Raw genomic sequence first — 72,089 nt, 5'->3', positions numbered from 1 at the left:
CCTGATAAACAATCTGCTCAGGTAGTGTACCCACATTCCTATCAAGGCTCACGCGCCTGCCACCGCATGAGGACAACAACCAAAGCGCCTGCAACCGCAAGGGAAGCTGTTTTAGTGTCATTGGAATGGGGACACGAACTATGAAATGGCCTCTTGCCAGGCCTGATCTGAATTCTGCTCGATCCTGGGTGGAGGTGACTAGGGACCGCACCCCACAAAATGCTGCTTGTCGAAATGACCGCTTCAACTGGCTCTGGGCTAATTTGCTGAAAACCAACTGCTGTTGCAATTAGCCAACTTGCTCTGATACCAACTGTCACGGGGGTAATTCTACAGCGGAAGAGACCCGTGCGGCGTCCTGGCCAAGGTAGGCCAGGACAAGCCTTTCTGCACTTAGAGGCTAGGAGTTGCCCGATGGGATGGCTCCACCAACGTCAGTAGCACTGGATCATGACCTCAAGTCCAATGGCCGGGGCACTCTCCTGGCTCAGACCGGTCCATGGGAGGCGCTGCTTACGTGCTAAAGGGGGACAACCATCACGGAAGGCGACCATGCGCCGATGAGGTGACTTGGCACCGTTGTGAAGGGTCTCCTGTATGCCGATGATGACAGGCACCTGTGTGCCATGATGATAGGCAACCGCTTGGGCCGGAACACACCCGTGTGCTAGGGGCAACGAGATAGCTCAATCAGCTTGGGCAAGGGGCTGGCGAGGTAAAGGGACATGCTTGAGCCAGGCCCGCATGCCAAGCCTCCCTTGAGTATCGGTAGCGCAGTGCCGGTCCAACACTGTCCCCATGAGCAAGTGTGCGCCCATGAGGAACCCTGGTAGCCATGCTAGCCGTTAACCAGGGCCGCCCCGCAAGGGGATGAAGGTCTAGGAGTGCCAAGGTTAGGCACCCAAGGAGGTCGACCACCCCTCCTCAAAGAGTACGTTAAGCTTCTGGTGGTCTGCCTGAAGATGACATCAGTTCTCCCAAAAATCTTACAGGCGAAAATAACGGGCATGTCCCTAACGTAAGCCTGCCAAGCGTAGGCAAGGCTAAGCCTGTGGTGAACCGTAACAACCGGGCACAACCTATGAATCTCTTACAGCCATATGACCTTGCAATTTGCAAAGCACGAAAGGACAGTTAAATAGGAAACTTAGACATTTTGTTCTTTGTTCAAAGGAAACACATGAAGGGTAATGAGATCAGATGCAAAAATCTGAGGGAACAACAAATAACAACCTACTAACTATATACTGGTCGTGCAATTTATTCTTTTTTAAAGTTAAGTTTCCCTCGACTTTCTTTTTTTCTTTTTTCTTATTTTGATTTTTCACTGGTGGTGCAACTTGGGCGGACTTGTGGTGGGTATTTCTTAAATTCTAAATGGGCTTGACCGACGGGTTGGGCCCAATTCAGTGGCAATAGACCATATTCCCCATTCCTGACCCCAATTTTGAAATAAATCTCCATCCCTGACCCCGACCACTACTAGGGATGAAAGTTACCCTCCATCCCTGATCCTTGACAAAGACAGGTTTCCTGTGGGGACCCGAATCATCAAAATTTTTTTAATTAGAAGTATTTTTTGGAAAATAAATTTACTTAAAAAAAAATAATTTAAAATATAAATAATATCTTATATATTATGTAAATAATCTATACTATATATATAAAATAAAGCGGTCCATGTCAGCTACCCTCTTCTTTCTTCAAACCCCCTTCCTCCTTAACCCTCTCTCCTTTCCTATTCCCACCACTTCCATTTTGCCAATTCAACACCTTTTCTCTTCATTCAATAATTAAGTAAGATAATGAAATTAATCAATTTACTGTTAATTATGTAATTAAAGTTAATTAAAAATATAACTGATGTAACCGTTTTTGGTCACATACCATTTTTTGTGATGTATAAATTTTTTGGCTAAGTACCTCGTTGTTTGACCCGGTGGTGACGTGCCTTGGTGATGAGTTACTTGGTGGCGAACTGCCTGGTGGTGAGCTCCCTGGTGGAGAGCTACTTGGTGACGAACTGCCTGGTGGCGAACTGCTTGGTGGCGAGCTGCCTGGTGGCGAACTGCCTGGTGGCAAACTGCCTGGTGGCGAACTGCCTGGTGGCGAACTGCCTGGTGGCGAACTCCCTGGTGGCGAACTGCTTGGTGGACTCGTCACTTGACTTGCTCCTAGGCGGCCTGCAACTCAGAGGATGGTGGAGCTCCCTGGTGCAGCGCAACCCGACTACCCTCCGCGTGAGGTGATTTCCTCTCCTTTGTAGGCGGCGGGAGCTGAGGGACCTGCGAGAACTGAATCAGAGGACTCGGGGGTATTTTCCCAGCAGGGACTCTCCGATGCCTAAGTTAGCATTCTGATTACAGAGCTTGGAGAGAAATGAGAGAGCTAGAGAGCAGGGGTTACCATCCTTTTTCCTCTCCCCTGGCTTTGGGGGTCGGAGTCCTTATATAGTGGTATCCTCACGGGTTAGGTGGGTGAAAAGCCTTCAAACGGTAAGACTCGTCATATCCCGTCAGAACCGGGGTACGGTGATGAACTCCTCGAGGTTGTCAGGCTGGCGCTTGTGTTAGGCGGCCAGGTTGGCGCCTGGGCCAGGTTGTCAGGTCGGCGCCTGTGTTAGTTGGCGGATCGGTGTCTAGGCCAGGTTGTCAGGTCGGCGCCTGTGTCAGTCGGCGAGTCGGTGTCCGGGCAAGGTTGCCAGGTCGGCTCCTGTGTCCGGGCCAGGTTGCCAGGTCGACGCCTGTGTCAGTCGTCGGGTCGGTGTCTGGGCCAGGTTGTCAGGTAGGTGTCTGGGCCAGGTTGTCAGGTAGGAGATCTTCCTGCGATACGCCAAACTACTCTTCTATACCGAGCTACCCTACAAGTGGCGAGAAGCCCGGGGGAGCTATGCCGAGCTGCCTGGCTCCTTGGTGGCGAGCTCCTTGGAGAGCTGCCTAGCTCCTTGGCGAGCTCTTTGGTGAGCTACCGAGCTCCTTGGCGAGCTCCTTGGTGAGCTACCGAGCTCATAGGGTATGCCGTTAACGGTTCTCGGTGGGCGTCTTATAGGTTGCCAGGTCGGCCAGGTCGAATCATGTGCCAGGCTGATCCGGCCAGGTCGCGTAGGCCGCGTTAGGTCGCGCGTAGGCCGCGCCAGGTCGCACGCAGACTGCACAGGCCACGCCAGGTCGCACGCAGGCCACGCGCAGGCCGCGCTAGGACGCTCGTAGGCCGCGCTAGGTCGCGCCAGGTCGCGCCAGGCCAGCCGGACCGGTGCTCGGGTGGGATACCAACTTGGTAAGTTGTTTGCCTGGGTGTTTGCCTAGTTGTCACGAGGTGCCACGTGTCACAATTTCACTGGAGGGCCAAATTTGCCCTCATCAATTGCCCCCCACTCTCGAGCTGAGAGTAACTCAACGAAGGGAGTAGATTTCTTTTGGCCTGTAAGTCAACGAGCTAGTAGGTGCTGATCCAATTCCTTAGGCTTCGGGAGCTGCCTGTATGTGGCGAGCTGCAACTAAGGCGAGGGAGTCTCCGCCAGTTTAGTAGTGTAGCCCTTAGGCTCTAGGGCAACTTATAGTTCACTTTTGCTGATTTTGCTCTTGCTGAGGAAGCGACTGGATATTTAGCAATAGTGTGGCCCGTAGGCTTTGGGAGTGACTCATAGTCTACTCTTTTTTGACTTTGCCTGCGCCGGAGAGGCGACCAGGTCTTGAGCAATAATGTGGCCCGTAGGCTTTGGGAGTGACTCGTAGTCTACTCTTTTTTGACTTTGCCCGTGTCGGAGAGGCGACCGGGTCTTGAGCAATAATGTGTCCCGTAGACTTTGGGAGTGACTCGTAGTCTATTCTTTTTTTTTTCACTTTGCCCGTGTCGGAGAGGACGACCGGGTCTTAAGCAGTAATGTGGCCCGTAGACTTTGGGAGTGACTCGTAGTCTACTCTTTTTTTTTACTTTGCCCGTGTCGGAGAGGCGACCCGGTCTTAAGTAGTAATGTGGCCCGTAGGCTTTGGGAGTGACTCGTAGTCTACTCTCCTTTTTGACTTTGCCCATGCCGGAGAGGCGACCGGGTCTTAAGCAGTAATGTGGCCCGTAGGCTTTGGGAGTGACTCGTAGTCTACTCTCCTTTTTGACTTTGCCTGTGCCGGAGAGGCGACCGGGTCTTAAGCAGTAATGTGGCCCATAGGCTTTGCTTGTGAGGTGTCGAGCTATGATTGTGCTGCATCAGCTTCGTAATGCCGGTCACCCACTCCTACAAGAAGCTACTAGGAGCTCGACCTTCGGGGGCAGCACTACTAACTTTAGGTCGCCAGCTTACACGGGAGCCTTGGAAGGCTCGACCGGTAAGGGCGCCTATGTAGTCTGTTGGCCGTCAACTCCCGCGGAAGCCACGAAGAGCTCATCTTTGTAGGGGGGGACCTTGCGAAGAGGACTGATGAGGCATTATCTGAATTGAAAGTAAGGTTGGTAGAGCTACTTAGTCTGTTAGCTCCTTGCATAGTCTTTGAGTTCATAAAAAATGTAAACTATAAAGCGATAGCTTCAATTTCTAAAAAGTGAGGACTTAGCTTTGGTAAGATGAGAACTTAGCTTTTGTAGGATGAAAACTTAGCTTTTTGTAGCGTTTTCCCACAGACGGCGCGAATTGATGTAACCGTTTCTGGTCACGTACCACTTTTTGTGATGTATAAATTTTTTGGCTAAGTACCTCGTTGTTTGACCTGGTGGTGACGTGCCTTGGTGATGAGCTACTTGGTGGCGAACTGCCCGGTGGCGAGCTCCCTGGTGGCGAGCTCCCTGGTGGCGAGCTCCCTGGTGGCGAGCTCCCTGGTGGAGAGCTACTTGGTGACGAACTGCCTGGTGGCGAGCTGCCTGGTGGCGAGCTGCCTGGTGGCGAACTGCCTGGTGGCAAACTCCTTGGTGGCGAACTACCTGGTGGCGAACTGCCTGGTGGCAAACTCCCTGGTGGCGAACTACCTGGTGGCGAACTGCCTGGTGGTGAACTGCCTGGTGGCGAACTGCCTGGTGGCGAACTCCTTGGTGTTGAACTGCCTGGTGGACTCGTCACTTGACTTGCTCCTAGGCGGCCTGCAACTCAGAGGATGGTGGAGCTCCCTGGTGTAGCGCAACTGACTATCCTCCGCGTGAGGTGATTTCCTCTCCTTTGTAGGCGGCGGGAGATGAGGGACCTGCGAGAATTGAATCAGAGGACCCGGGGGTATTTTCTCGGTGGGGACTTTCCGATGCCTAAGTTAGCATTCTGATTACAGAGCTTGGAGAGAAATGAGAGAGCTAGAGAGCAGGGGTTACCATCCTTTTTCCTCTCCCCTGGCTTTGGGGGTCGGAGTCCTTATATAGTGGTGTCCTCGCGGGTTAGATGGGCGAAAAGCCTTCAAACGGTAAGACTCGTCATATCCTGTTAGAACCGGGGTATGCTGATGAACTCCTCGAGGTTGTCAGGCTGGCGCTTGTGTTAGGCGGCCAGGTCGGCGCCTGGGCCAGGTTGTCAGGTCGGTGCCTGTGTCAGTCGACGGATCGGTGTCTGGGCCAGGTTGTCAGGTCGGTGCCTGTGTTAGTCGGCGGGTCGGTGTCCGGGCAAGGTTGCCAGGTCGGTGCCTGTGTCCGGGCCAGGTTGCTAGGTTGGTGCCTGTGTCAGTCGGCGGGTCGGTGTCTGGGCCATATTGTCAGGCAGGAGATCTTCCTGCGATACGCCAAACTACTCTTCTGTACCGAGCTACCCTACAAGTGGCAAGAAGCCCGGGGGAGCTATGTCGAGCTGCCTGGCTCCTTGGTGGCGAGCTCCTTGGAGAGCTGCCTAGCTCCTTGGCGAGCTCTTTGGTGAGCTACCGAGGGTGAGCTACCGAGCTCACGAGGTATGCCGTTAACGGTTCTCGGCGGGCGTCTTATAGGTTGCCAGGTCGGCCAGGTTGGATCATGTGCCAGGCTGATCCAGCTAGGTCGCGCAGGTCGCGCGCAGGCCGCGCGGGCCGCGTGCAAGTCGCGCTAGTTCAGCCGGACCGGTGCCCGGTGGGACACCAACTTGGTAAGTTGTTTGCCTGGGTGTTTGCCTAGTTGTCACGAGGTGCCACATGTCGCAATTTCACTGGAGGGCCAAATCTGCCCTCATCAATAACTAAAAGTATTATTTGAAAAATAGATTCACTTAAAATAGAGGAAATTTTAAAATATAAATAATATTTTTAATATATTTTGATGTATATATAATGTAAATAATATTTAATATATATAATCAGGGTCAGGGTAGGGTAAGGACTTAGGATGGGGAAAATTGCCATCCTTAAATAATTTTGTTAATTAAACAATCTAACTAAGTTTTATAAAGAAAACTAATAAATTAAAGGTTTAAAGTGTTAAAAATTAAGTAATTATTATGGAAACTTATAATTAACTATTTAACTATTAATAGATAATTAAATTAATTAGTGTTAATTATGTGAATCATTGGTGTTTTACAACCCAAGAATGGGCCTACAAGGTTTTGACTCAAGATTTTAATGCAACTCATATTGCTCTTGGCAATGGAAGAAGAATATGGAATTGGAAGACTGTTCAAAATCTTCCCAAAATATTTTATATCCAATTTTGTAAGGAATCATAACTGGTTATGCTCTATGGGATGTATATCTCACTAATGAGATAAACTATCCTAATGTGGAAATGTAATGGGAAAAGGGTGGTGACATGTCATCATGAGAGAGAGAGAGAGAGTTGAGCTAATTAAGGAGAGTAGGAGTTGAGCTAATTAAGGAGAGTAGTTATGTGGGCAAAGAGAGTGAGAAACATGAGTAGTTATGGTGAGAGAGAGGGGGAGATATTATAGGTAATATATTGAGTTAAAATTGAGAGAAAGGGTATTGAATAGGCAAAATGGGAGTGGTGGGAAGGGGAGGGGGAGAGAGTTAAGGAGAATGCAGGGTGGGGGTAATGGAGCAAGGAGAGTATATAATATTCTTATATTTTAACGTTTTAATAACCAATCTGATCGAACTCAACCTGGGTTGGTAGGTTTTCTAGTATTTCCAATATGATTTGGCTTAGAAACTTTCCAATCTGACCAAGTTAGGTTAGTTTTGATTTGCCCATTTGTAAATTGGCCAAAACTGAACCGACCCAACCATAAATATATATTAATATTTTATATTTTAAATTTAATTTTTTAATATGTGAAGTGGTAAAATTCCCATATTTCTTAGTTCAAAATATTTTATATCATGAATTTAAGTTTTTAAATTTATTTTTTAATAATATCACTATAATTTATTAAATTTAAATTTAACTTTCAAGTTTAAATATTTTGAAAAAATAGACCAAACCAAAATAGACCTAAATCGATACAACTTGAGTTGGTGGGTTTTCACTAATGGTCAATTGGATTCGGGTAGGGGTGGATTCGAGCCGAGCCGAGCCAAATAGTACTAGGCTCGAGCTCGACTCGAGACTATCCTACAAGGCTCGAGCTCGGTTCGAGCCAGAACCTTGAGCTCGAGCTCGACTCGAGTCAAAAGTTCATAAGCTCGAGCTCGGCTCGGCTCGACTTGTTTTATATTTTATAAAAATAAAAATTATAAATATAAAAAATTATTTTATATTAAAAAAAATAATAATTATAATAATTAATAATTATAATATTTTTATTATATATATTATTTTCTATAATTTTATTATATATATTATATTAAATATCAAATATATATATATATATATATATATATATATATATATATTCGAGCCGGCTCGCAAACCTCATGAGCCGAGCTCTAGTAGGCTCGAGCTTGGCTCGTTTAATAATCGAGTGACAAACTCCTAACTTGACAAGGTCGATTTAGTTGCCGAAACAGCCTGCAACTGAATTGAACCAATCCTTGAACACTCTTAATTTCAACTAAATTAATAGTCTAATCTCTAATAAATAACAATAGTTTAGTCTATAATAATTATTAAAAATTTATAGCAAAAGTACACAATCATTGAAAATAAATTTATAACAAAAATATAATAGATATCTAATAAAAATTCAATAATTACAAAAACATAATAAATACTAAAAATATATTAAGTCAATAAATAGTGTAGTCTCAAATAATAGATTAATCTCTAATAAATATTAATATATGAATTACAAAACATATAATTACTAAAAATAAATTTATCACAAAAATACAATAAATACGATAAATTAAATTTAAAAAGTTAAATAATAGTTGTTTAATCTCCAATAATAATTGACAATTTTCTGTTAAATAACAAAACAAAAGTAGATTTATAAATAATTATTGAAAATATATTTATCAAAAATATAATAAATAATTACTGAATGTAAAAAATATTAATTTTAGTATATATAAATATGTAATGAATATACACTATTATTGTAAAATTATTACTAATAAATATTAATTGTTTAGAAAGTTATTTTCTATAATTATTAATCGATATAAGTGAAATTAGTTATTTACAAAATTATTTAGTCATTTAAATAATATTTTTATTTAATTTTAAAAATATTAATTATTTAATAATCTGTAAATTATAATTAGTACTACTATTACATAATTCGTTATTAATTTTTAAAATATTAAATTATTAATATGAATATTATGAAATCTATTATAATTATTTTTATACTTTTAAGAAATTTCTTGAATTTATTACTTAATTTTTTATTTTAACTATTTAAAATTTAGTCGTGTTAAATATTTTACTATTTAAATATTTAAATAATATGTAAACTATTTAAAATTTTTCATTATTTGAATTTTATTTATTTTAATGTTATTACATAATACTAAATATTTTATATAATTATTTAGCTATCTTTAATGTTTTGTTATTTAAGATATTTAGTTATTGGAATGTTTAAATAATGTTTTATTTTTAATGTTAAATTTTTATTATTTGAATATCATTTAAATTGAATAATTCATAAAATTATAATTTATATATCTACTACATAAATTAATATTGAATTTTGTAAAAATATAGAACTATCAATAATATGGATGTTATTAAATCTATTATAATTAGTTTTGTGTTTTCAATAAATATTTTAAATTTAGTATATAATTTTTTTATAATATTTAAAGAATTCTGAAAATTTTAATTGAAACTTTCTTTAGATAGATATAGATAAAAAGTGGGGGAGAGGATAAATCGAAATTAGAGATAGTTTTGGAGAGAATCTCTCCACTAAATTTGAGATAATTTAAGAGATAAATAGGAGTTAGAGATAGTGTATCAGATAAATGGGAATTAGAGACAATTTAGGAAAAAGTGGTGCCACTTGGCTAAACATTAGAAAAGCAAATCCCTCTTTCTTTGTGGTTGTTAGAAATAGTTAAGTCTATGTGATTTCCTTATTGGCTTAATGGGTTATTATGTGAAGTTAAAAAATAAAAAATTCAAAAAAAAAGGGAAATTAGGAAGGAGGTTTGGAGCAAGGAGAGGCATGCTGAAATGGACTGTATTGCTATATAGATAGATAGATAGAGATAGGTTTGTGTTCAACTAATTTATTAATTGTTAGGTTTGATTTTCCCACTATTTTCCATTTTGCAACCAAACAATGGAACATGAAAAATTTCCACCCATTTTCCCTTTCCCATCCCACCAAAATCTTCCACAAACCAAACACAGCCTTAGGAGCCTTGATGATAGAAGAAAACTATATAAAGCGAACATTTTATCTGTTCTATTCACTGTTAAGCATACGCAATTAGGATTGCAATTTGGGTCGGATTGGATTGAGAATATACCAATGGGTCCAAATTTGAATGGGCCTGGCCTATAATACATTCTTCAAGTTGGTGTCTAACTTACTTGCACCTTTAGATGTAGTTGAGATCAATATATCAATATTCGGATACTTTGGGGACACATAGATAGAATCAAACACAAAGTTATGGCCTCATAAATTTAAATTTAATTTTTTAAAAAACAAATGGAAAAGCCCAAACCTGCTGTGGTCTGGTTCATTGTTTAATTGGCCCAACCAGCCCATCTGGTCCATTTTTCTAAACATTTTGGTTGAAATTTGGTAACCTGGGGTAACCTGACTTGTAGCCCAGCTGGTCCAGATTTGCTGAGCTTGATTGTTGTGTTGGGGGTTGTGTAACCAATACATCCAATGTCAAGACAAGCATGTGAAGTGAAAAATTGAGTGCAAAACTTTGCATTTTGTATGTATTTATATATAAATATTTGTATTTATACTCTTTACATAGCCTCTAAAACAGCCATGAAGTGCAACTAATTCAATGGATCATGAAAGTATGAAACCCAAAAAGTTATGATTCATGAAGGCCCATTTGATAAAAATTCGAAAAGTTGAAAATAGGCTTTTATGGGCCCAAAAAATGAAGCTATGATAGGTACCTTCTCAGAAGCTGCTCAATCAATACAAGTCAATCACCACCCCGACCTACTTTCTGATGAAGCTACCTTCAATCTTTGCAACTCAATCACCACCCCACGCAGGATCTATACATGGTGCATGTATATTTGTAAGATGGGTAATAAGAGGGTGTTAGCGATAGATGTTTGTTTGATCACAGAATTTCTTCTTGTGAATCAATATTAAAAAACAGACAATGAAAAACACACCTGAGAAGACTTTCTGTTTGAAAGACAAGATTATATGTACAAATTAAAAGAGACCTATTGGATGTACAACCATTAATACTAAACATGCCCCTATCTCCCACAGTGATTAGATTCAGTTTGTAGATTGAGATTTCTTTTAGATAAGCTTTTGAGGGCCAGAAGTGTTTTGGATTTAAATTACGATGTTTTAAATCTAAAAGTAATTATTACCAAATGTCCAAAAACAATTTTTGGATCAATTTTGTTTTAAAATGTATTGAGGAAGGCCTACATTGGCCCGCTCTACTGTATGGCCTAACCCGATGGTTTCAACATAAAATGTGGATAAACCTTATTGTATCTCATTGTTGTAACTCTCCTCTTTTGTTATAGCACTGGACTATGATATTGGAAAAACTTTTAATAAATCAATATTGGTAACTAATCAAGTGGTATTTGTCAAAATTTATAAAGACAAGATGTTTCATCCAAACATTCTTTGGTTGTGTTGGGGGTCTAACCCTAGCAACTAAGATAAACTATTCTATTAATTTGACCAATACACCAATATCAGTTTTATCAGGATAAATTCCCCAAGTCTATCCATTGATTAAGAACATTCTAAACGAATACAAATCTCATAAGTTTTTAGTTTAAAGAGTAATTCACAGAAACACACCAATGTGAACATAGAATAATAATATATTTATATTATTCACGTATAAAAGTCTATGTACATCAATCTAATTGGAACTAAAGGCATACAATGTATAACAATTATGACAATGGTAGTACCTAAACTATAAATAACCCTTTTAAAGAAGGATTTATAGGCAAATTTCAAATTCAATTCAGATTGAGGTTACTTGTTCAGGACCCAGAATTTTCTCCTCATAGAGTGCTCCTTCCTCACACCAACCTCACAACACATCCCACCATGTATTTCATAGTTTTTAAAAATGAACCAGTGATCGAACCGATCAGGGGCCCGTTACCGGTTCAAATGGTCCAACCATTCAACCCAAATGGCTGGCCCATTCTAATAAAAAAAATAAAAAATTAGAAAATGGTCAAAACCGTTCGAACAGTTAACCGGTCGATTCAACGATTTATTGACCAAAATCAACAGTTTACGGTTTCGGGGAAAAAACGGTTTGGAAGAAAATAGAACTGGTGACCAGTTCCCAGTTTTTCCGGTCCAGTTTTGAAAACAGTGATGTATTTAAAAAAAATACATGAATAACAACACACAAGTACTGATGTGCAGATGGGACACAATGTGAGGAGCTCTCACTGAGGACCAGATCTGGACTCCTTGTTTAGGAATATAGATAGGTTTGTTCACTAAAAAAATGGTATAGAGGGATTTTGCTTTTTTATGATCATTGTTTTCTTTTCAGAATAAAACAATAGAAAAGGATGGGGGCCGGAGGATTTACAAAAAAGACAAAAGAGTTACAGGACCGAACACGATTAGTCATTACGTACGTTAGCAGGTTTCAGTTCGGTTCTATTTAAAATACTATAAAAAAGAGAGAAAGTAAGAAAGTAATATGATCAAACAACGCTTGTTCATGCCATGTGATACTTATTGAAGTTCTTTTCATGTTAAACAAAACTTCTTTAGCCTCCGAGAGTAGAATTGCCTTTGGAAGCTCGAGGGTAGGAGTTTTTTCAAGAATCGGGATTTGCTCTTTATATAGCGCATAGTGAGGAGTTCAGATCTGCGTCCACGATGGGGCGCCCCACAATGTCCCACAGCACATCTCTGCCTTGTATTGGGACTATCTTTCGATGATAACATCAGGTCTGATATTATCATCGGGAGATATTTCTAATACATGGCAGAGATGCGCTCTGTGATATTGTGGGGTGCCCCGTTGTGGGACACAGATGTGAATTCCATTGTGAGATTGGTGTAAGAGCAGATCCGGGCTCCTTTTTCACGTCTTTGAAAATTGAAAATGTTTCAGCTTTTACTTGGATCGGAACATGAATCCAACTATGTAAAGGAACAGCAAATGTAAGCAGCTTTTTTTTTTTTTTTTTTTTTTTATCCTTTAGTTGTGGTTGTGTTTTGAGTTGATCAATACAATTTAATGCCCCATTTAATTGTAAATTATTTATCTAGAGAAAAACATTACCCCCACAATTATATTTAGGGCAAGTTTTTTAAACTACCCTAAGGTTTTAGAAATTGATTAACTATACCCGTCTCAGTATTGTCTTAAAATACCCTATTGTTTCTAATAATTATCACCTTGGTTAAATCCTGATGGAGGCACACAAAAAATCATTTTTACCCTTACATTATTAAAAGGGCTTTAAATAGTAAATTACTATTTTAACCCTATATTTAATACAACAGGTGTTGAATGGAGAAAGAACATCATCGCCTGCAACGACAACCGTTGCAACTTCCATCCGGTGGTGACTTATCTCCGTTGGGATTAGGATTGTTAAAAGAAAAGGCATCTGATGAGAGACACGATCTATCGGGATTAGGATCATTGTCCTCTTCTTTGGCGTTTTGAGAAATGAGAGAGGGGAAGAAAGTGAGGCGTTTAAATAAGCAAGGGAAGGAAAAGAGAGAGACGAAGGGGGAGAGGACGAAACAGGCATTTAATTCTGTTGCGAAATCTCGAACGGAAGAAGAAGAGACGGCGGCGCTACAAACATTCTTTCCTCCTCTACCATCGCTGTTACAACTTGATGGAGCACGAATTGGATGCTCCGTTTTAGATGATGACCCGATGCTCAATGTGCGATGAGTAGGTTGTTCTGCAAAACAGTGAGCTCAGAGAATTCGGGGTGGTTAACCTGGCGAGATCGCTCCGATGCTTAAGTTAGTATTCTTGTAGTAGGTGCGAGCTGAAAGTGAAATAGGGTGCTAGTGTGCAGGCGATATATGCGTACCTGGGCCCCGTGGGGGTTGTCGCCTTTATATATAGAGCTACCGTGAACCTCATGGAATAGTTCCAGGATCTTCAGCTTGGATGGATGAGGTCAGTTCCTGTTTTATCCGGGGAGTATCGTATCAGTTAAGGAGGTCTATCATCTCCGCCCGATCTGGGCAGGGAAGGATAAGGCCTACCGTTATGTGGCATGACCCCGCGAGGTTTGGAGTTCATTGGGCAGATTCTGGAGTTGATGACATGTCATTCCGGGTCTTGAGTCCTGAGCTGAATTAGGTGCCAAGATGCCCTTATGCTGAGGTGACTAAATATCCGAGCTCAAACTTTTGTTGACTGGGGTCTTTTTGCTGAGTTGTCATCCTTCGAGCAGATCGCGTTCACGTAACCTCTACTTACTAGGTCGTGCCAAATCACCATCAATTGCCCCCACTCCTCGTGCCAGGGGTCCTGACCCGGCACAGATGATGAGCCCAGGTGGATCTGGTACGAAGTCTAGGTGATATGGAGGGCAGACCGCTGGTCGGACCTATTCAACCATTTGGCTTAACCAGGAAGTGACCTAGATCACGTATTGGCTACGCGCGGACGTCACACTGTTTATAAACTCCGCAGATGTTAAAGGACGCGCTCAATCGATTTCATCCTCGGGTAGCGTGCACCCAGTTTTCATGGGAGCCGTCTGATCATACAGATCACAACCATCGGTTGTCGGATGTGGTGGATTATAAATAGGGGCCGAAGGGCCCATTATCCTCGCCATAAATCGTGTAACTGAGCTTTCTTGAGATCACGTTGAAGTCCTTCAGCTCGCCATTCTCTCCCCTTGTGTCCGAGGTCGTTACCGCCTTCTTTGGTGAGTTCGTCTTCTTGTGCTAGTTGTCCCCTTTTCTTCTTTCTTTAGTGATTCTAGTGAGCCCGGGGGTGCCGATGTGCGGTCCTCAGCTCCCACTGGTGAGGCTAGATCTTCGCTAGAGAGCTCCTCTTTGAACTTTTCAGGAGAAGTGCCTTTACCCAGAGTCAGGCCAGCTCGGTTTGAGGAACCTGAACCTCAAGTAGAGCGCCCGACCTCCGGAGAGGGGGTCTTGTCTTCTACTCGAGGTCGGGATCCGGACAACTTCGGTCCTTCCACGCTGACCTCAGACAAATTGCTGTCCTTAATAGCTCGTTACCATCTCCCCAATACCCTCGTCTTCAGCATTCATGATCATTACGAGCTCGCGGTCTTTGAGGAGCAACTCGTAGCTGGGCTGCGCTTCCTGCTCTACCCCTTCATCATAGAAATTATCAAGTTTTTTAACGTCACCATCGATCAACTTCACCTGAACTCCATCCGTACTGTTGTTGGTAAGAACTCACTCTTCCACGAGTATAACCGACCTCTCTCCCTAGATACCTTTAGCTCGATTTGTTCCATTAAGAAAAATTCTCTTGTCTGCTCGGTGACACCCGACAAAGTTACTATATCTTACCTCACTCCGGGTTCAAGGTTCTGTTCGGTAACCCGAACAAGGTATTGGCTTGGAAGAGAAGGTACTTTTTTGTTCAGAACCCCGAAGGATGGCCATTCCCGACTCACTAGCGAGTGGCCATTAAAGACCTTGGGGTGAGGCTGGATGCAGAGGCCAGGGCGATCATCCATTCTTGGAGGGACCTTGGCCTAGAGATGGAAGATTTCCTGGCCAAGGAGAAGCTTGTGTGAGCTGGGCTGAGTTCTCCTGGTAGACCTCTACCTCGGCACACACATTACTTCTCTCTTTTTCTCTTATTTGCGCTTACTTCAGTTCGTAGCTGACTGGGAAAAATTTTCTCCCTTTTTTTTTGTAGGAGCTATGACGGGTGTCGACGCCACTAACCTCTTGAAGAGTGTTCAGAAGGGGAAGAAGAGAAAGGCCTCGAAAAGATCCCATCGAGAGGAGGCTACCACTTTGGGTCCTACCGAACCCGAAGTCGCAGCGTCAGAGCCTACCACAGCCAAGCTCCCAGGGGAGGATGTTCGTCCCCATCCTCCAGTTGTTGACCTGGATGAAGATCAGGGTGAGGAGACCCCACCCCATGAGCCCGAAAGTACTTCAGTGCCCGAGCCTCAACCCCCCTTAGCAAAGGAAAGCATAATGACTCCGAGGCTCGGGTTCATTAAGAGCAAAGATGTAGTGTTTCCTGTGGAGGTTACGGAGTGGGCTGACATGCCAACAAGCCAACTCGGAGGAAGAGCAGCTAGCTACTGTATTGTGGTAAGTAACCTACCTCTTCACCTATTTTCTTATCCTTTTTTCAATGATACTTACGCTTTCTTTCCTTTTTAGGTGAACTCTGCTATCCACTCGTTAGTCTACCAATCCGAGATCCACTTGAAGCAAGTTCGAGAGGCCAAAGAGAATGCCCAGAAGCTTTATCGCGAGTTGGACTTAGCTCAGGGTGAAATTATTAGGGCGAAAAAATTAGCTCGGAGCCAGGAGGAGCTGATTTTGCTGCTAACGGAGGAGAAGAAGAAGGTCAAGGGGGAGAAGGAAGTTCTCCACTAGGAGAATGAAAACCTTGAGGCAATGATCAAGGAGCGCACCGAAATCTTTGACACTGCAATTCAGGAGGCGAGGATTCAGGAAAGAGATCGTGACGTCAAGGAGTTCAAGGAGTCCCTAGAGTTTCACAACCTTCAAGTCGAGTGCGGTTTCGGCTCGTATCAATTGGGATTCAAGCTCTACAGGTGGTTGGTGTGGCAGAAGTTCCCCGAGCTTAACCTTGGATCCATCTCCATGCTTTTGTTACTCTAGAGATGGAAAATGAGGCCGACGAGGAACCTAACTCCTCAGAGAGAGAATGTGATGATGAACTCCTCGAAGTAAGACAGTCAGAGGAGGCAAGCCGAGATGACGTGGAGGAGGACCACATGGAGACCGACCTGCCTACTGGAGGAGATTTTGGAAAGTCTGATGTCTGAACTTGCCTCTTTTCTTGGTCCCCCCGTATATAGTGTATGTTTCGGGCCTCTGAGCTCGGTTGTAGTAGTAGTTGCTTTCCTTTCTATATGTTGATTTTTTCTTGCCATGTATTTGGAACTTTTTTTAATGAAGCATAGTGATTCAAACAAAACCTTATGTGTGCAAAAAATTTTCTAAGTGTTGGTTATCTCGAAGTGCTGAGCTAACGTGTTGGGCTCCAAGTAGAAATTACCTGGTATTGTTGTACGCCGAGGTGGATGGACACTGTAGGGTATAATACCCGACCTGTTTATGCACGGGCTACTCAATTTCCCAAGCCGAAGAGGCAACTGGGACTTGTTGCGCCTATGCCGAAGAGGCGACTAGGACTTATTACGTCTATGCCGAGGAGGCGACCAGGACTTATCTGCCCATGCTGAAGAGGCGACCAGGACTTGTCTGCCTATGCCGAAGAGGCAACTAGGACTTGTTGTAGTACCGAGATATTCTGTCAGCTCAGCACCGTGGCCCTTAGGCTACTGGGAGTGACTCATAGTCCTCTGTCCAGCTTGACGTCTTTTTGACCAATTTGGTGGTCCCATGGACTTAGAAGGAATTTTACATTGGAGTCGTGGACTCATAAGTAGTACCTTCTTAGGTTGTCGATGTTCCATGCTCGAGGTACCTGCTTCCCTTCCAGAGTCTCGAGTTCATATGTGCCTTCCCCGAACACCCGCCTTACACGGTATGGACCTTCCCAATTTGGCCCGAGCTTACCCATGGCGGGCTCAGGTACCATAACTTTCTGGAGAAGTAGGTCACCGACACGAAACTACCGCTTCTTGACCTGGGTGTTATAGTACCGAGCTACTCTCGGTTGGTATGCCGTAGTCCTCTACCAGGTCCAGGTTGGTACGGAGCTCATCGTCGTTTGCTTCCTCATCATAGGCCTCAAGTCGTAATGTGGGTACCTCAATCTCTGCTAGGATAACCGCCTCTGTACCATACATGAGGTTGAAGGGAGTTTCACCCATCGCGGTCTTGATAGTAGTTTGGTAGGCCTAAAGGACACTGGGCAGCTCATCCACCCACAATCCCTTTGCTCAGGCTAGGCGAGCTTTCAGTCCGCGGAGTATCGCCCTATTAGTTACTTCTACCTGTCCATTCACTTGAGGGTGTGCCACCGAGGTGAAGTTTTGTTGAATCACCATCTCGGTGCACCAGTTTTGGAACTTGATGTCTTCGAACTGCTTGCCGTTATTGGATATCAACACGCGAGGTATTCCGAAACAACACACTATGTTTTTCTAGAATAAGTTCTGCACGTTGTGGGCTGTAATGGTTACCATGGGATCGACCTCTACCCATTTCGTGAAATAATCTACTGCTACAACTAGGAACTTCCTCTGCCCGGTTGTTGGGGGGAAATGTCCGAGAATGTCTATCCCCCACTGAGCAAAAGGCCACGGGCTGGTGAGGTATTTCAGATTGGCAATAGGTAGTCGGGGGATGTTGGCATGCCTTTGGCAGTTGTTGCATTTCTTGACGAGCTCAAGGGCGTTTGCTTTCATGGTAGGCCAGTAATACCCTTGCCTCAGTGCCTTTTGGGCAAGTGCCATGTCCCCCAGGAGTCCTCCACAGAGTCACTCATGGATATCGCGTAGTACTTGATCCGCTTTTGAAGGCTGCAAGCAATGTAGGTAGGGGAGTGTGGAGGATCTTCTATACAACTGTTCATCGATCAAAATATATCAAGCTGACTGTCACTCTATCCTCCGAGCTGTATTGCGCTTTGCTGGTAGGGTCCTGTGGAGCAAATAATCGACGAGTGGGTCGATCCAACTCGGTTCTGCTACTGACACGAGAGCGACCTCTTTTGCCCCCCCCCCGAGAATGCTAGGGTGAGGCAGGTCTTTGATATATACTTCCGCTTTGTGGTGTCACTGGTACTGGCCAATCGAGATAGTGCGTCGGCCTCAGCATTCTCGGATCTTGGTATCTACATGAGGAAGCAAGAGTCAAAGTTCAGCAGAATCGCTTTGACCTTGACTAAGTATGCTGCCATGGTTTGGTTGTGAGCCTCATAAGCACCGTTAGCCTGGTTGACCACCAACTGGGAATCGCTGCATACGATGAGGTGTTTTGCTCCCATCTCCTTTTCTAGGTTGAGTCTGGCAATTAGTGCCTCGTACTCTGCCTCGTTCTTCGACGCTTTGAATCCAAACCGAAGGGCGTACTCTAGCTTCACCTCGCTTGGTCCATACAGGATCAGTCCAGCACCACTTCCTCGTAGATTTGACGGGCCATCAACATGGAGGATCCAGGGCTCCTTGTCCCACGTCGACTTAACCCTACGGGGACCGGTGCCGCACTGGTCGATTCCTCCAACATATTAGCGGGCTTAGTTAGTTCTGGGGTCGGCGTGTTGAACGTGCATTCTGCGACAAAATCTGCCAAGACTTGGGCTTTGATCACTGGTCAGGGATCAAACCGGATATTGTATTCGCTCAGTCCAATGGACCATTTTGTTAATCTTCCAGACACCTCGGGCTTGAGCAAAATTTGCCTCAGAGGCCTGTTGGTGAGGACAACAATGGTGTGAGCCTAAAAGTATGGGCGTAGTTTTTGGGCTGCTATGACTAGTGCATATGCTAGTTTCTCGATATCGGGGTACTTGGTTTCGACATCTTGCAAAACTTTACTAACATAGTAGATGGGTCGTTGGACCCAGTCTACTTCTCTGATCAGTACCGAGCTGACTACCTCATCGCTCGCGGCGAGGTACAACTTTAACTCATCTCCTTCTTCAGGTCGGGTTAGAACTGGAGCAGTACTTAAATATTTTTTTAGATCATCAAACGTGAACTGGCACTCCTCGGCCTATTCGGAGTGCTCGCTCTTTTTTATTGCCTTAAAAAGGGGTAGACATCGACCCACCGATTTAGACATGAATCGACTCAAGGCTGCTACTCGACCGGGCAGTCTCTGAACTTCCTCTACTTTTTGAGATGGTTTCATATCTAAGATGGCCTTAATCTTTTTCGGGTTGGCTTCGATGCCGCGTCGGTTCACTATGTAACCTAGAAACTTATCCGACGTGACTCTGAAGACACATTTGCTCGAGTTCAACTTCATGTTATACTTCCTTAGAATTTGAAAAACGTCATTCAGATCACTTAACAGAGAGCTTGAAAGTTGGGTCTTCACGACCATGTCGTCAACATAATACTCAATTTTATTACCAATTAATGGTTCAAAAACTTTATTTACAAGGCGCTAGAATGTTGCCCTAGCGTTTTTCAATCCAAAGGGCATAACCTTATAATAGTATAGCCCGAGCTCAGTTACAAATATGGTCTTGTCCTAGTCAATAGAATCCATCCTAATCTGGTTGTAACCAGAATAGGCGTCCAGAAAACTCAACAACTTGTTCCCCAAGGTCGCATCCACTAGGCAGTCAATCTTGGGTAGTGGAAAGCAGTCTTTCGGGCAGGATCTGTTCAGGTTGGTGTAGTCGACACACATGCGCCACTTGCCATTGGCCTTCTTTACTAGAACCGGGTTGGCCACCCAGCTCGGGTAATGGACTTCCCTGATGAAGTATGTCGCAAGGAGCTTCTCGACCTCCTCATCGACTACTCTCCATCGTTTTGGGTCGAGGTTGCGTTTCTTTTGTCGCATTAAGCTTGTGAGTTCGAAGTGGACCAAGCAAAAATATCTAAATTTTTAAGTAAACAACTTACAAGTTGAGTTCGAAGTGGCTCGCTGGTCGAGACACCAATCTAAAGAGTTCTGGTTCGAAACTGGTATGTGGACCGATTCTTCTATCAGGGCTGCTCGCTCCTCAATATGTTCTACTGGTTGTTCGAGCTCGAGATCCTCCACCAGTTTTTCCTTTCAGAGCGGCCACGTAACACTTACGGGATTCAAGCTGGTCACCTCGCACGACCCTTATGTCGTAATCAGTTGGAAACTTCATCGCTAAGTAATAGGTGGACACTATCGCACGTAGAACATGTGTAATAGGCTGACCTATGATCGTGTTGTAGGGGGATGGAGTCCCGACTACCAGGAAAGTGTGCTCGAACCATACAATGTTCGACCACCTGCCTGCTTCCACTGGTACTGTGACCCGACCAAGGGGCCTGACCTCTTCTCCGCTAAATCCTATGAAGGGTGTGTATGCTCGCTTTAGGTTGTTCTGATATAACTATAGCTTATCGAAGGTCTCTACAAGAGGATATCCGTCGAGCTGCCCGAGTCCACCAGGATTTGCTTCACTTCAAAGTCGTTGGTTCTGAGCTTCACGACTAAGGCATCATCATAAAGATATTGAATCCTGCGCGCATCATCCTCGGTGAAGTAGATAGGTTCTTCAAGTTGAGGTCACTTTGGCAGTTTTTTGCCTTCATTCTCTAGTTCACAGATCAAAGTCCTCCTAGTTGTTGATGTACATCCTGCAATAATGGACCCACTGGTGATCATATTGATCACTCCGCGAACTAGCCTCTCCTTTGGTAGTTGTCGAGGTGGCTGCTCATTCTGCCTGCTAGTCTCGAGGGCATTCCTCCTCTGGTCCCCTTGACGATCCCTTTGTCAGTCTGCCTGCCCCTTCTCCTCTCGCAGGATGTAATTCTTCAGGTATCCGCGGCGGATAAGCTCTTCGATCTCATTGCGGAGATTTCTGCAATTTTTTGTGCTGTGTCCATGATCTCGGTGGAAATGGCAGTAGACTTTCGGGTTTCTTGTTGCCGGGTCTACCCTTAGCCTGGGCGGCCATCTGACAAAGGAGGAGTCCTTAATGGCCATTAAGATCTCTCATCGCTTAGCATTCAGAGATGTATAATTCGTTCTCTCTACTGGCGGAGTCTTGGAATGCCAACCTGACTTGTGGCCATGCGTGGGGGACCTGCTTCTTCTCCTGCTCGGGGACTTACTTTCTTTCTTTTCTGCGCTTTGTTGCTCGTCCCTTCATTTTCTCTCTTCCTCTTTTCAGTTGGTGGATTATCAGTCTTCTGGTTAATCTCCTCCTCGGTACCGATGAACTGGTCTGCTAACTTAAGGAACTCAATGATATTTTTTGGTTTGTTGGCCATCACAAGCCACTTGAACTCTATGTGGGCGATTCCCTTCTTTGCTATAGTGAGATGCACCGCTGGATCGAGGTCCAATATCTACAGGAAAGTGTCACTGAAGTGCTTGATGTAGCTTTTGATTGATTCTCCTTCCCTCTGAACCACGTTCAGAAGGCTCTCTTGTGACTTCGGGCATTTCTTGCTGGTAATGAAATGCGTAGTGGACAAGTCGGCAAACTGCATTCAGCTCTTGATGGAGCCCGGTGCGAGGTTCCTATACCAGATCCGAACTACTCCTCTGAATGTAGTGGAGAAGGCCACACACATGCAGGCTTTGTCAGCCCCGACTAGGTGCATCTGAGACTGGAAAGAATCCATGTGATCGTTGGGGTCAAATGACCCGTCATACTTGCCTAGTGGTGGAACCTTGAAATCTTTCGGCATTGGGGCTGCTAAGAGCTCGGGAGATAGAGGAGATGACTGACTAAGCAAGGGAGGCACAGTTTTCGTTGCCACAGAGCTCACTTCTTCCCTTTCTTTAACACGCTCTGCTTGTTGGCTTGGCTTTGCTGGCGGACTGTTTTTGGACGAGGAGAGATGAGTCTTGCGGCGTCGCCGCTATTGCTTCTTCAGTAGCTCAACGTTGGTGCTGCTAACCTCGGTCTGGTCTGGTATCTCGACCCTGGTTCTTTCGTGCTCTCGAACATTATCGCGAGGTGGGTCTTGGTTCCTTCTCGCCGAGTTCTCCTGGTTGTGGAGTTCGTTCTGGCTATCATGAGGCACTGAAGGGACTGGCCTCGAGTTCGCACCTTTGGTTCCGGGCTGGTTGTTATCTCCCCACAACCCTTTGTTCTCTTGCTGGGAGTGTCGTAGCTGGTTGACCTTGTTGAGCTGGCTATCCTCGGGCTTATTTTTAGGGTTTCCCTGTGATACTGGAGGAATGTGTTGATTGTCCCTCCTCCTACGAGGTGGAGTTTGGCCCCTGGGAGGGACTGGCACCTAGGAGGTCCGCTCACCTCGATGATGGGATCGGTGGACGTTCTGGCTGATTCCAGGCCGGTTCTGGTTCTGCCCCTAGCGCAACCCTGTGTGCCGAGGTGGAATCGGGTACTGGTTCGGCTGCAGTGGTGGAAGCTGCTGTTGAGACTGCTGGTACATGTAGTACTGCTGATATTGTTGAAACTGTTGGATCTGCTGCATCTGGATCTGTATTGTCTAGACGCACTAAACAAGATCATGGAACTGGGAGTGCTCGTCGCCAGGGGGGATCACGGAAGGCATAGAGAAGGTCACACCTACTGGGGGGAGCGAGACGTTCACTTGCTAGGTGCCTTGTGGTACAGACAGTGACGGGACACCAGAAGCTGTAAGGGGAATAGTAAATTGGTCGATACATACCGTGGGGCCTTGAGGAAAGGTTGATTGCTGATCTTGCCCCCTGGTGACGTTCATTTCGATGCTTTCTCGGTGTTGCTGGAAGAATCCATTGATGTTGAAGCAAAAACTAGAACTGCAACTAAGATTGGGATGACCTTTTGATCATTTCCCACAAACGGTGTCAATTTATGGAGCACATTCTGGATGCTCCCTTCTAGATGATGACCCAGTGTTCAATGTGCAACGAGCAGGTTGTTCTGCAAAACAGTGAGCTCAGAGAACCCGGGGTGGGTAATCCGGTGATATATGCGTACCTGGGCCCTCGGGGGGTTGCCGCCTTTATATATAGAGCTGCCGTGAACCTCACAGAACAGTTCTGGGATCTTCGGCCTAGATGGATGAGGTCAGTTCCTGTTTTATCCGAGGAGTATTGTATCTATTAAGGAGGTTTATCGTGTTTGCCCGATCCGGGCGAGGAGAGGATAAGGCTTGCCATTATGCAGCGTGATCCCTCGAGGTTTGGAGTTCATTGGGCAGCTTTTGGAGTTGATGACATGTCCTTCCGGGTCTTGAGCCCCGAGCTGAATTAGGTGCCGAGATGCCCTTACGCCGAGGTGGTTTTGGGCCGAGGTGACTGAATACCTGAGCTCTAACTTTTGTTGACCGGACTCTTTTCGCTGAGTTGTCATCCTTCAGGCAGATCGCGTCCACGTGACCTCTACTTAATAGGTCGTGCCAAATCACCCTCCATCACAACTCTTAGTAGCGAACCTCCCTCATTGGACCACTCTCTCTCTCTCTCTCTCTTTGTTTTTCCTCCCTTATCATCGTCGCTGCATCTTCAACAAAACATCAAAACCAGGCTTGCACCGTTAGGCTGGGGGAAAACAGTCGTCGACTTGCATGCAAACCATGGAAACATCGACTAGGTTGTCGACGACAGAAGGCAGTTTGGGCGATTTTGATTCCAATTGAAACACAGTTGGAATGCAAACTAATACATGACACCTTCGTCTCGAACCTTTCGACTGAGCAATAAAACGGCGACAAGTTTCTCCCCCGAACTCCTCTTTCCATCTTCTCTCATTCTCTCTCTCCTCCTCTCTCTTTCTAGTTGGCTCTCTCTCTCCTCTAAGTAGCTAATACCCGAGAATACACACTATTCACCTTTGTCTTGAACCTCTAGACCGAGAAACATAGCAACGATCGAGCAGCAGTGAAACCTCTTCCCCCCAATCTTTCCTCCCACATTTTTTCTCTCATTCTCTCTCCCATATTTTTTTCTAAAAAATGAGAAGATCACTTGTCTGAATGGTGGTAGTGGGCTGTAGACAAACAAAAAATGCCACTCGAGACCTGGTGTTCTCTCGTTGTGTTTGTCCGAAAATGATGACGATGAGGAGATCAAGCTTCCCCCCAATCGTCTTTGGAGCAGTGCTTGAAGGTTGGTTTGGTTTGAATTGCATTTGCTTAGAGTTGCTGAGCTATCTTATGTTATCATTTTTCCTATCTATGAGTGCTGTTTTGAATTAATTCATCATCAAGCTAATCCATGTATAGGATTTTTTTTCTTTTGGATAGGTAAGCCGTGTATAGGATTTTAGCTCAACAGCATAGTCAATTGACCCATTCCATTTTGAGAACTGATGGTGCGCAATCCGGCCGGTCCTAGCTGTCAACGACCTTGCCTTTGATTGGAGCAATAGGGGGCCTGAAACGGAGAAGAAAGTGGGGAATCTCCTGGGAGGAACCCGGTGAGATTGCTCCGAAGCTCAAGTTAGTATTCTCTCAAAGGCAAGGTAAAACTAGATGGCGCAAAGTTCACATACCTTGTTCTTGGGGGGTAAGGAGCCTTTTATAACCACCTCGCGCACTCACTCCTAAGCTTCTGTCAGGTCGGGTATGATTATCTCTGCGCTCCTGCCAGTTCGGGTGTCATCACCTCCGCTGGGATAGAACCGCCACTGCTCTCTTTGTCGGAGCCGTCTCTGCAACTGGAGATGGCGGTGGCAGGTGTTCGTTGAAGTGTGGCTGTCAAGCGTCAGATCCCAAGTCAGTCAGGTGCGCCGCCCCTGGGTACGGACTTCCTCGGTGTCAGGCGTGGTACGGTTGTTCAGTTTGGCGTCCTGGAGGCGAAGTGCTGGAGTGGTGAGCGAGGTGAAGTCTTGAGTTTGGATAGAGGTGTGTCTCGAACTGCCATGGGGCAGGCTAGTTCGGGTTGTTGCCCTTTGTGTTTGTAAGGTTCGGGGCCTAAGGGAGAGCTCGGGCTCCTTGCGGGGAGTTCGGACCGCTGGTTCCTCCTTTCGAAGCTCGCGCCTTGGGCGTGCTGTTGCCTTTGCCACGTGTTTAGTGATTATGAGGTCGGGCCAAATCTTCCTTCATCAATTGCTCCCCACTTCTCGTGCTAAGGGACTTGCCCTGGCGTGGGGAGTTTGTGAGGTGGCGGGTGGATTTGTCCCGTACTTTGAACTGGTTTTGACTGATAGCGCGAAGTGCGCACTTGTCAGGATTTTTCTGGGTTTCCTCGAGCGCCCAAAAGACCAGAAATGCGTCAATCTGTCTATAAATGCTGACAGACGTAACGGCACGCGCCTATTTCAAAATTCAAAAAGCGCACCGCTGAGAGACGTGACAGCGGGTGTCTTTTCAAATTTGAAAAAATGCGCTGCTGCCGCCTTTACTGTGAGGAGACGTGTGCTGGCGCCTTTTTCAGTTTCGGAAAGACGTGCGGCCAATCACGTCTCGGCCTCTGAGGCGTGCGGTCAGCGCGACTGTGGGTCGTTGGATTGTCTTTTCTTTGAGCCATTGATTCTCGGTTACTGTGGGCATAAATAGTGGGGGACCCCAGTCGTTGTCACTATCCTGCGTTTTGCTTCTTGAGCTCACGTCTCAGTTTCAGTTCGCGTCCCAGCTTCTAGCTCGCGTTCACGTTTCCGCAGTCCGTTTGCTTTTTTCTGGGTGAGTACTTTTCTGTAATCCTTATTCTCCTTTCAATGTCTAGCTCGGATAGCTCAGACAGTTCTTCAAGGGGGTCGGATGTAGGTTCTACGAATCGAGCTGCATCCCTCGATAGTCCCAGTGAACCTGAGGTAGAACTCGAGGAAGAGTTCGATCCCATAGGCCGAGTTGCCTTGGTAGCTTGGCGTCCTCCTCTCATCGAGGTCGGATGTTGAACAAGTTTGGGCCGTCGACCATGACGCTTGAGGGGCTTCATTAGCTTATCACACGGTTCAACTTGCCTAGGGAGTACACCTACTTCATACCTTCGGGCAGTTTCCCTTGGGAACACGGTCTTGATGAGATCGTGATATTCCGGGAGCAGCTCGCTGCTGGGTTGTGCCTTCCTTTCTACCCCCTCATTGTCGAGGTAATGAACCACTTTGGTGTTACAGTCGGCCAACTTCACCCGAACTCCATTCGTAACTTGGTGGGGACAATCTCCCTATTTTGCAATCAAGTCTTGCCTTTAGACTTTGAGATCTTCTCCTTCATTTTAATGCTTAAGAAGCAAGCAGGTCCCCTTCTTGGGCGTAGGTGGGCGTATTACCTGTCTCCTGCCCGGGTTTTAAGCTTCTACACGAACTTCCTAATAAGGTCCCAGCGTGGAAACGAGACTACTTCTGGGTGCGAAGTGAATTGGGGTGGCCGTTCCAAACCGGGTGGGGGATGGCTGCCCCTGACGTCGGCGTTACGCTTGATAAGGAGACGACGAAGGGTCTCCGGCAATGGGCACGGCTTGGGCTAAAATGCCATCATTATCTGATGGAGGCCAAGCTCATTGCGGTCGGTCTGAGTTCGGGTAGGTTTCTTACTCAAGTTTTTTGTTTTGCTCCATTCTTTCGTTTTTTCTGATGCCGAGCTCTTTTCGCAGGTGTGATGGACTTAGAAAGGACTCATGGTGGGCACCTATTTCACGGCATGAAGAGGAGGAAGCGAGTCACCAACGAACTCGTGTCGAGTTGCCCCGAGATGCGGAGCCTGAGGTACCAGTCTACCCGTCAGAGGATCCGCCCAGGGAGTCCTAGATGGTTCCTCCAATGCAAGAAGTGACAGGGGCCCCTTATAACAAGGCTACTTACACGGAGGCTCCCGCTTACTCTGGGTTTGTTTATACGTGAGTTGGGCCCTCAGACTCGGGAGCTCAAGGGGAGTTCAGGAGCGTGTTGTCGCCGAACCACGCTCTTCAGAAGAGTAAGGAGGCCATTTACCCCGAGGAGGTCGCGGCGTGGACCGATCTTCCTTTGAATCAAGTGGCTTGTCGTGCTGCCACTCATGCCGTGGTAAGTCAGATTTCTTGTCGGGCTCTTTGCTTTTTTCTCTCTTGTTGTCGTTCTTTTGATCACTTGTTCTTTCCTTTTGGTAGGTGAATTCTTCTATCCATGCCTTGGCGGCCCAGGTGGAAAGGAGCTTGAGGCAGGCGCGAGCTGCCGAAGAGGCTTTCCGTGCTGCCGAGGCGACTTCCCGAGCTGCTGATGCGGCCGCTCGCACTGGTGAGGCGGCTGCTCGCGCTGCACAGGCTAGGCAGGCGAGGTCTTAGAGAGATGCCAAAGCCATGGGAGTCGTAGTGAAGCACATGGCGGACCTGAGGCTGATTTGCAGCATCAGGTTGAATACCTTCAGGAGGATATTAGGGAGAGGATGTAGATCTTTTCTCAAGGCATTGAAGATGCCAAGAAGAAGGCCGTCGATGAGTACATCACCTCGCTGCGCTTTGATGACCTGATGATGGACTCGTACAGAAGGGTTTTAAACTAAGCCGGTGGATGATCCGGAATACGTACCCCGAGCTCGATATTAGTGCCATATTCACTTCGTGCATTACTCAGGAGATGGCCAACGCCGCTGATGGTGAGCCAGATTACGAGGATGAGGCAGGACCTTCGGGTATCGTTGAAGTGCCTTCGGGTATCAGTGAGCCCATAGAACACTTGGTAGCTCGTCCGCCCACAACCCCTTAGCTTGGTCCAGTCGTGCTTTCTGCCGGATTCCCATACCTTGGCACTACTCTTGAAACTTGATATCCTCGAACTGCTTGCCATTGTCAGAGACTAGTACTCGAGGTAACCCGAAGCGGCATACTATGTTCTTCCAAAATAAGTTATGCACGTTTCGGGCTATAACTGTTGCCAAGGGTTCAACTTCTATCCACTTTGTGAAATAATCTACCGCTACCACTGGGAACTTCCTCCCACCTGTTGCTGGTGGGAATGGCCCCAGGAGGTCGATGCCCCATTGCGCAAAGGGCCATGGACTGGTGAGGTACTTGAGGTCAGCGGCAGGCTGATGGTGGATGTTGGCATGCTTCTAACACTTTTCGCATTTTCTAACGAGCTCGACAGCCTCTGCCTTCATCGTTGGCCAGTAGTATCCTTGTCGAAGAGCCTTTTGGGCGAGGGCTCTGCCCCCTAGGTGTCTGCCGCACAGACCTACATGAGTGTCGCGGAGTACGAGCTCGGCTTTGGCAGGTCGCAAGCAACGCAGGTAGGGGAGCGTGTAGGACCGTCGGTACAACCGTTCATCTATTATGACGTATTTGGCTGCCTGGCACTGCACCCTCCTGGCTGCATTGCGGTCCGTAGGGAGGGTTCCATCTAGCAAGAAGCTCGCGAGTGGGTCGATCCAGCTCGACTCTTCTTCAAGGACGAGAGCGACCTCCTCTGCCCCACCGAGAATGCTAGGCCGAGGTAAGTCCTCTATGTACACGGTTCTCAAGGTGTTGTGACTCGTGCTGGCTAACCGGGACATGGCGCGGCCTCAGTGTTCTCTGACCTCGGGATTTGCCTGATGAAGTGTGACTGGAAGTTGAGCAGAGCCTCCTTTACTTTTGCCAAGTATGCGATCATAGTGAGCTCGCGTGCTTCGTATTCGCCCGTAACCTGGTTGACCACGAGCTGGGAATCACTACAGATAACTGTGTGCTTTGCTCGTACTCCACCTCGTTGTTGGATGCCGCGAACTCAAAGCGTAGTGCGTATTCCAATTTTGTGCCACCCGGGCCGCGTAGCACTATTCCAGCCCTGTTGCCCTGTTGGTTCGAGGAGCCATCTACGTGAAGGATCCAGGGCTCCTCATCCTAGTTCGCGTTTGGCTTAACTAGGAGAGATGCCACACTGGCTGCTACTTCACGGGGTTCAAACCCTATTGGCTTGGGAGCTCCGGGCTCACCCGAATTGGGGATCTCGGGCTCAATCGGCCCAGGGACTTCGAGGCTAAACGTGCACTCAATGATAAAATCTGCTAAGGCTTGGGCCTTAATAGCAGTTCATGGCTTATACTAGAGGTCGTACTCGCTGAGCTCGGTGGCCCACTTCGTTAGCCGACCGGAAACCTCGGGCTTGAGTAAGACTTGCCTCAGAGGTTTGTCAGTCAAGACGATGACAGTGTGAGCCTGGAAATATGGGCGGAGTTTCCGAGCTGCAATTATCAGTGCGTATGCTAGCTTTTCTATCTGCGGGTATCTCGTCTCTGCTCCCTGCAGAATTTTACTAACATAATATACGGGCCGCTGGACCCGATCTACTTCTTTTATTAGTACCGAACTGACCACCTCGTCACTTGCTGAGAGGTACAGTTCTAAGACCTCGCCCTCCTCGGGCCTGGCTAAGGTTGGCACACTAGCGATGTAGCTTTTTAGCTCGTCGAACGCGAGCTGGCAGTCTCGGGTCATTCAAACCCTTTGCCTTTGATTGCCTTTAAGAAAGGCAGACAACGGTTTGCCGATTTGGACATGAAGCGGCTCAGAGCGGCTATGCGGCCGTTTAGCCTCTGAACCTCTTTTACTTTTCGGGGTGGTCTCATATCTAGGATGGCCTTTATCTTGTCCGGGTTGGCCTCAATACCGCGCCGGTTGACTATGTACCCTAGGAACTTACCCGAGGTGACACCGAAGACACATTTGTTTGGGTTCAGTTTCATGCTAAATTGACGCAGAATTTGGAAGACAGAATCTAAGTCCTTTATTAATTCCTGTGAAAACTGCGTCTTGACGACCATGTCGTCTACATAACATTCTATTTTCGTGCCAATTAAGGGCCGAAACAGCTTATTTACAAGTCTTTGGAAGGTCGCCCCATCATTCTTCAGTCCAGAGGGCATGACCTTGTAGTAGTACAGGCCGAACTCGGTTATGAATCTGGTTTTTTCCTCATCGGACTGGTCCATCCTGATTTGGTTGTAGCCTGAGTAGGCGTCCAAGAAGCTTAGCAACTCATGTCCCGAGGTCGCGTCCACTAGGCGGTCAATTCTGGGGAGGGGGAAGCAGTCTTTTGGGCAAGTTCGATTCAGGTCTGTGTAGTCGACGCACATGCGCCACTTGCCGTTTGCCTTTTTCACCAGCACTGGGTTGGCTACCCAGCTTGGGTAATGAACTTCCCTTACGAAGTCTGTTGTGAGGAGCTTTTCAACCTCCTCATCGACCGCCCTCCAACGCTTTGGGGCTAAGTTGCGTTTCTTCTGTCTAATGGGTCTAACTACAGGGTCAATATTAAGTTTGTGAGTTATAAGGCTAGGGTCAATACTGGGCATATCGGCCGCGGACCATGCAAAAATATCTAAATTTTGAAGTAAGAAACTCACTAGTTCGGTTCGTAGAGGCTTCTTGACAGAAGCACCGATCTGTTGCGTTCGAGCCGGATCCGTAGCCAAAGTCGGGATTGCGACCGTTACCTCTGTGGGCGAAGCTCGTTCCTCGCCCTGCTTCGTAGGCCACTCCAGCTCGAGGTCGTCGGCCGCCTTGGTTTTTCCCTTCAGGGCAGCAACATAACACTTGCGGGACTCATGCTGGTCGCCCCGCGCTATCCCCACACCGAAGTCTGTAGGGAACTTCATTGCCAGATTGTAGGTGGAGACCACTGCCCGTAGGACATGCGTAATTGGCCGCCCTTTTATGGCATTGTTTGGGGAGGGGGTCGCGACCACTAGGAAATCGTGGTTGAGTCTCACTGCACAAGGCCATGTGTCGACTTCCACAGGTACTGTTATTTTCCCAAGGAGCCTGACTTCCTCTCCGCTGAAGCCCACCAGAGGAGTGTTCACGGGCTTCAACTCACTTCTCTGCAATTGAAGCTGGTCAAATGCCGACTTGAAGAGGATGTCTGCCGAGCTACCTGAATCCACAAGTACGCGCCTGATTTCGAAGTCGTTGATCCTTAGTTTTATGACAAGCGCGTCATCGTGGGGGTAATGGACACCTCGCGCGTCATCTTTCGTGAAGAAGATTGGTTCTTCCATCTTTGGCCTCTTTGGAGGGTTCTGTTCTTCTCAGGTTGCTTCACGAACTAACGTCCGGGCCGCCGCCGATGTACAACCTGCTACCACCGAACCTCCCACTATTACGTGGATGGTTCCCCGAACTGGCCTCTCTTCCGGAGGCTGTCTTTGCGATGGTTCGGCTGGCTTGCTGCTGGATTCGGGAGCATCCTTACTGTGCTCCCCTTACCGGCCTGTCTTATTATTATTATTATTATTATGTTGTACAAAATTTCTCAAGTACCCGTGACGGATGAGTCCCTCTATCTCGTCCCGAAGATTATTACATTGTTCGGTACTATGACCGTGATCTTTATGGAAACTACAGTACACATTTTTATTTCTCTCGTTTGGGTTCCCCTTTAGGCGAGGTGACCACTTTACGTATGGGGCGTCTTTGATCGTCATCAAGATCTCAGTCCGCCTTGTGTTTAAGGGTGTGTAGTCCGTCCGAGCTGCTAAGGTAGCTCGGGGCGGCTAGCTTGGCTTCGCCTCCCGGGCCAGGTTTTTTCTGTCACCTGGGTTGGAGGGCTCGCCTTCTCTTTTCCTTTTCTCGACCCCGCCTTCGGTCCTTTGGTTGATCTCTTCCTCTGTTCTCATGAACTTGTCCGTGAGCTTGAGGAATTCGGCCACGGTCGCGGGCTGGCTGGCTACCATGTGCCATTTGAACTCCTTGTGTGTTACTCCTCTCTTGGCCACCGCGAGCTGTACCGCGAGGTCCAATCGCGGTATCTGCAAACACGCGTCATTGAACCGCTTGATGTTGCCCCGGATGGGCTCTCCTTCCCTCTGAACCTCTTCAAAGATGCTTTCCTCGGTTCTGGGGCACCGCTTGATGGTAACAGTGTGCGGTGAAGACCAGCATGAACTGGGCTTAGCTTCTTATTGACCCAGGGGCCAGGTTCCTGTACCAGGTGCGGGCCACCCCCCTGAAAGTGGTGGTGAAGGCCACGCACATGCACGACTCATTGGCCCTTACCAGGTGCATTTGGGATTGGAAGGCATCGACGTGGTCGCTGGGGTCGAAGGACCCATCATACTTGTCTAAAGGGGGGAGTTTGAAGTCTGTGGGCATGGGGACTGCAAGGAGTTCTAATGAGAGTGGGGAAGGAATTGAGAGAATAGGGGCAGCTTTTACCTCGTCCGAGCTTGTCTCTTCTTTACCTCTAAACTCGGGCAGGACACGGGTGACAGTTCGGCGACTTCGCCGGCGCCTTCGTTGAGTGGGCCTGGTACTGGCGCTACTGGCCTCCGTGTTGCCGAGCTCGATGGGCCCGGAATGTTGGTAGTCCGTTGCTAGGGCGCTGAATCGGTTCTCTATGAGCGGGAACTCAGGCTTGGAGCATCGAGGTGCTGACTTTGCGGGCGAGGTTCCCGACCCGCTTGCGAGCTGCGAGGCGGGGGTGATTTTTCTTTCCCTTCGGCCCGGGGATGAGGCCTGACTGTTAGGGGGGTTCTGAAGTTGGGAGGCTTCTCATCGGTGATGGCGTCCACCCTGGGGGGAAGCCTTGACCGGCTTTGGAGCAGGATGCCGCGGTGGAAGCTGCGGTTGGTTGATAGGCAATTGGGGGAACTACTGTTGATAGTGATATTGAGAGAGGTGGTGCAGTACTTGGTGCTGCTGGAGCTGATGCTATTGGAACTGCTGCATTTGGGCTTGCATTGCCCGCATGCACTGCATCAGGTCGTCAAACTGTCTCTGGCTAGTCGCCAGGGGGATAGCAGTTGGTTCAGTAAAGGTTGTTTCGATAGGGAGTGGAAAGGGGACATTCATGGCGGGAAGGTTTACGGGCACCACTACTCATGGCGCATTCAGGCTGGGGATCCCATCTACCGGAAGGGGGATGGTTAACTGCCCAATGCACACCACAGAGACTTGAAGTTGTTCCCCGGTGGTGTTCATCTTCGTGACATGTCCGGCGTTGCTGGAAGAAGCCATGAGTGTTGGGTTTTTTTTTTGGAGAAAAAAGAGGTTATGAGAGTTTTAGAGGGAGGCTTTTGGAAGCATTCCCACAGACGGCGCCAATTGATGGTGCGCAACCCGGCCGGTCCTAGCTGTCAACGACCTTGCCTTTGACTAGAGCAACAGGGGGCCTGAAACGGAGAAGAAAGTGGGGAATCTCCGGGGAGGAACCCGGTGAGATTGCTCTGAAGCTCAAGTTAGTATTCTCTCAAAGGCAAGGTAAAACCAGATGGCGCAAAATTCACATACCTTGTTCTTGGGGGGTAAGGAGCCTTTTATAACCACCTCGCGCACTCACTCCTAAGCTTCTGTCAGGTCAGGTATGATTATCTCTGCGCTCCTGCCAGTTCGGGTGTCATCACCTCTGATGGGATAGAACCGCCACTGCTCTCTTTGTCGGAGCCGTCTCTGCAACTGGAGATGGCGATGGCAGGTGGCAGGTGGCCGTTGAAGTGCGGCTATCAAGCGTCAGATCCCAAGTCAGTCAGGTGTGCCGCCCCTGGGTACGAACTTCCTCAGTGTAAGGCGTGGTACGGTTGTTCAGTTTGGCGTCTTAGAGGCGAAGTGCTGGAGTGGTGGGCGAGGTGAAGTCTTGAGTTCGGATAGAGGTGTGTCCCGAACTGCCATGGGGCAGGCCAGTTCGGGTTGTTGCCCTTTGTGTTTATAAGTTTCGGGGCCTAAGGGAGAGCTCGGGCTCCTTGCGGGGAGTTCGGGCTCCTTGTAGGGAGTTCGGACCGCTGGTTCCTCCTTTCGGAGCTCGCACCTTGGGCGTGCTGTTGTGCCGAGCTGTTGCCTTTGACACGTGTTGAGTGATTATGAGGTCGGGCAAAATCTTCTTTCATCAAGAACCAAAGATTATACTTTCCCTGTCATCAAGTTCATTCTATCAAAATTGGTTTGAACAAGGGATTCTTCGGCTTTTTTTATCAGTAGTTTTGTACTCTGTAAGCTTATGATTCATATACTTTGTCCTGTTTTGAAGCTTGCGCAATTTGATTTTGGAGATTTGATATTGACCATCTTTTGTGTGGTGCACTAGCCTTCAATTTGTTTTTCCCCTTTTTTATCAGCAACACTAATTCATACTTTTTAGTTATGACTAAGAGCTTCTTGTGAAACATTCAAGTCAAAACTACAAGGTATTGGCAAACTTTAAGCAGAATTTTCAGAGAGGGGCAAAGCGGTGGTGGGACGGTTTCATTTTCGTTGGCAGCAAGGAACAGAAAACAGAGGAAGAAGAAGAAAGGGGAGGAGAGAAAGGGGAAAGGGAAGAAGGGGAAGAAGAGACATAGGGGGAGAGAGAGGGAGAGAGGGAGGACTTTGGAAGTATGCCGCCATTACTGTTTATGTATCGTGGGGTCAGGGAAGATGAACAATGTTTTTCTTTGAATAATTATTATGAGGATAATATGGGGATTAAAAAATATTATAATGATGGATTTCAACAGAAGGCTAACAGAAGGAAACCTTTGTCTCACGGTCATAGTACAAGGGGTCTTTGTCACAAAACAAAGTATAGGGGGTCTTTTTCTCAGATCTCATAGTGCCAGGTGGTCTTTGTAATTTAGTAACAATCCCTATTTTTTTTCAAGTAGGTTGTATAATTTGGCCAATTTCTCTCTATAGCTAAAAACTTTACCCAACTTGTAATTAAGTAGGTAAACCTTTTCCGGATAGGTTGTTAAAAATTTATTAGGAAAAGTTTTGTTTTCATCTTCTCTATAATTCTATTCGGTGTGAGATGAGAAAACTTTATGACGCAGGAAAGACATAGTATTAGAAGAATTTTGATCAATCAAAACCCATTTTGATAAATAAAGCTTGGCTATCACATTTATGATTCCAATTGATTGATTAAACGTTTTTCATTTATCATATATTTTTCATATCATAATCAACCCGTGTGTGATGTATCCTATAACGGGAGAAAGACGGTTCAGAAGAGGATTAAAATTCTTAGGCTCCAAAGTATGGTTGGAGTAGTCAGTTCATCAATTTACGGGTGAGCATAGATATATAAAATATGGTTATTTGACATTTTGAATTTTTATAGATATAGAATAGAATTTAGAATTCTACAATAAGCCTGTCAGTATTTTTTCTTAACGTGTACGTGTTTTACGCAAATGTAATGACATTTGTCGCATGCCCATTGCAAGACAAAATGCAAAAGATCCCTAGTTCGCTAAATACATTGTTCCGTGTGACCAAAAAAAAAATTAAATATGTAATTGATTTCTTTTTTCATTTATTTATGCCATCGTAAGAATATGAATTTTACCAATTTTTTTTTTCTAAAAATGGGCTAATTTGAGTAACAGGAAAACCCAAATTCATGGAGAACACCGGACGGGTAAAAATGTCACTTAAAATGTTTGCCCTCGGCAATGGCGCCCCTGAAGACTTTCTTCAAACAGTGCAACCTGTCATTAATTCTCTATTTTGAGAAATGTAATCGCCTCTCTCTCTCTCATACCGTACGTTGCCTTCAAAACAAACATCAGAGAAATGAATACACGGGATACAGCTGAACTTCCTTAATTTGCCTTCTTTCACAAATTAGAACAAACACAGCCATAAAGAGCAAAGAATCCTGAGGCTGCTGGTCCTGGGTAGCCCAGAATGCGATATTCAACAAATGATGCGATATCATGAGTTGCAGTCAGCTGAAATTAATAATGCAGGAGAAGCAGATGAGAAGTGACAAGTCTTGGATTACTTTCGGAGATGAGCAATGAGCTGGTTGTTTGGATGGGTGCACGCACATGCACCAGCACCACCCCTTTCATAATTCATGTGACTTGTTCCTTTCATCTATGGTCGGTGAGATGAGAATGTGGTGGCAGCTTAACTTATCAACATTAATTCAGTATTATGATATGAATACTCCATGACCATGAGACTGTACCAATGCAGCAGATGAGGTGATGGCTTGGATGGTTTCACCACCGATCCATGGATTATTCCTTTCAGATTGGTGGACTTAATTAGTGGTATTGACTTTTACAGCAAAACAACTACCAGTTCTCTCTCTAGATCATGCAGATTCAGGGTTTTTTTGTTTCTTCTCGACCTCTGCCTTTGATATCTTTCTACTGAACCGAGATTTGGGCCAAAACACGGATGTGATACTTGGCAATATCCTGTACTTTACCCTCTTATCCTTCCTACTTCCTTGACGTGTGTCTATTCCTTACTTTGCCTCCATGTGAATGTGTGTATCTGTGCATCAACCATGCAGCCACATAGTTCTCTTCTTCTACCCTATACGCCACCTTCCTATTTCACACCGATGCAAAATCTACTTATAGACGGCAGGGATCTCATCAGTCACCACAATAAGTTGCATTGCATCCAATTAATTTGTTTTCCTATTTCAAGGAAAAGTTTGCTCTTCATCAGTACAATCCTTTGCACGGTAATATTGTATCGGACTACCAGATTTGTTTGTGTATTTGGATTGATGTGTGTCTAGTATCAAACTAGTGGGGTGTCAATATATGTTGGTTTGCTAGAGATTTGTGACATATTATCTAGGAGCTCATCATCAGAAGGTTCCTTATTTGTCGATGGTTGATGGTTTTCCTTTTCCTCAGGGCTCTCATACATACCATAATAGACGACATCGAGGTTCTTTTCATTATCTTTTATATCTGTTAAAAAAGTAAATTTTGGAGTCTAGTTACAACAGGAATTCAACATGACAGTTTATCTGGTTGTTCACATGATCAGGGTGGATGGAGGATTTGATTTTGGACTGTTTGGGTTGTTCACATGTATGGATGAATCTCTTGGGTAAGTTTTAATTTATTAATTCAATCCTGCAAGTTTTCTAATCCCCCTTCCCACTAAAACTATTGTAATAATTAAGCAATATAACAGTTCTGAATTTTGTTTAGTTTATTCGCTCGTTCAGGCATGTACATTGAAAATAATCACTTTTTTTTTTGTTCATTTTCATTAATGAGAAAGTAATTTCTTTACGAGTTTCAAGTTTGTTTTTCATTATAAGGTTCTTTTTCTATCTCATTAAACAACCAGTATTCACTTTATAAATCAAGAAAACTAAGAATTCAGCATGTCTATCCATGAATACAACATAATACCTCTGTAAATTTTCTTGCTCAATATACATTTTTTCTATAGTAGAAGTTTTTTTATTTCCATATATATAATTCCCTATATTCTATGATTCAATTTATTTTTTTCTCTTGTGATATATTAATTTAACGAAAATCTTTTCAGTCTTGCTTGGCCTCACGTCATGACTATCTCAGAATTAAATTATATATAATTTATTTATTCTCCTCTGGCCACTCGACTCATGTATGCAAGTTGGTATCGTGGTTTTGGATGTCGCTGAAATTTCATCAAAACATATGAAACATATATTATGCGAACTTTCTTTTTGTCTTCCCACCAAAAGCTTGAAATTTCGGATTTATTTTACCTGCAATTTTGGAATATCATTTAATTAATATAAATATAAAAAAAATATGATCGTGGACCCTTTTGCTTTATTTTAGTGATGCTTCATTTAGCAGCATAATCACTTGCGTAGTTTTCACGGACCACAAGCTAAGTAGCTAGTGGCCACATGGTCGCATCTGACTTAGGGGCACAATAACCTCTATCTCTCTTGGGTGCCGTTTGGTAAGCCGTTTTCTAGATATCAAAATTTTCATTTGAAGCTTTCTAATATTCGACATTTTCATTTGTTTTTTATTCTTCTCTGAGCTTGCCAGACCACGCGTAAAGATTTGCCAAACAAACGCCGCCTTAGTTTTATTGCGACTTCAGTTCTTTTGTTCTCTCTCAATACAGAACAGGAACAGCCATTAATGCACTCGGTATTTCCTCCTCACTTTTCCGACCCACTCTCTACCCGCCGTGAGGCCATTAATGGTGGTGAGACTGTCAGTTATTGACAGGTGTGAAGGGCAATCTCGAGCGGATCATTAGGCTTAGGAGTGCAATATCGGGACTGAAGTAATATAAAGTGGTGCAGCTTGCGAAGGAAGGATAGATCGGAGACATCAAACTCCAGCAAATACTACACAGCAGCGATATGGAGGGTAAGCTAACACCAACAGTTGCAGAAGAAATATCGGATGAAGCTGAGCTCGCCAGCCCACATGCCCAGTACTTAAATAGTTCAGCTCTCTCTCTCTGCATTCTGGCTGCTCTGGAAATCGAGGTTCCCATCGATGATTCGCAAACCGTTGCTTTGATTAAAGAGATGTTTCTCCCCATCAACCCACGCTTCTCCTCCATCTTGGTTAGTAGTTAGTTCTCTCTCTCTCTTCCTCACCCATTTTACGCGCTTCCTCTTTCTCAGTCTAGATTTCAATTTTCAATGAGTGTTGGTAAATGTTTGGGTGATCAGGTTAAAGACGACCAAGGAATAGGGCAATGGCGGAGGGTTTCTGTCAAGCCTGAAGACCACGTTCATGTCCCTGTCTTCCCCGGCGGGTTATCCACAGCTGCCTACGATGGTTACTTCCAGGACTACATGTCGAAGATATCGACGGAAACTCTTCGACCGGACCGGCCACCGTGGGAGATCCATTTGTTTAAGTACCCAACCAGCAGCGCAGCTGGGACTGTGGTGTTCAAGCTTCACCATGCATTGGGTGATGGCTTCTCACTCATGGGTGCACTGTTTTCTTGCTTGCAGAGAGCCGATAACCCTTCTCTTCCCTTAACTTTTCCGGCATCTCTGTCCAAACCGATACAAGATGACCATGGGAGCTGCGGCATTTTAACCAGAACACTTCGCTATATCTCCATGGTCTTCAACTCTACTTCGGAGTTTGCTTGGAGCCTTCTGAGGAGCAACTTCTGGGAAGATGACAAGACTCCGATCAGGTCTGGAGATGCTGGGATTGAATTCCGGCCAAAAATCGTCTCTACCCTCACTTTATCAATTGATCAGATCAGACAAATCAAGGACAAGATTGGAGCGGTAAGTCTGTTACAGTATTCAAGAGCTTCAGTTCTAAACTTCCCCATTCTTTGTCTCTGGGAACTGGGTCAACCATGCGTAACCAATCCATTCCCTGCCAATTTTCACAGTTGGTACAAGCCTACAAGGTCTCCAGATCATCCTAGACATACCAATGGGGTGCAGACACGTCAGCAACCTAATTTATAATAATGCAATGGTGAAATAAATGGCTAACGTGTCTGTCTTTCATTGGAAGAAGTCTCAGGTTAGTCATGATCAGAGAGTTGGTGCATTGCATCTCATTAGAGTAATTAATGTGCCATCTCACACCATCCAATGGTTAAAAGCTTCACCTCCTGTGGTCTGTTACTGGTCCTTATTACTGGGGATCCATTAATAGTTGCAGTTAATATCAGAATCAGAGGAGCAGATCAACAAGTACGATTTTTTCTTTATGGGGAAGTGAAACCAAGTACATTAGGATTTGGGACGATAGTGGACCGGGTCAAACTGACTGAAGCCGATCCCATTCTATCTTGGGACGGTCCAATTGAAGTTGTACGATTTTTAGAATAGTTTCTTCTTATATATAGCAGCAACCTTCTAGAGTTCAAGTTCAACCAGCAGAGAGAAATTATTTGAGGGACATTTTTCCTGGTTTCAGTTGATACAATTTCTTCGTAAATTACAGTTTGAATATAGTGACATGTCATACTTGGTCCACCTGGCAATTTGGCATGGCCCGAAGGATAAAGTTAGAAGATGATTTGTACAGGCCATGTTCCACTACAGCTGGGAGCTATGACCCTTATGTTATATCCTTGTCGACCCGGTACAAACAGCACGAGAGAGGCCCAGCTGCTGACGAACAAGGCTGAGAATGGGTTATGGCAATTGGCAAATCAAAGTCCCAATACGACAAATTAGGAGACAATAGATTGTTTGCCGGTGCTGGACAAGGAGACCTAAAAAAAAAGGAGAAGATAGAAGTGAGAAATGGGTTGGTAGGTGGGGTACACAGACCACGTCGTTTTCCTTTGTACTCGGATTGTCAAAAGGATGCAAATTAAAGCATAAAGTATGAGAGAGGGAGAGAGAAGGGCTGATTATCTCCCAATGTTAGCCTGAAATCAAAGCTAGTCTTTTGATAAGGGTGTGGACCGGGCTCACTCATGTTTTTTCGTTATTTTTTTTTTAATTTTTTTAATCTGATTCATAAGGGTCAGTTTAAGGTCCGTCTACCCTAACCACTTTCTGATCCGAAATACTCTCTATACTAGGGTGTATTGGGAAGGCCCTGATTAGAATTTTGAACGAGATGGATTTTGGGCATATGTCACTTAATTTATACAAAATAAGATATTATATGGTATTTTATTATATATATCTACATTGTTATAAAATAGATATTTGTCTTGATTTTTGTATAGGTGATACTTCAATTTAATTGAGCATCAAGATGTGAGGTGGGATAGGGTTCTGGCCTGGTTTATGGGAATAAAAGGTTTGACCCATATGAGTAAGGCAAAAATAGGTTAGTTCTGGCCTTTGTTTCCTAACCATCTATGGTCAAAGGGTGAGATGGGGCCTAAATTCAGGTTCTACCATTTTGATCCTTTTGAATTTTTAGGTTTCATTTAATTGGCCGAAAAGGCTTAGATATTTTGTAGTTAGGCTTAGGTGGGCCTTAAATTAAGGTTCTTCATTTTTTGGGAATTGGGGCATCAAATTATGACTTTTTCCACAATTATGCTGTACTCTGGATTGCCTTTATTAGCTTGATGGGATGTTAAATGTTAAAATTAGAGTACTAAAATATATAAATAAAAATAATGAGCAAATTTCATTATTTAGATACTCAGCCTATAACTGAAAATTCATCCTTGTAATTTGTAAATATAAAAAAGAAAATCTTCATTATACTTTTATCTGTTTATATTATATTAGTACCCAATAGATTAGAAATTGTTTCAAAATCTCCCTTATAAAAGCCAAACCTACTTGTTAATAAATAGTTAATTTCTTTGACATGTTGGTTTCCACTTTTACCCTTTTCTTATACCTTATTTTTTCTCAGACGATTAATGATGTGCTGTGTGGGATAATATTCTACGGTACCCGGCTATACATGCATACCTCAAGCAAAAAATCAAGCAATTTATGCTCTACGGCATTGGTTCTGCTCAACACTAGAATTATCGGTAATATTCAGCCAATCAAGGAGATGATGAAACAAGGCACCAAGGCACCCTGGGGGAATCATTTTGCTTTCTTACATGTGCCAATCCCAACGTTAGCTGATTCTGATACTGCAAATCCTCTCGATTTTGTGCTCAAAGCAAAGCAAATAATCAGGAAGAAGAGAAGCTCATTGGCTGTATATCTCAACGGAAAACTAATTGATACCATGAGGCAATTGAGAGGCCCTGAGGCAAGTACCCCTACTATGGCTATGGCTTTGTTTGGTTGGTTGGTTTTACAAAAACTTGTGAAAACGATTGTTTTGGGAAATATTGATATTGTTAATATTTGATTGTCAGTAAAACATGAGAAGATGAAGTAAAATTTCTCTCAAATTTAGAGTGGAAACAACACAAAATCAAAATGGTTTACACAACCAAGCCATTTTCACTTGGGGTTTCTAATAAGATCATCGTCACCTGTTGTTTCTATCTGGATTTATCGATAGAGAAATTGTCTTGTCACATAATATTGCATGGGATTGATGTTGGCATGGTGAAAATGTTAATTTTGACTTTTCATGAAGAAGCAGCAATAGAACCAACTGTTGTATTGATCAAATCAAAACATTTGTGGTAAGAAAATATCTTCTCTCACAAATTTGTACTAATGACCAAACCACATGTAGAAGTGAGAATGGTACCAAACAACACCTAGTAACTCAGCCCACCAAACCAAACTTCAAGTTTGTTTCCAGGTTAATTGCAATAAAAAATAAAATAAATAAAAAAAAAGTGTTTTAGAAAAATACTTTTTTACAAGTAATTCTATATGTATTTGCATCCCAAAATATTAGCTTTGTAATCCAAACACAACCAATATCTCTATATTTGTTCTTATCAGTATGCTGTATGTCATAGATAATTCGGTTTCCATTCATGATGCCCAGGGGATTCCATCAATGTTCATGAAATAACTTCTTATTTAAAGCGATATATTTAAATGGTTTCATTTTAGTTTTACAGAAAACAGCTCAGTACATCCATAGCACAATAAGGAAAACGAGCATGGGGATCTCAAATATGGTTGGACCAAAGGAGAAAATGTGTTTGGCAGGTTATCCAATTGGGGGCTTGTACTTTTTGGTGACAGGGGCACCACAGGTAAGGCACCTACCTTTACTTTTATGTTAATGTGATGTGGGTACAAAATGTTAGAAAAATGTTTACTTCCCGTTTTTTGCATGGCTTCTCTTGATGATCTGCATCTGTTCTGAGTTCTACCCAGTCACAATTCACAAATCATCACTTACCCCAAATTGATTTAGGATTTTATTTTTTGCTCTCCTGAAGCTGCATCTCTATTTAATTAGAGTAGAACTTGGGCGGGCTCAGGTTGGACTTTTATCAAATTTGAATGGGCCGGATTGGGCTAACCCGAATTGCACCCCTAAGTCTATATCATCTTAGTCTTAACCATTAGGCTAATAAAGAGAGAGAGAGAGAGAGAGTATTAGAGAAAGTGAACAGAGTCTATTCTGCCAACGTACAGTAGTCTTGAGTGATGACCAGAGTATCTCATCCTTTTGATAAATCTTTATGATCAACACATAATATAATCCAGTTACAGAAATATTTTGTACTATTATATCTATGGCCTTATGTATAAGAAAAAGTTGATGGGTTATTTTGCAGTGTGTTTCAGTGACAGCAGTGAGTTACATGGGAAATTTGAGGATAGCAGTGGCAGTGGAGAAAGGTTTCATAGATAATCAACTATTCAAATCATGCATGGAGAAGGCCTTTGAGAGGATCTCTGAAGCTGCTCTTTGCACTTGAATTGAAATGGATACAAATTCAATCTCTATAATCCCAACCTTGAAATTATATTATTTAATTTCTTAGTCATATTTATATTCTTGTACATTAAGTTGTTGTCAACAGTTATATTTATTTATTAAGGCCTTGTTTGTTTGTAATGCGAATCTGAACCATATAATAGATTTTGCACCGGTTCAGTTTTGTATCTATTTGTTTGTGATCGGTTATAGTTTGGACCCTTATCTGATACAAAATGTGCACTTTTGCCTCGTTTGCATTTATTTATAATGCATATTTTGTACCATTTTCCTCCTAAATGAATAACTATCCTCGTGCGCAACTGGAGAAGGACAGATCTGACGCAAAAATAAATCAGAATTTAAACTGTACAATTGCAATTTGTACAGCAAACAAGCAGAGCGTAAAATGTGTTTTGCAACAGCATTCATGGAGGATGATAAAAGTAATAGGGGAGTTTGGATCTGGTACCAACAACCAGTCCCAACGGAGCTGTACATACGGGTGAGCAAATGGTTTATTCGGTTAAAAACTGAATCGAATAAATTAAAATTTTAAATGAAAAATTGAACCAAAACCAAAATAATCAAAACCAAAATTTTCAGTATGATTTTCGGCTATTTCAAATAAAACCGAGTTTTAATATTATATATATTTTAATATATATATATATATATAATATTATATATTAGAAAAATATATATTATACAATGTATATAATAAATTATATAATATATAATATAATATATTTTATACATATTATATATGTATTATATGTTAATATATATATTATAGATAATAAAGTTTGACTAATTCAGTTATTATATGTTAATATATATATTATAGATAATAAAATTCGACTAATTCAGTTTTTTCAATTAATTGAATTTGTAAAATTAAAAATCAAAACCAAAATAGAAATTTTACAAAACCAAAATTTTCAATTCGGTTTTTTTGGTCCTGTACATCAAGAACAACTTACCATGAAGGAAAGGAGATGTTCCTAATGCGCGGCTGCCATGGTTGGGACCAGCGTTGGGACTGTATCTGGTAGGGGAGTTTTAATTTTAAGTTAGATCTTTCCACCGCCCAACAAACAAAAAGATGTACCGAGCTGCTAAACGAGTAGAAGGAATGAATGATGTTTTAATTGTGAAAACTTTATCTGAAGCTTTTCGATTTTTTGCTATTTTGGACTTTTATGAATTTTATCGGGAGTTCGGAACACCATAACATCACACAGATTCGGATCTCCTGCCCCCAGCTTCCTACCCACGTCCCTGCCTATCCTATAAATTTTGAGCACATATCCATATATATATATATATATATTCTTTACATGTGCAAAATTACATGTGAACTTTCTACCCACGTCCCTGCCTACCATATAAATTTTGAGAACATGTCCATACATATATATATATATATGATTTTTTACATGTGCAAAATTGCATGTGAAATCAATTACATCCTATCAGATCTCAGAATTTACCCATTATTTTAATTAATTTTTAACCTAAAAATAATTACTTTCCTTTCCCAAGAATAATAATAGTTTTTCGTTCTCTCCATTCATTCTCCACAGCATACTGTTCCAAGAAACTTTACAGACAACCGACAACTAGCAACCGGGCAACCGACAATGTATTCACCGGCATCTTATTCTCTCCATACTCAAGTTAACCTTTTTCTATTCATTACAACGTCGTGTTCCAAGAAATTCTACCAACATCTGGGACAATCTGGGACGTACTCACTGATACACCGGTGGTTAAGTAAGAAGAGAGGATTTAATTAATTAGTTAATTAATACAATTGATCAGATACATTTATCTGCAAGGAGCTGGCATTTGGGTTCCCCCAAAGTCTAGCTGAGCATTAGAACACAAGGCCAAGGGAGCCAAATCACCAGGTTTGGTGCTGTTGTATTTCAAATCGATGCCGAACAGTTGAACGTCCTCACAGGGCACCTGTTTGCTGCACGCAATATTGACTGCACCCTTTGATGCTGAGGTGCCTCTGATATTCTTGAAATGAACATCGCTGATCTTTACACGAGATGGCTGCCGGCCGGAAAATAAAATAGAATCAATTAGTGGTTCCGACTTCTGAGTGATGAGTATATATAGTAAATATTTTTTGAATTGGTTGAGGTTACTTAACCATTGGTGTATCAGTGAGCACATTCTCGGTTGTCAGTTGCCAGATGTTGATGGAATCTCTTGGAATAAGACGTTGTGGAGAATAGAAGAAGAAGGTTTACTGATGGAGTACGGAGAGAATAAGATGCCGGTGAATACATCGCCGGTTGCTGATTGCCTGTGAAGTTTCTTGGAATAGTACGCTGTAGAGAATGAATGGAGAGAATGAAACATTATTAAGATTCTTGGGAAGGGGAAAGTAATTATTTTTAGATTAAAAAATTAATTAGGGTAATGGGTGAATTCTGAGTTCTGACAGGTCCTTTCCATTACATCTTTTTGACTTTACATGCGATTCTGCACATGTGAAGAAGAGGCATATGTTAATGAACATGTGTCTAAAATTTATGGCGTGTGAATAGAAAGCTGTGGGCAGGAGATGATATATATAATATATAATATAGTATAGTATATATTTTTGAAATTCGGTTTTAACCGAAACAACCGAAAACTGAACCAAAAACTTCAGTTTTGGTTATTTCGGTTTTCTTCTAATTTGGTTTTGGTTCAATTTTTATTTTTCTAATTCAGTTTTCTAAATCGAACCAAATAAACTGATTGCTCACCCCTAGGGTGAATGACAAGTCTCTTTTTCTTGGTAATAAGAAAATTTTGTTGACCTCGAGGTAAAAACTCCGGTAAAGAATGCTTTCTAATGTCGGTATAAGATCTGGAATGCTTATCTGACGGACAGGGCACATTCACCCACTAAGATCAAGATTGTGCGAAAGTGCGACGCACAATAGAAGATAAGTGAAGGATAGAAAGAAACAATTAGGGTCGATTTTGGTTTGAATTCGGTCCTAACCAAAATCAATTTGGATGAATTAGATGGAACAATTAGATATATTGAATTGGGACAGTCCAAATTAACTTAATGGTCTAAAGTATTTATTGGATCAGATTGGACCTGATCCATCCATAATGGATTTATATTAGATTGGGTTAGATTGAACCATTACCCAGTTTATTGATTGGAAATAAGAATACAATGCAGATATTAATCGACCAAGTTTAGATTGGATAAAATTTAAATTAAAACTTATTGGAACAAATTGGACGGTCTAAACATTAAATTGGAATATCCAAAATGCTCTTAAGTATTCATCCAATAGGATTAGATTAAATCTGATCCATTTGTAATTAATTCATATTGGACCAGATCAATTTAGACCAAACCTGCTCCAATGGACAAAGAAGCAAAGAGCAGGAGAAGGCTAATTACTTCTCAAGGCTTGTGAGTTGGGGATGTCGTAGTTGTGCCACGAGAGGGTTATTCTACAAACAACATCTGGAAATGTGAATAGAGATCATATTGTCTGAATGTGCTAAGATGCTAGTCCAAGGGCCCACAATAGGCCTAAAAGGAAGAAGAAGGGATAAATAGACAGTCCATTTCAGAAATCTGAAATTATAACCCTCTCCTAAGTTATTAGTAGCCTCTTATAAATCGCATCCTATCCTTGAATTTGACATTAATCAACGATTATGACTCATCCCACCTGCCGATGGGACTAAGATTTCGTGGACTGAACTATAAAACCCTAAGAAAGAAAGATGTGCATTGAAAGTGGGGCCAATAGCTCTCTCCACCAATCACCTCTCCCTAAGAACTTCCTCAGTTGCTCCTATAGAAATCGGCCTGATCTATCTCCTAAGTGTTTGGGTCGGTATGCATTGACCCACAAGAATGTTCCACATATCTGATCGCAAGGTTCAAAGTATCGCCGATACGTATCAGTTTGGAACCCCTCCGGTATGCTCCTATAGTGGATGTATTGGGGGTCTGATCGGTTCAAGGGGTAGAGGAGATCTAAACCGACCCCCCTGAACCAGTTTCGAAAAAAAAAAGGATATCGATTCGTCCGATACACTCCTACCGGTATATTAGATGTATCGATATTTTTAACCTTATCTGGTCGCGCATCCAAACCCCAACACCTAATTAATCAGAGTTTTTTTTGCTTTATAAGGTCATGTTAATTACTATGGCAGTTTCGGCTACACAACACTAAAAGTTGATTTATTCTCTTTATAAATCACAAATTTTTATTGATTTTCTTAATGTATTGTTCAAAACTGTCTTCCCCCACATGTCACTTTTCCCCGCTGTACCAACCCAAAGTACTCAATCTTAACCCAACCGGATTTGAGTTGGTCAAGTTGGATTAACACATACCGAATTTACAAATACATATATCCATCCATAAATGCATACTTATTATCACACTCATGCATAAACATCATATTATATATACTAATATTTTAACAAAAATACCCTTTTGAGATCATTTTCTCTTCACTTTTCAATTGAACATAAATAAGTAAATAAATGCATAAATCTCGTTCAGGTGGAATTAGGTTGCCTAATCAACCCCAAACCCACCCAGCTCAAATGTGGCTCAATCACAACGGTATAAATATTAACTCGTATAAAAAACTTTAAATGGGCCAAAAGCCGTATAATGGGTTGGACAGGTTTAATTGGGCCGCACCGATTACATTCTATTCTATTTGAATAGATGCTTAATGGGTTGAAGTTGGAAGGCCCAAGATTCAAAGAATCGATACTAAAAATCTTGTGGTTTTATATTTTTTTTAGTTTTTTTTGAAAAATTAGTTTTTATATATTTTCTATTAAAAAAAGAGAGGTATAGGTATTTTGAAATTTAAAAGATACTATACGATATGTCTCATATCAAAATTTTGATCCTTGGAAAGGGCAACCCACCCCATTGCCAAACTATAACTTTTATACCTCAGGAAGCTATTTCCAACATACTAATAACAAAACAAATAAATATTGCCATTGACAGTTTAGAAGTTCACAAATCTATACCATATATATTATATAAAGTGAATATTTGACTTGAATTTTATGAACATCATAAAATTTAAATCCGAATACTATCATATACGGTGAATACTTAATTTATTAAATCTCTCAAATGTTATGATTGAAAGGAAGAATTGAATCCATCTAAATCCAAGTTTCAAGCGGAAAGAGCAGCTTCAAAGATCTTCCGAAAGGCCTCCTCTATGCATGATTTAAATTGTTGGTTATCAATGAAGTCTTTTTCTGCCTCCACTCCTAACCTCAAAGTTCCCATGTAACTCACCGCCGTTATTGTAAGACTCTGCAAAACAATCCATCAAGCTTTTTTCTGTTTTATCGATTCTTTTTATAGTTAAATATTACATTGCATATAATGTAATAGAACTGTCAAATGGGTCAGGTCTGGTTTAGGACATGATGGATCAGTCCCAATAATCGATTCTATAAAAAAATCCACAATCAGGATCATCGAGTCTGACCCAATTAGACCCAAGTATATATGTTTGATATCTATAATTACCAATGATAATAACAAATTAAAACCTTCAAAAGTTTGAAGTTTTATAATATAACTTAATAAAAATAACAGTAAATAGCAAACTGTTATATGTTGATAAAACAAGTGGTTTTAATGAATTCGAAACAGAAAAAAAATGATCCAACCCAATTATTTATCTGTATCACAAATCACAGAACTAGAACCAATGAAATCGGTTTGATCAATTTTATTCTATCGGATAGACGAATCCATTGGCAACTCTAATAAGGCATATGTATTCTCAATAGAAAACCCTAACCTAACAATTTTCTCATAAGACTCAGTTTAGAAGAAGTACAAATACAAATATATACAGTACAAATATATATAAAATAATACAAAATACAAGGATTCGCACTCCTTCCAAACTGAGCAAAGCAATTGTTTGCCGATGGATTAATTACCTGAGGTACCCCGGACACTGTAAAGTACAAGCCGCTGACTGGATGACCTGCTAGAGTCACTTTTTCCTTTGGTCCAACCATATTTGTGATGGCCAGGCTCGTGTTCTTTAGTGTGCTATGGATTATTTGTGCTGCTCTCTGCAAGATTAGAAAGAAACTGTTTAGTTTATTGATACAATGTGATTCCCCCTTTCAGTGCAAATAAGGGGTGTCATGGATCAGTTTTGGGTTGGATCCTGTCTAAATCAAAATCAATTTGGACAGATTGGATGGACCAATAAGACATTGAATTAATTGGATCAGTCCAGTCTTAATAGTCCAAAGTATACTGGATTTGATTGGACCCGGTCTATCCATAATAAATTTATATGGAATTGGGTTAAATTGAACCAATACCCAGTCCATAGATAGTATAAAAGAATACATTGAATTGGAAAATATATAAATTAAAACCAGTTTGAACAGATTAGACAGTCCAGACATTGAATTGGATTTGTCCAAAATGGTTCAAAATATTTATAGAGAAGTACGGATAGGCCCAATGTAGATTTCTGATTTTCACTGCAGAACTATAAACATTCAAAATGTCAAAAACTCACACTGTATGCACCCATACCCACCCGTGAATTAATATCAATTCCAAGCTCACACTTACCCCAAGTATACTTTAAGCCTACAAATTCTGATCCTGTGTTGAACCGTCATTCTCCCAAATATTTATTGTATTAAACCAAATCCGGTCTAATTGGCACTCCTAGGTGAAAGATATGCAAAAGACAAATTAGCAGTACAATTAGAGAAATGCAGTATACTTGCCTCAGGGCCTCTGAATTTTCTGGTGGTCTCTAGAAGCTTGGCATTGAGATACACAGCCAATGAACTTCTCTTTCTCTTGACTATTTGCCTTGCTTTGAGCACGAAGTCAAGAGGGGTTGTAGTATCGGCATCAAGTATGGGAATAGAGACATGCAAGAAGGCAAAGTAATTCCCCCAGGGTGCCTTGGTATCTGGTTTCATCATCTCCTGGATTGACTGAATGTTATTGATTATCCTAGTGTTGAGCAGCACCAGAGCGGTCGAACTTATGTGGCTGGAACTTCTGTTTGAATTGTACATATATAGCCGAACACCGTAGAATATTACCCCACAGAGCACGTCATTAATTGTCTGTCAAAGAAGAAGAAGAATAAAATGAATTAATGATAATAAGACCAATTAGATCATCTCTTAAATGTTAAGACCAATTACATCATCTTTCTGGTAACATAGATTTTTCGTTCTTTAATAAGGTGTCATTTAGCCAGTTGGTAAAAATTTACTGCTGATTGTAGTGGAAAGACTTGAAAACTAATCCCACCTGCACCAGGGTTGGAGGGTTTGGAGTTTGGAGGATGCCTCTCAGGGTTATGGCCCCATGGAGCAAAAAAAAAATCTCTTTTATCCATCCCATCTAACCCATCCAATCCACCTATTTATATCTATATAAACCAACCAATTTGGCCATGTTGGTTTCACTGCTCTAGGCCTCATCTTTTTAATTCTTATTTATTCTGAGTAAGAATGAACAAAAATGAATAACATTAAAGCATTTGGTTACAAAATTCTTGCCATGGATTTCACTCTTTGGGGCTATATATGATCATGGGTACGGATATGATACGCCCCGTATCGATAGTATCGTATCGATACCTTAATCCTTGGGGCTATACAAATATCATGCATCTAAACAAATCAATGTATGTTATATATTACATATAACATATATTTATATATGGCATGAACTGAGTCAGATTTGGATTGTCTAAGGGTCAACCCTAACCCAACCCGAAGTAAAGTTGGGTGTATGAATTTCAACCCTAACCCTAACATGAGCATCAATCCTACCCAACCCAACCCAACCCAATTTTTTTCAGGTTGGGTTATAGGTGGGTTCGGGCCAACCCGACCCAATTTGCAGCTTTACATGCACACATATCAGAACTGCAGGTCATTAATGAATGAGAATATTTAGGTTTGGTTTTTTAAAACCTGTCTTTTGGTCAAAACCATTGACCTACGTGGTTGAACCGATGACTCATTTGACCTGGTCACCAGGTCACAGTTGCACAATCAATATACATACAAATTTCCAGAGTCCATAACTTTGCACCCAGATGTCTAACTGGAGTGATCATTTCTTTCTTTCTTTTTTTTTTTATTTTGAATAACTTTTCAAGATCTATATCCCAAGGGGCTGAAGTCACCTTGGCCATTATTTTCACCAAAAAAGAAACCCTTTTGGCCTCAAATCCCAATTTTTAACATTTTTTACAAATAAAAAATATAACTTAAACATAATAAATACATAAATATACATATATTATATGTAGAAATTAATTATATATTATTTTATTGATATTATACATGTTTTACCATAGTATGTATGTATAAACCTATATATACCTATATATGACATAATAATGTGGCATGGTCTGACCCGTTCAACCCGAACAGTCAAACCAATAATCTAGATCTAATCTAGAGTAAACAATGATTAAGCCTCTGGGTTGATTTTTACAACATTAATCTAAAATCTAGTAAGTGAAAATATTTTTAAAAAACCAAAACGAAGCACAAGATTAACTCGATCAATTCAACAACTCAGGTTGGGTTAGAGTTGGCTTCAACTCGACCTAACCAGGCCTGCACTAAAATAAAATTACCCAATTAGGAATGATAGGGTGAGCCAAATTTCACCCACCTGTTGTTTCTAAGTCTGTCTTTATTTGCAGTGCAAATATGAATCAGATAAAAAATTTTACGCCAGATTCTATCGCACTAATCGACAATATTGTCAATCTAAATTTTGCATCCAAAAAAGTACTGATAAAAAAATTGCAAGTCACATGTCTTACCCCTCCGATCTGCTACCCACAAGCAATTCCCACATAATTGATTGGTCAAGCTATTTCCCGTATCATATGTTTTTACAGCATCATTTAAAGCGGGGACCACTTTACTTAATTGTCAAAAAGAAATGATATAATTTAAAATATAAAGCGAAAGTAAATAATCAGAATTTACACTTAACTTATTTACACTCGCTTGCATTCATGCAAATAAACTGAACCTAGTTAATGCATGCATGCTGTTGGAATCGACGTATCCTACTAATTCTGTCAACCAATTTTACTTCTACTTTCTGAAATTTGCTATTAGATGCAATGATTTTTTTAATAAAAGGGAAAATTTTCGATTAGTATTTTTACTTTGGGTCTAGTGAAATTTTGGTAATAGAATTTTAAAATACAATAATTTAGTATCCCAATTTTCAGTTTAGTATTTGTTCTAATCCATTAACTAATTAGTAAGTGATATTTAAAAAGACACAAATACCCTTTGAATATCATCTAAATCTCTTTATCAACTATCCAAATATTGATAAAAAGTGAATAATTCCAAATTCTTGCCTCTTCTATTCAAAAAAAAATTGGGGTCTTTAGATTGTCCCCTGAGACGTGAACCCAACAGACAATGATTTAGGATTGTTCACTTTTTATTAATGTTTGGATGGTTGATAAAGAGAATTAGACAACATTCAAAGGGTATTTATGTCTTTTTAAAAACCACATAATGATTGGTTAATGAACTGATTAATAGCAGGTACTAGATTCAGTACGATCAAAATATCAGTAAGCCCGTACTAATGGGAAATTTTCCAAAATAAAAAAGGAAAATAACAGGTTTATCCAGACTTACCCCTCCAATCTTTTCCTTGATTTGTCCAATCCGATCGAGAGATAAGTTGACAGTAGAGACGGTTTTAGGCCGGAATTCAACCCCCGCAGTTCCGGACCGGATTGGGTTCTGTTCGTCTTCTAAAAAGCTGCTTTTTAAAAGGCTCCAAGCAAAATCCGAAGCGGAATTAAAGAGCAGGGAGACAAATCCATGAGCTTTCTTCAAAATGCTGAGGCCGCCGGCGCCGTGGTTATTTGGTATAGGTTTTGGCCGAGATGAGGGAAAAGTTAAGGGAAGTGAAGGATCATCGGCCCTTCGGGTGCAAGAAAACAATGCACCCATGAGTGAGAAGCCATCACCTAATGCATGGTGAAACTTCAACACCACAGTCCCAGCTGCATTGCTGGTGGGATATTTAAACAAGTGGATCTCCCACAGTGGTCTGCTCTGTGGAAGCATTTCCATGGATATCTTTGACATGTACTCCTGAAAGCACTCATCGTAGGTAGTCGCCGGTAATCCGTCTGGGAAAACAGCGACCCGGACGTGGTCTTCAAGCTTAACTTCAACCTTCTTCCAATGTCCTACTCCATGATCGTCTAATACCTGTTCCCACAAACAGTTACAAGCTAAACAAGTAAACAACCAGGAGAGAGAGAGAGAGAGAGAGAGAGAGAATACCATGATGGAGGAGAAGCGCGGGTTGATGGGGAGGAGCATCTTCTCAAGTAAAACAGTGGTCTGGGAGTCATCGATGGGAACCTCGGATTCCAAAACAGCAAGAACGCATATAGAGAGAACTGAACTATTTAGGTACTGGGCATGGGGGCTTACGGGCTCAGGTTCTTCAACAGTTGGTGTTTTGTTGAACTCCATTGATGCTATAGCTGTTGCGGTGGCTGCTGCTGGGTTTTGTGTTTTTGCTTTACTCGTCTTCTCGGTCGGTCTTCTTTCACTCGTTGTGTGCATATATAGAATAGAACAGAGATGATAATAGCTAGGTAGTCCAATTAGTTACCTCTCTCTCTCTCTCACTCATGTTATCCTGTACCTACCGGTCCACATGGAGATCATCAACCATTCACTGACATGTCGATTGACAGTCATCTCTGTAAATTAATGATTCAACCTATCTGTCTCACAACAAAACAAATGAAAGTCATAAGTTGGTATATGTCCTCAGTGGCCGTTTGGTAACCGCTGAAGTGACTGGACAGAAAGATTAATTAACCCTCAATTACCAACAGCCTTGGGACCACTAATTTTCTCCCTTTGTTGTGGTCGAGGAAAGGAAGAAGCCATGAAGGCGGTACTCCCCTTAGTATCTACCATGCATGCCTCTACTGATCTCTCCAAAACATGCCCACTTCATGTACTGTATGATTAGTCTTTCTCTCTCTCTCTCACAGGGGCACAATAATGTATAGGTGAGAACTGAGAAAGTTCTGACCTTTCTCCCCCAAGAAAATTGGGAAGAAAAGTTGGATGAAGAGAAACTGCAGAGCTGAAACAGTTGGATCCTTTCTGGCGATTCAACAAAGTGTTTGCGATTCACACGCATCTTGTCTCTTGACCAAATCACTATTAGGGTTGTCAATTGGACCCGATTTGTTACAGTCCTATCCAATAAATACTGCGGACCGTTAAGTCTGAAGTGAATCAATGCAGTATGTCTTATTGGTCTGTCGAATCTATTCAAATTGATTTTGATTCGGGTGGAGCCAACCCAAAACCAGTCCACTGATATCCCTAAGTGTAGTGAATAACAACTAACAATAACAGCAACAAATCAACCCTATGGGCTAGGGAATGCATGCATGGAGGTAATGTAAGGCATCTTGTTACTAATGAACCTCATCTCTACCTATACATCTCTACCCCAACAATTTATAACCTAAAGCAAAAGACTTAAATGGAATCTTTTTTTTTATATAAACTAAATGAAATCTTAGAATCTTTCTATTTTCATGCATTTAACTATTACCCTTACAAATTTAATTGATTACAATGATGTCATTGAATAAAACAAAAAGCATACATAATTTGTCTTTCCGCTTGTACTAAACATGTAATTGTTTACAATTGTGCCACTATTAACTATTCACAATGATGCCGCTAAATTTTTACCTTTTTTATATTTGTTCAAAATAGTCTTTATCTCTCATTTTATTTACAATCGGGTGCTGCTTCCTTCCCCCTACTTTAGGGGGTCAACCCGAGCCTGCACAGGCCTTTGTCGTGCCATGGATAGGGCTGGTCCACAAGCCAAGTTGGGCCACAAAATAAGCTAATCCATATTTTTTTAAAATTTTGAAAAAAATAACAAAGAAGTCAACAAAAATTAAAAAAAATATAGATAAAAAATAAAAAAAGATATTAAAATTTTATTTTATAAGAATTTTGATGTATACAATTGTTTATATATACAATAATAAAATAAAATTGAAAATAAAATTATAAATTATATAATTATTGTATATAATATAAGTCCCAAGCCTACGTGGGCCCATGCCATGCCGTAGGCCAAGTCTTAGGCCAGGTTGGGCCATGAACCGAGCTAAGCCATGTTTTTTAAAATTTTGAAAAAAATTAAAAATTTAACATAAATTAACAAAAATAGACAAAAAATTAATAAAGATCTTAAAATTTTATTTTATATGAATTTTGATGTGTACAATTGTTTATATATGCAATAATAAAATGAAATAATATAATAAAATTGAAACTAAAATTATATATATTAATATATTATATAATTATTGTATATAATATATGTCTCGAGCCTGCACAAGCTTGTCTCATGCCACGGGCCAAGTCTTACGCCAAGTCGGGCAATGAACCGGGCTAAGACATGCTTTTTTAAAATTTTGAAAAAAATAATGAAAATTTTAACATAAATTAAAAAATAGAAAAAAACTAAAGATCTTAAAGTCTCATTTTAGCTCGAACCTGCACATGCCGTCTTGTGCCATGGGCCAAGCTGGTCCATAGGCCAGGCTAGGCCATGAACCGGGCTAAGCTTGTTCCTGGGCTCGGTAGCCTAGTAGTTTAGCCCGATCCATTAACGGTGCTATATTAATTAATTAAATAATTTGAGATAGCCTTTACCGATCTTGCGTTGATAATACATAAATTTTTATTTATTTTTTTACTTATTTTGCTAAATTATTTAATTAGTTTATAATTTAATAATCTAGCAAATTATAATTGCTAGAAAAGTAAGACATAGAATCGTTTATATATTTTTATATATTTATTCTCTCACTTGATTGCCTATTTTATAAATTTATTTATTTAATAAATTAAAGTAACTATATTTAACTATTTAAAACTATTCCACTATATAAAACAAAAATACAATGACAAAAGTCATCTCTCCCCCTTTCACTTGATTGCCCGATGGCTGTGATTATTTATTTATTTATTATTTTATTTTATTAAATTAAATATATTATTATCTATAAATTTTTATTGCCCCTGCAACGGAGAAGCCCCTTAGCTAGTACTAAAAGCTAAAAGCAAAAGGTTGTATGACCAATTGTTGTACATTTGCCAAATGGAATATTATTTTATATAACCTAAATGAAATCTTATAATCTTCCCTTTTCATGCTTTTAATTATTACCATTACAAATTTAATTAATTACAATGATGCCATTGAATAAAACAAAAAAAATCAATAACTTGTCATTTTTCCTTTTTCATATTTGATACTAAACATATAATTATTTATAATGGTGCCATTGCTAACTATTTACAATGAGACCACTAAACTTCTACCTTTTTTCATATTTGATATAAATTGTCTTTATCTCTCATTTTATTTACAATTGAGTTATGTTGGGTCATGCCGTGCGGGCAATGCTTCCCTCCCCTAGGATACTTTATGGGGTTGGCTCGGCATAGCCCTTGGCCCGAGCCCCGTAGGCCTATGTTGTGCCGCAAGTCAGACTGGTCTACGGGTCAAGTCTTAGGCTAAGTCGGTCTACAAAGTAGGCTAATCCATGTTTTTTAAAAATTTTGAAAAAAATAATGAAAAAGTTAACATAAATTAAATAAAAAATCTTAATTTTTTTTATTTTATATGAATTTTGATGTATTCAATTGTTTATATATGCAATAATAAAATAAAATAAAATAATAAAAATGAAAAAATGAATATATTATATAATTATTTTATATAATATATGACTCGAGCCCGCATGGACTCATGCCATGACATGGGCCAAGTCTTAGGCCAGGCCGAGCCACGAACTGGGCTAAGCCATGTTTTTTAAAAAATTTGATAAAAAGAATGAAAAGTTTAACATAAATTAAAATAAATAGACAAAAAAAATTTAAAAATCTTAAAATTTTATTTTATATGAATTTTGATGTATACAATTGAAAATAAAATTATATATATAAATATTAATATATTATATAATTATTGTCGAGCCATGAGTTGGGCTAAGCCATGTTTTTATAAATTAAAAATAAAAAAAAAAGATCTTAAACTTTTATATTATATGAATTTTGATGTGTACAATTGTTTATATATGCAATAATAAAGTGAATAAATAAAATAAAATTATATATTAATATATTATATAATTATTGTATATAACATACGGCCCAAGCCCGCATGGGCTCGTGCCATGCCATAGGTCGAGTTGGTCGACAGGCCAATTAAAAAATTTAAGAAGATTTTAAAATTTTATTTTAGCCTGAGTCCGCATGGGCCCGTGTCGTGCCACGGGCCGGGCTGGTCCATGGGCCAAGTCTTAGGTCAGGCTGGGCCATGAAATGGGCTAAGTCTGTTCATGGGCTCAGTAGCCCTATAATTTCTGCCCGACCCACTAACAATGTTAATTTAATTAATTAAATAATTTAAGATAACCTTTACTAATCTTATATTGATAATACATAAATTTTATTTATTTATTTACTTATTTTACTAAATTATTTAATTAAATTAATAATTTAATAATCTAACAAATTACTATTACTAGCAAAAATAAGAGATAGAATTACCTTTAATAAGCCACTTACCATCATGTTTTGCCCCTACAATGCAGAGCCCTCCGCTAGTGACAGATGTAAAATCAAATGGCACCAATAGTCTTTTGACCATTTGATTGTCATTGAATGGACTATCAGCTAGATTGAATTATTCACTACTCATATTTCAGAGAGTAATAATGAATTAAGAAGGTATGGATTGAAGGGGATTCAAAGACAAGTTAACCATTACCAAAAAAAAAAGGTCCATGCTTTACAAGATAAAAGCAATTCCATTTTGTCTTTTATACTGGTTAGCAGTGATTCCCTTTGTCTTTATGCTCGTTTGATAAGAAATCAGAAAACATATCCCCAGTTAAAGTACAAAGTAATAAAAAATTAGAATGTGCCATGTGCCAACTTACTTGGTTGGCTATAGGATCTCTTCCCAACAAAAACTGTGCCAACACAGTTCCAACATGATCAATGTCCATACATACATACATGACTGCACATATCATCATAAGACTGGGCCCAATCATGCACGAGAGGTATGGATAAAGATCATGTTGAAACTTTGTTGGGATGGCTTTTGTTGGGAGATCTGGACGTGATAGGATTTGTTCCTCACAAATGGGCGCCTTACATGCACATCCATCGTGCATTGGGAACATCTCCCGTGAATAATAATAAATAAATATGGGAGATATTCCCAATGCATGATAGGATGTGCATGTGAGATGTCTGGTGTAAGGAGTAGATCCGGTCTCGATCTGGACTCAGATATACTAGGGTTGTAGCAGAAACTGATTGAATTCCACCTATACCAGAGTAGGTGGATAAGCGTGGATCTGTTCCTCACTGAGCATTCTTCGGACCGACCTCACAGCATGTCTCAATTATATACTAGGAACATTTTCGTACTTGTATATTATTATTTATGGGAAATGTTCCCAATACAGGTAGAATGTGACAGTAAAGTCGGTGTGAAGAGGAGATCCCAATTCTAGGAGGAAAAAAAATCAACAGCTAAAGGAAATCAGTCTCCCCTGTTTAATAAGCCTTATTTTACAGGAGAAGAAATCAGCTATTCACTGGAATAGCCTTTAGCTAAAACTATGAGATCAAAGCCTTCGATGTTGACTGTCGTCATGATTCACAGTTTTAGCCCAAGACTAAGCCAACCGGGATAACAGATTTTTTTTTTTTTTTTTAGATATAATATGGTTTTATGGGAGCAATGTCATGGGTCAAATAAAGCAAAAGAGTACGGTATGTGTTACCAAAAAACCATAAGTCATTGTATCTGCAGGATGAAAGGAACATGACATATACATTGTGGTGGTGCAATGCACCCATCCAACACACCACCTCATTAATCTCCGAATACATTCCAAAATTTGCCACCTCATCTACTGCATTATTAGTTTCTTTTGGGACTTTGCCTAAAAGTGAGGTGCCATTTTGCCTTGCAACCCACCCTAATGGTTGTCATTTGTACTAAAAGAAAGTGGAGCAAAATGAGATTCAGATTTTGTAAATGGGGCAACCTATGGCAACCTAGCTATGTGTACACCTAATTTTGGCCATACAATAAATCCCCGACTTACTATTTACTAACCCATTATGGGTCTAATGGGCCCAACCGAGCCCATTAACCCTTCCTTATGTTTGTCCAAAACCCATCAATGAAAAATAGAGAAAAGTAGGGCAAATCATATTGCATCAGTCCAATAAAAGAAACAAACCAATTAGACCAATTAAAGGGTAAAATGAACAAAGGCATCTCTAAATACTTTTGCAAACATATCCTCTCCAAATCCAAGGGTATAAAAACATATAGTATACAAGTTCGGATCACCAGCCAACAAAATAAGTTCCAACACCATACCAATATAATCTGACACCACAGCGAGATGTGCGGTGTCAGATCATATTGAGGTGGTTGAAACGTGTTTTATTGGCAGGAGATCCAGTATATACTTTATTTACTACCTCAATAAACATTTCTTGTACATGTGGTTTTTTTTCTTGGCTTAGAGAATAAATAGATAGAAAACTATATACAACGTTAAATGCCTTAATTGAGTAACTTATTTGGGTGAAATAGTCTGGGGCACATTAATCACCCATATTTACTATCCACCCATTAGTCTATGTCTATGTTTGGTTGGCAAGAAAATAGGACAGAGAAAAGAAAGAGGGCTACGGATCATTGGGAAAAAAAAGGTAAATTTTTCATTAAAGATTTTCGCCCTTCTAAAAGTTATATCCCCCTTCACTGAAATTTTCTCAGGATTTGGAAATTAAGAACTCCCTAGAGGCCTGGATTTTATTAGTACTAGGGACAGAAGATACATGCCAGTTGAACCGGTTCAGACCGGTCAAACCAGTCTGACCACTTGGTTCTAACATGTCCATAACCCTTCTCTAATCTGGTCCATAGTGGTCCGTTTCAACTTAAAAAAGGAAGGAGAAAAAAAAACATGCCATTGCTTGTCACACTATATTTTGGTAAATGATGGAGGATGATTTGACCCAACCCTTGAGACAATGATACGTGGACCTAACTCAGCACGAGCAATAGCTCAACACCGCAGCCTGACTGCGGCTAAGTAACAAGCCTGTAGGACAGCTTGCTACATCATAGCTCGCTGAAGGGGGAGCTCACTACAACGCGAGCTCAAGCTCCCCGGAGCTACCGAAAAGGAATACTCCAAGACTATCCCAGCTCGCAAGCTAGGGTAACCAGCTCGCTTCAACACTTAGGCAGAATAACTGCCCCAAAGACAATCCTGATAAGGGCCACCTTGAAGTACCCCTAGGAGCTCGCTACAAAGTAGCTCGCGGCAAAGATAGCTCGCTACGCGACAAGGTAGCTCACGACTAAGTAACGCGATGCTCTCAGGAAGCTTTATCTGACAAGACCGTACCTATTAGACTGTGCCACGTCTCTCGACTGATGGTGTAGTCCCTGCCTTTTCGATAGTCTACACCCACGTCTCTCGACAGATGGTGGCATGCCTGTCCCTTCGGGACGTGCCACTCACCCAAGAGGGTAGTACCCTACAACGGTCACCTGCACAACCCTGGCAGGTAACGGTTGCGACAAAAGCCCAATGGCGGTTACGCCCGATTTGAAAAGAACACCCCTATAAAAGCCCTTTAGTCGAAGGGGAGAGGGCTCTTGGATTATCATCTGAACTTGAATTATCTTACTTGCTCTTGAGCTAATCTCGAGAACTTAGTGATCCAGCGCGACCTACATTCTTAGCCTCTTACACTCTTTTCTTTCTCCCCAGCGTTCTAACTTAAGCTTCGGAGTATTCCCGCCGGGAAAATCCCTTGGGAATCCTTCACCTTCGTCTTCTCAGGTACCGTTCGTTGCCAACAAGGAGCCAGTCAGCAGCCAGCTAGGAGTGCCCAGATCATGCCACATCATTTGGTGTTGTCTGTGGGAAACGCTTCAAGAGGCCTTCCTCTAAGCTTTTATAGTTTCCTTTTCGGAAAACTCAACATTCATGGCTTCCTCGAGCAATGCAAGACGTGGTGTCAGCCAGAATGCTTTTGGGGAGCACCCCCAACTTCCTACTGTCTGGATCGGGCAGTTCACCGTCCCCCTCTCCGTGGACGGAGTTCCCAGTTTGAATGTGCCTCTCACAGTGGCACCCGCGGTCGCTCCACTCCCTTCCATGGTTGGAACAACCTTTGGTAAACCCTCGGTTGTGCCCACAGCGGCCAACCCGAACCAGTTGGAGGACTTAATGCAGTGCATGCAAGTCATGCAAGCTTAAATGCAACAATTTCAACAATTCCAACTCTATCAACAAGAAGTGTTGCACCAGGTTTCCCAATACCAGTATCAACAGCAGTTTCCTTCTTTGCCTCAGGCCCAGCCATCGCTTCCCCATCGGCATCCAGCCACGAAGTAGACCAAGCCCTCCCGCCGGAGTGAACGACTTCGCCAGGGAGAGGCCTCCTAGGCCCAGGATCCTACCAAGAGCCAAGCCTCTTCTCATAGCAAGAAGGAGAGGCCAGCCACCCCCGCCTCATAGCCTGTGGGCAGGTCGGGGGCCTCCCAGCCAATTAAGCCCGTATTGCCCCAGCCTTCGCAGTTCGAGCTTCTGCTCGCGGAGAATCCGTTTGAGGTCCTGGCCGCGGACTATAAACAGGGCCCTTCGGTTCAGAGACACCACCAGCAGTCTGAGCCCGTCGAGCTCGGCGACACTAAAGCGTCAAGCACCAATGTCGAGCCAGCAAAGCAGCAGCGAAGGAGCTGGCGAGCTCGCTGAACTGCTACCCGAGCGTCTCCCGAGCTCAAAGGAAAAGAAGAGGTATGCTCAGGTGAAGTGAAAGCTAGCCCTCTCTTCTCAGTTTCTTCCCCGCTATCTCCAGAACTCCTTGTTGTCCCCATGCCAAGGGACTTCAAAATCCCACCACTGGATAAGTATGATGGATCTTTCGATCCGAATGACCATGTGGACGCCTTCCAGTCCCAGATGCACCTGGCAAGAGCCAGCGAGTCCTGCATGTGCGTGGCCTTTTCTACCACCTTCAAAGGAGTAACCCGCACTTGGTACCGAAACCTCGCGCCTGGTTTGATAAGAAGCTGGGTGCAGTTCGTGCAAAGTTTCACCTCCCACTTCGTCACCAGCAAGAGGTGCCCGCAAACTCAGGAAAGCCTCCTCGGCAAAGTCCAAAAGGAAGGGGAGTTCATTCGGAGCTAAATCAAGCGGTTCAATGATGCTTGTTTGCAGATACCTGACCTGGATCCCACAGTTTGCTTCACTGCAGCCAAGCGAGGTATCACCCACAAAGAGTTCAAATGGCACGTAATTGTCAATCAACCCAAAACCGTGACCGAGTTCCTCAAGCTTGCGGATCGGTTCATAGGGACAGAGGAGGAAATCAACCAGAAGGTCGAGCAGGCCCTTGAGAAAAGGAAGAGGGAACCAGAGTCCCCATCTCAGGGAGACAGTAAGAAGAAGAAGGACCAAGCTCGGGGGGCAAAGTCAAATCAGCCTTTCTGAGCTCCAACTGCAGAAAGGGACTACACGCCCCTCAACACAAAGCGGGCCGAGATCCTCATGGCGATCAAGGACGCTCCGTACGTGAAGTGGCCACTTTGGCTGAAGGCCGACCCCAATGTCAGGAATAAAAATAAAGTTGTAAAAACCTCCGCGATGAGATAGAAGAACTCATCCATCGCAGATATTTGAGAAATTTTGTACAAAGTAATAATAATAATAATAAAGCAGGTCCGCAAGAGGAGCAGAGTAGAGACGCTCCCAAGTCCAGCGAGCAAACGGAACAGCCGCAGAAGCAACCCTCCGAAGAGAGACTAGTTCGGGGGACCATCCACGTCATAGTTGGAGGCTCGATTGTGGCGGGTTGTACCTCAGTTGCAGCTCGCGCATCAGCTCACGAAGCCACCAGGGAAGAGCAGAACCCCCCAAAGCGGCCAAGGTTGAGAGACCCCATCTTCTTCATAGAAGATGACAGTACCCGTGGATGTCGACACTTGGCCTAGCATAGTGAGGCTCAACCACGATTTCTTAGTGGTCGCAATCCCCTCCCCATATAACGCCATAGTAGGTCGGTCGATTACCCATGCCTTACGAGTTGTCGTGTCCACCTACTACTTGGCCATGAAATTCCCCACGGACTTCGGAATCAGGATAGTGCATGGTGACCAGCTAGAGTCTCGCAAGTGCTACATTTCCGCCCTTAAAGAGAAAGCCAAGGCGGCCGATGATCTCGAGTCGGAGCGACCTACGGAGCAGAGCGAGGAGCGAGTTGCGCCCATAGAAGAGACCGTCTTCATCCGATCCTCGACGGAGGACCCAGCCCGAACTCTTCAGATTGGTGCTTCCATTGAGGAGCCTCTGCGATATAAACTGGTACACTTTTTACTTGAGAATTTAGAAGTTTTTGCATGGTCTGTGGCAGAAATGCCCGACATAGACCCTAGCATCATAACTCATAAGCTTAATACTGATCCTGTAGTTAGGCTTGTTAGACAGAAGAAATGCAACCTAGCCCCAGAGCGATGGAGGGCAGTCGATGAGGAGGTCGGGAAGCTCCTTGCAGCCATTTTTATCAGGGAAGTCCATTACCCGAGCTGGGTGGCCAACCCCGTTCTAGTGAAAAAGGCTAACGGTAAGTGGCGCATGTGCGTCAACTACACTGACCTGAACCGAGCTTGCCCAAAGGACTGCTTCCCCCTTCCTAGGATCGACCATCTGGTGGACGTGACCACGGGGCATGAGTTGTTGAGCTTTCTAGACGCCTAGTCAGGCTACAATCAGATTAGGATGGACCTGGCAGATGAAGAAAAGACTGCCTTCACAACCAAGCTTGGCCTGTACTGTTACAAGGTCATGCCCTTTGGGCAAAAAAATGCCGGGGCGACCTTTCAAAGACTTGTAAATAAATTGTTTGAGCCATTGATTGGCCAAAAGGTAAAATGTTATGTAGACGACATGGTCATCAAAACCTAGTTCTCATGTGACTTAATACAAGACTTGAATTTAGTTTTTGAAATCTTGCATAGATTCAATATGAAGCTAAACCTGGATAAGTGTGTCTTTGGTGTCACCTCGGGTAAATTCCTGGGATACATCGTAAACCAGTGTGGCATTGAAGCCAACCCAAACAAAATAAAGGCCATCCTAGATATGAGACCACCCCGAAAGATGAAGGAGGTCTAGAGGCTGAATGGCCAAATAGTCACTCTGAGCCGCTTCATGTCCAAGTCAGCAGATCGCTGCCTACCTTTCTTCAAAGCAATTAAAAGCAAAGGGTTTGAATGGACCGGACCCATAACTGTCAGTTCGAGCTTGACGAGCTCAAAAAGTACCTCGCTAGCATACCGGTTCTGACTCGGCCCGAACAGGGCAATGTTTTAGAGTTGTACCTCTCGACAAGCGATGAAGTGGTCAGCTCAGTCCTAATAAAAGAAGTAGATCAGGTCCAATGACCTATCTACTATGTTAGTAAAGTGTTTTTGGGAGTAGAGACAAGATATCCGGAGATAGAAAAACTAGCCTATGCACTGGTCATTGCAGCCTGAAAGCGTCGTCCGTACTTTCAAGCTCATACTGTTATCGACCTCACCGACAAGCCTCTGAGGCAGGTCTTACTCAAGCCCGAGGTCTCTGGACGACTGACGAAGTGGGCCGTTAAGCTCAACGAGTACGACCTCCAGTATAAGCCATGAACTGCTATTAAGGCCCAAGCCTTAGCAGATTTCGTTACGGAGTGCACTTTCAGCTCCGAAGTCCCCAGGCTGGTTGAGCACGAGGCCCCCAATTCGGGCGAGCTCGGAGCTCCTAGGCCGGTTGAGTCTGAGCACCGTGAGGTAGTAGCCAGTACGGCATCTCTCCGAGTTAGGCCAAAAGTGAACTGGGATGAGGAGCTCTGGATCCTTCACGTAGATGGCTCCTCGAACCAGTAGGGCAGCGGAGCCAGAATAGTTTTGCACGGCCCAAGTGGCACAAAACTGGAGTACACACTACGCTTCGAGTTCGCGACATCCAACAATGAAGCGGAGTACGAAGCTTTGATAGCTGGGCTAGGTCTAGCCAAAGAAGTGAAAGCCAATTATCATCATCTGCAGCGACTCCCAACTCGTGGTCAACCAAGTCACAGGCGAATACGAAGCTCGCGAACCAACTATGGTTGCCTACTTAGCGAAAGTAAGAGAGGCCCTGCTCAACGTCCAGTCACACTTCATCAGGCAAGTCCCGAGGTCGGAGAACGCTGAGGCCGACGCCCTGTCCCAGTTTAGCCATCAGTAGTGATAACATCATGAGGACCGTGTACATATAGGACATGCCTCGGCCTAGCATTCTCGGGGGGGGGGGGGGGGCAGAGGAGGTCGCTCCTGTCGTTCAAGCAGAGCCGAGCTGGATTGACCCGCTCGCGAGCTTCCTGCTACACGGGACCCTCCCTGTGGATCGCAATGCCGCTAGAAGGGTAGAGCATCAGGTGGCCAAATACGTCATGATAGACGAACGGTTGTACTAGAGATCCTACACGCTCCCCTACCTGCGCTGCTTGTGACCTTTCGAAGCCAAGCTCGTACTCCGCGACACTCATGAGGGCCTATGCGGCAGACACTTGGGGGGTAGGGCCCTCACTTAAAAAGCACTACGACAGGGATAGTATTGGCCAACAATGAAAAAAGACGCCATTGAGCTCGTCAAAAAGTGTGACAAGTGCCAGAAGCATGCCAATATCCACCATAAGTTTGCTGTCGATCTCAAGTATCTCACCAGCCCGTGGCCTTTCACACAATGGGGCATCGATATACTTTGGACTGTTTCCACCAGTGACAGGCCAGAGGAAGTTTCTAGTGGTAGCAGTGGATTATTTCACCAAGTGGGTAGAAGTTGAACCTCTTGTAACGATCACAGTCCGAAACGTCCAGAACTTGGTAGAAGTTGAACCTCTTGTAACGATCACAGTCCGAAACGTCCAGAACTTCGTTTGGAAGAATATAGTGTGCCGCTTCGGGCTAACTCGGGTATTGATTTCTGATAACGGTAAACAGTTCAAGGACATCAAATTCCAGAACTGGTGCCAAGACATGGGGATCCGATAGAACTTCACTTCGGTCACACACCCCCAAGCAAACGGTCAAGCAGAGGTCACGAACAGAGCTATCCTCTGCAGACTGAAAGCACGGTTAGACCGAGCTAAAGGACTATGGGCAAACGAGCTACCCAGTGTTCTGTGGGCTTACCGAACCACCAAGAAGACCGCTGCTGGAGAGACTTCCTTCAACCTCACCTACGGCACCGAGGCGGTCATCCCAGTTGAGATCGAGGTTCCCTCGCTATGACTGGAAGCATATGACGACAAGGCAAATGAAGACGAGCTATGTACCAACCTCGACCTAATCGATGAGGTAAGGGACCTTGCATATATTAGGACCGCAGCTTACCAACAAAGAGTAGTTCGGTACTATAATGCCAGGGTCAAGAAGCGGAACCTCCGTGTCGGCGACCTGGTCCTTCGTAAAGTTATGATACCTGAGCCCGACGTTGGCAAGCTCAGACCGAATTGGGAAGGACCTTACCGAGTGAAACGAGTTCTCGGGGAAGGAACATACGCGCTCGAAACCCTTGAAAGGAAACAAGTACCTCGGGCGTGGAACATTGTTAACTTAAGGCAATATTACCTGTAACTACTGAGTAGACCACGAGTCACTCTTAGAGTCTAAGGGCCAGAATGCCGAGCTAACACGACCTCAGCGCAATGAGACCCAGTCGCCTCTATGGCATGGGAAGCTATTGAGTAGACCATGAGTCACTCCCAGAGCCTAGGGGCCAAAATGCCGAGCTAACACAACCTCGGCGCATTAAGACCCAGTCGCCTCTATGGCATGGGAAAACTTCAAGGGCAAACTATAATCACCCCCTCAGCCGAAGGGCTAAAACACCGAGCTAACTAAGACCTCGGCATCAAGAAAGACTTAATCACTTTAGTGGCGAAGGCAAAGTGTGAAGTATCATAGGCATAAGCAGCTCGGGTTTGAACCCTACGAAGCATAGCTCGTCTCAGTACGTTGGTTGAACTAAGGAATAACCTACAAACATATAGTTTGAGCATACATGGTAATCACTTCGCGATATACCATAGAGATGCCTTAAACGCTAAGGGATATCTCGGGATAACGATTACCAAAAAATCCTACTTTGAGTATGCATCTCTAATAGCTCGAGTGACGAGATCGCTTTAGCAAAAAATAAAAAGAGCACACCATACTTGGAAGAAAAGAAAAAATTTCATTACCATTCCTAAGAAAAAAGAAAAACAAGCTAAACAACTCGAGAAAGTTCAACAAGAGAAAAAAAAGGGCACAACCGCCCAAGAAGATCTTTGAAGACCGGGTTCTAGCACCCGGGAACCACAAGTGATCAGTCAAAATAACAGAAAAACAGAGCCGCCAACCTCTGGGGTCCACCTCCTCCACCTCATCCTCGTCCTCTGGGGAGTCAGGCTCTTCCTCCTCCGCCAGGTCCGCCGTCTCGGGAGCCAGGCCCTTCATTGTGATGCCATCAAGGTTGAGCCTAGAGAACTTCTTTCATACAAAGCGGTACGAGCTTGAGCCATACTCCACTTGGAGGTCGGGATACTCCTAGGAGTCCTTGAAGTCCCAGATTGCCTTCTCCCACTCGGCTTCCACCATGGCGTCGAAGTTCCGAGTTCAGTCCAGAAGTGTAGACTCCAAGTCCCGAACCTGTTGGCGAAGGAGCTCCCTCTCCATTGCCACCCTCGACGACTCCTCCCTGTAGCAGACGCTCTCCTTAGAAAGTCTGGCGATCTGCGCCTCCTGGTCATGGGCGAGCAGCTCCTGGGCCTCTCTCCCCTTGCGAGTCTGAAGGAGCTCGCCTCGGACCTGGTCAAGCTCGCCCTGGAGGTTCTGGACGATGGCCTTCTGATTGCGAGCGTCACCGGAGTGGATGTGGGTCTGGAGGGCCATGGCATGGATGGCGGTGTTCACTTGCCAACAAGAGACTAAGGTCAGAGAGCAGCAAAAGAAGGGAAAGAACGAGAAGAAAAAGAAAAGACTACTTACCACCATACAGTGGGAGGCGGCAAACATGGCGAGCGCTTTGGTCTCCATCTCCCCCCACTTGGCGACCTCCTCGTGGCAGATTGCCCTTCTACTCTTTCGGCCAGCCATGATGTAGTCGTTGACACCCTCCCAGCTCCCTACCGGGAACTACGGGTAGGGGAATGGGTGGGAGGGACCAGAAGGAATCACCCCTTGCCTCAGGAGCTCGCCCTCCTCGAGGCCACCTTCACTGGCGCCTCCTTCAGATGGGGCCGGTGGAACTTCAGGCGGTGGAGAAACAAAGTCTGGCTCAGCAGACCCGAACTCAGTGCCCCCAGAAGTGGGAGTTCGGTCACGACGCAACCTCTTAGCTTTATGCTTTTGGTTGCTGGAAAGAAGGTGGCGCGTGTCAACACCAAACATGATGGTTACCAAAAAACCACAAGGTATTAGTCTAGTAAAAAAGAAAATATATGTGTATACATGATATATTTTTATAGGCACTACGCGACCTAAAAAGGCAACCTACCCGGACTCAGGCCGGCCTGCGCGAGCTTCTCCTCGGTCAAGTAATCTGAACAGAGAAGGCCTACTGCTGCCCAGGACAGCATCGTTTTCCGAGTCTCAAGGTCCAACTCAACCCCGAGGTCCTGGATGGTGCCCCCCCAAGAAGTTGGAAAGGGCCACCCCTCGGGGTTATGGATCACAAAATAGTTCCGCTTCCAGGCAGGAACCCTATTCGGCAGCCCATGCAGGAGCTTGTAGCCGCGGCGGGGAGAGAAGTAGTAAGAACGTCTTTCTGGAAGAGCTCTGGGAGTGGCATTCTTGATGCAAAGAATGGAAGCAAAAATATCGAGGTCAAGGGGAATACAATACTCGTAGCACAAAGAAATGGTCCCAACTACATTCCGGATGGCGTTGGGATGGAGTTGGTCGATGGTGACGTTGAAATGGTTTAACACCTCCACTATTAGGGGGTGCAGGGGAAGACATAGGCCTGCCTCGAGCTGTTCCTGGAAAATTACTATGTCGTTGGGACCATGCTCCCAAGGAAAGTTACCGGTGGGGAGACTGTAGACGAGGTCCCCGGGAAGGTGAAAGTAGCAGATTAGAGATCTAAGTCTCTCCGTCGTCATAGATGAGGGACCAAAGGTGTCGAGCTCTCTCCCCCGAGAAGTAGAAGCCACATCACCGGAGGCCTCTCGAGCCTCTGGAGCCTGCTCCCAAGCTCCCTCTGAGCTCGAGGGAACGTCGTCATCCTGGTTACTGTCCTGGGAATAAACGTGGTACGGATACCCAGACATGATTGATAGAATGATTGAAACTCACCGGAGAAGACGAAACGGTGTGAACGGAAGAGCTCGGGTAGACTAAATGGATGTGCAATCTCAGAATCCGAAGACAACAAGATAGCATGAAAGAAAATGAGGCCTAGAGGGCCCTCCTATTTATAGCCACTGTGCCTTCGAATCAATGGCCCAGAGTGAGACAGATCTGACGGTTCGCAGTCAAGCTGACCGCACGTCTTCTGAAACCGAAATGTGACTGGCTGAATGTCTCCCATGATTGAGGTAAGGACGGCTGCACAACATCCAGAGTTAAGAGCCGCTTCGGCGCGTTTCTCGGCATTCAAAATGTCAGAAATCTCCTGACTTCTGCGCACGCATTTAATGCGAGCAGTCAATCAAGTTTGGACTTCGGTCAAATCCACCTGTCCCACTTCATGAAATCCTCATGCTAAGGTAGCACTCTTAGCCCGAGGAGTGGGGGGCAATTGGTGGAGGATGATTTGACCCAACCCCTTAAGACAATGACACGTGGACCTAAATTAGCACGAGCAACAGCTCAGCACCGCAACCTGACTGCGTCTAAGTAACGAGCCTGCAGGACAGCTCGCTACATCATAGCTTGCTGAAGGGGGAGCTCGCTACAGCGCGAGCTCAAGCTCCCCCGAGCTACCGAAAGGGAATACTCCAAGACTATCCTAGCTCGCGTGCTAGGGTAACCAGCTCGCTCCAACACTTAGGCAGAAGAACTACCACAAAGACAATCCTGATGAGGGCCACCTCGAAGTACCCCTAGGAGCTCGCTACAAAGTAGCTCGCGGCAAAGATAGCTCGCTACGCGACAAGGTAGCTCACGACTAAGCAACGCGACGCTCTTAGGAAGCTTCTATCTGACAAGACCGTACCTGTCAGACTGCGCCACGTTTCTCGACTAACGGCGCAGTCCCTGCCTTTTCGACAATCTACACCCACATCTCTCGACAGATAGTGGCGTGCCTGCCCCTTTGGGACATGTCACTCACCCAAGAGGGTAGTACCCTACAAGGGTCACCTGCACAGCCTTGGCAAGTAACGATTGCGACAGAAGCCCAGTGGCTGTTACGCCCGATTTGACAAGAATGCTCCTATAAAAGCCCTTTAGTCGAAGGGGAGAGGGCTCTTAGATTATCATCTGAACTTGAATTATCTTACTTGCTCTCAAGCTAATTTCAAGAACTTAGTGATCCAGCACGACCTACACTCTTAGCCTCTTACACTCTTTTCTTTCTCCCCAGCGTTCTAACTTAAGCTTTGGAGTATTTTCGCTGGGCAAATCACCCGGGAATCCTTCACCATTGTCTTCTCAGGTACTGTCCGTTGCTAGTAAGGAGCCAATCAGCAGCCAGTTAGGTGTGCCCGGATCGTGCCGCATCAGTAAACATATAAGGATTGCAAATATTCCAATTGGACCAATCCTTTGTTTATTCATTTACAAGAGATGTTCATGATGGATGAGCATGACCACCAATGTATTGTTGATGTACCAAAAAAATGTTAAGGGTATTTTTGGAATAAAAAATCATGGGCCTACTGAAAAAACAAACACTCCTTAATGAAATGATGATTAAGCAAATGAGTTGTAAAATATATGGGATGTTTTAATAAAATGAAAACTATAAGGTAGGTTTAAGTAAATATGTAAAACTATAAGATGTGTTCTAGTAAACGACCCTAATAGAATCATATAAGAGTATACAATTGTTTTATATTTTCAACTTTTTAAATAGTTAATAATTATTTATATTTTATATAATACTTTTAATAATTTTTTTATAATACAAAAATAACAATAATTAATTTCAGTTAGGTTTATTCATCAAACTGATGAAACCGACCAACCTGATCAACTCGACCCGAGTTGGTTGGTTTTCTAGTATTTTAGGTCGGCTTTGGTTAAAAAATTTCCCAATTCGACCAAGTTGGATCAATTTCACTTTGGCCATTTGTAAACCAACCAAAATCAAACAACCTAACCATGGATATATATTAGTATTTTATATTTTAAATATAATTTTTAATATAGAAAAGTGGGAAATTTCCCATACTTCTTAGTCTAAAATGTTTTATATCATAAATCTAATTTTAAATTTATTTTTTAATAATTACAATATAATTTTTAAAATTAAATTAAATTTTTAAGTTTAAATCTTTTGAACCGACTGACCAAACCAAAAAATCAATCCAAACCGATACAACTTGAGTGGGCCAATTTTCACAAAAAGTCAGTTGGTTTCAGTTGACCAACTCCCCAACCTGACTAGGTCAATTTGGTTGGCCAAATAGCCTATGACCGAACCGAACCAACTCATGAACACTCATAATTTCAGCTAAATTAATAGTCTCATCTCAAATAAATAACAATAGTTTAATCTCCAATAATTATTGAAAACTTATAACAAAAATACACAATTATTGAAAATATATTGATAATGAAAAAAATACAATATGTACTAAAAATATATTAACTTAGTCAATAAATAGTATA

General features: G+C 43.2%; 2 protein-coding genes across 15 annotated transcripts; one reads left to right on the top strand and one right to left on the bottom strand.

The window, feature by feature from the left end:
• Window positions 1-36,413: 36,413 nt before the first annotated feature.
• On the top strand, window positions 36,414-43,300 carry LOC104599409 (wax ester synthase/diacylglycerol acyltransferase 4-like). 14 transcript variants are annotated; one of them, XM_088886888.1, is made up of 7 exons: window positions 36,414-36,703; window positions 36,806-36,868; window positions 37,819-38,351; window positions 38,460-39,038; window positions 41,098-41,451; window positions 42,227-42,364; window positions 42,896-43,300. In XM_088886888.1, exons 3-7 carry the CDS (start codon window positions 38,142-38,144, stop codon window positions 43,037-43,039), a joined length of 1,425 nt encoding a protein of 474 aa, XP_088743014.1. In that variant the 5' UTR covers window positions 36,414-36,703; window positions 36,806-36,868; window positions 37,819-38,141; the 3' UTR covers window positions 43,040-43,300. The 14 variants fall into 14 exon arrangements, 13 of the variants coding, with proteins under 13 accessions (XP_088743014.1, XP_088743011.1, XP_088743009.1 ...); XM_088886885.1 differs by having other exon boundaries at window positions 37,600-38,351; XM_088886890.1 differs by lacking the exon at window positions 36,806-36,868 and having other exon boundaries at window positions 36,424-36,703; window positions 37,819-37,923; window positions 38,005-38,351.
• Window positions 43,301-48,022: 4,722 nt separating this feature from the next.
• LOC104599408 (wax ester synthase/diacylglycerol acyltransferase 11-like) lies at window positions 48,023-53,699 on the bottom strand. The gene is made up of 5 exons (XM_088886881.1): window positions 53,417-53,699; window positions 52,757-53,341; window positions 49,831-50,185; window positions 49,019-49,152; window positions 48,023-48,377 (listed from the first exon to the last, which is right to left on the bottom strand). Exons 1-5 carry the CDS (start codon window positions 53,609-53,611, stop codon window positions 48,234-48,236), a joined length of 1,413 nt encoding a protein of 470 aa, XP_088743007.1. The 5' UTR covers window positions 53,612-53,699; the 3' UTR covers window positions 48,023-48,233.
• Window positions 53,700-72,089: the final 18,390 nt, after the last annotated feature.

Source organism: Nelumbo nucifera, chromosome 1, assembly GCF_055504915.1.
Source record: "Nelumbo nucifera cultivar China Antique chromosome 1, China Antique-T2T, whole genome shotgun sequence".
In the NCBI taxonomy this organism is placed as follows: domain Eukaryota; kingdom Viridiplantae; phylum Streptophyta; class Magnoliopsida; order Proteales; family Nelumbonaceae; genus Nelumbo; species Nelumbo nucifera.
The sequence above is the reverse complement of the archived record's forward strand: the minus strand, read 5'-3'. Positions and strand labels throughout refer to the sequence as shown.

What these genes read in the sequence shown, in the direction of transcription:
- LOC104599409 (XM_088886888.1), top strand. Translation starts at nt 38,142, where the DNA reads ATGGAGGGTAAGCTAACACCAACAGTTGCAGAAGAAATATCGGATGAA. An exon ending in CACGCTTCTCCTCCATCTTG is followed by an intron (nt 38,352 to 38,459) that starts GTTAGTAGTTAG and finishes TTGGGTGATCAG; the next exon opens with GTTAAAGACGACCAAGGAAT. An exon ending in TCAAGGACAAGATTGGAGCG is followed by an intron (nt 39,039 to 41,097) that starts GTAAGTCTGTTA and finishes ATTTTTTCTCAG; the next exon opens with ACGATTAATGATGTGCTGTG.
- LOC104599408 (XM_088886881.1), bottom strand. Translation starts at nt 53,611, where the DNA reads ATGGAGTTCAACAAAACACCAACTGTTGAAGAACCTGAGCCCGTAAGC. An exon ending in ATTCAGAGGCCCTGAGGCAA is followed by an intron (nt 49,153 to 49,830) that starts GTATACTGCATT and finishes TCTTGCAGAGAG; the next exon opens with CAGCACAAATAATCCATAGC. An exon ending in CAGTGTCCGGGGTACCTCAG is followed by an intron (nt 48,378 to 49,018) that starts GTAATTAATCCA and finishes ATTGTTTTGCAG; the next exon opens with AGTCTTACAATAACGGCGGT.